The sequence below is a fragment of the Peromyscus californicus genome, unplaced genomic scaffold (assembly GCF_007827085.1).
Source record: "Peromyscus californicus insignis strain IS unplaced genomic scaffold, ASM782708v3 Scaffold_4__1_contigs__length_199733344, whole genome shotgun sequence".
Lineage (NCBI taxonomy): Eukaryota > Metazoa > Chordata > Mammalia > Rodentia > Cricetidae > Peromyscus > Peromyscus californicus.
The window spans coordinates 74,932,042-75,003,625 of record NW_026294562.1 but is presented as its reverse complement, the minus strand read 5'-3'; the positions used below and the strand labels follow the sequence as shown (position 1 = coordinate 75,003,625).

The following is a 71,584-nucleotide window of genomic DNA, read 5'->3' as shown; positions in this document are numbered from 1 at the left end:
ACCCCGGCAGCTCAACTGGGGCTCAGTGGCCGTCCCAGGATGTCTCAACCAGAACACATTCCGGAGAGCAAGTTAGCCAAGGACAGTAGCTAAGCTCCGTGCTGGCTGGTGAAGAGCGGGCTTTGTCACAGGTCCTTTCCTGTTTTCTCCCCTACAGTGAATTCTGTCAGAGGCGACCTAGAGGAATCGTCCTAACACATAATGGCGACATGGGAGGTGAGATGAGTTTAAAGATTATGGATTGGGGTCTGGGAAAGTGGTTCAGTCGGTAAAATGATTTCCATGCAGCCATGAAGACCCCTGTTGGATCGCTAGAACCCAAATACAAGGTGGGCACAGGGGCACATAATCTCAGCACTGGGGACAAGGACACAGGAGAGACCCTGCCTCAAAAAGCAAGGTGGAAAGCAGCTGAGTTAGATACCCAACAACTGCTGCCCACCGCCATGCGTTCACATTTACACACACACACACACACAGATGTGTGTGTGGGGGGGGGGATCACAGATGTTTGCCTTGACATTCTAATAGCCTCTTTTTTTCCTACAAGATTTCTGTTTTACGGTATGTTGACAGGAAGGCACCAGACCTGAGCATGGGGCTCCTGACCAAGAAAGAGGCAGTGGATCTGTGATGGCTAGTCTCGGTTGTCAACTTGACTACATCTGGAATTAACTAAAACCCAAACAGCTGGGTACGCCAGTGAGGGATTTTTTTTTTTTAATTACATCATTTGAAGTAGGATAACCCACTTTTAATCTGAATCTTTTGGGGTGGAAAAAAATACACCTTTAAAGGGAAGATCCACCTATACTGTGGGCCACACCTTCTGCTGGCAGCCTGGATAAAGGACATGGGAGAAGGAAGCTTGCTGTCTTTGCCTGCTTGCCCTCGCTCTCACTCTTGCTGGCAAGCCCATTCCTCCACTGGCACTAGCCCGACATTCCTTCAGACGGAGTCAGAGCTTTGCAAAGTTGAATTTTCATGTTGCTATGACTAAGAGGGGACTCAATACAAAAGCATGTTACGTTTATGTATGAAATTGGCACAATGAAATCTATTAGTCTGTATTAATTAAAATCCGTTAGTCTGTATAATTAAAATGCTGTAACAATTAAAAAAAAGAGTCTGTGAAACAGGAAATGAGTTGGCGATGTCAATCTAGCTGTGAGGTTTGAAAGGTTTTTTTAAAATGTTTCATCTATTCAGTAAAATTACCCCAGCCAGCAGGAGTAGAAAGAACTGAATTTTAGCCTCTTGTCTCTGAAGTTTAAGAAATAATTATAGTTTAGAAGGAACACCCAAGGCAAAAAAAAAAAAAAGATGTTTGTATTGCTTTATTATGTATGGACCTGTATGTATGTATGGGGGAGGGGTATGACCAGGCCATGGCACGTGTGTGGAGGTCAGAATATCGCTTCTTTCCTTCCACCATGTAGGATCTGGGGATCCAACTCCGGTCATCAGGCATGGCAGCAGGCAAATTGATTTGCTCACTCATCTCTTCTGCTCAAGACGAGGATTTAAATATTTGCTTTTCAAGTCAAGTAATGGGTAAGAAAGAAGTTTAATATCTCAACCATTTTAAACCTTTAAGCTTCTGTGTACCCAGCCAGTCATTTCTTGATCTTTATTAATGTAGCTCTGGGTTCAGGCAGTGTACTGTTAAATAAAATAAAATTAAAATCTGCAGTCCTTTTAAGTAATAAATGTGCATTGAAACAATGTTTCTGTTGGGTATGGTGATATATGCTTGTAATCTCAGCACTTGGGAGACTGAAGGAGGACTGTCATGAGTTCAAGGCCAGTCTGGGCCACCTAGTGAGTTCAAGACCAGCCTGGGCTACATGCGTAAAACCCAGTACTAATAAATAAATAAATAAATAAATAAATAAATAAATAAATAGATAGATAGATAGATAGATAAATAATAAATAAAAATAAAACCAAGAAAATCCCACAATATGTTCCTTCCACACGTTACAAATAAATCAGCATTAATAAAATGAGCATAAGCTTCCCGTTGACAGCCTTCCGGGAATATGTGGGGTCTTTGAGGTTGACAGAGTCCAAAGCATAGGATGAAATCAAAATTAAAAACAAGAGTTGAGGGAAATCTCAGTGTGCGGGAAGTGCCTTGAGCCTCTTCCTCCTACTTGGGCAGTCCTGGACCTGGGGACCGGAAGAGAGATGCAGCTGTGCATCTTCTAGACACTCACATTTGGTTGCCAGGTTAGTGGCCCTGATCACCTGGCACGGGACCTGGCAGGTCTTTGAAGATTAGCACAAGAGCCTTCACAACCAGACCTGGGGAAGGGACCTCTCAGGGCACCCTCTGGTATAAAAAAAAATCTATCCGGGCTGGTGATCCGAACCGGGGAGGGTCCTCTCTCAGCAAAAACTTCCTCTGCCAGGAGCCAAGTGGCTCTCTTTCTCCATAGCTCACTATCGCCCCCATGAGGTAGAGCTGTGAACTGCAACCCTGCAGCCTTCCCTTCCGGCGCATGGTCGTTTTTGGAGGCCAGGGATGACGCCAGGTATCTTTGGTCACCCTCAACCTTACTTTCTGAGACAGGGTCCCTCACTGAACCTGGAGCTAACTGACTGGCTAGACTGACTGGCCAGCGAACCTCAGGGATCCCTTCTGACTCTGCCTCCACAGCACTGGGATTGCAGGTGTGACTACCATCCGAGGCTTTTTCTTCATTTGGGTACTGTGGGCCCAACTCAGCCTTCACGCTTGTGTGGCAAGGACTTCACCAACTGAGCCATCCCCCAAGCCCTGCCAGATGACACAGAGACCCCAGGGGCCCCCTTCCTTCCTTCAGATGCAGAATGTCGAGAGACTCACACTCCAACCTTCCTAGATCCTTCCCCCCTGGCCCTCCAAGCCCTCAAACTCCCCCGCCTTCGGCATCGCCGCTCTCCTTGATGAGGAAGCTGGCTTCAGACTGGAAACGGAGCTGTGTCCCAGCTGTTGGGAGCACTGCCATTAGTTCTCTGTCTCTTCCCTAGTCATTCCTTGGCTGGCCCTCCTCTGGGCCTCAGCAGATCCCGCTCTGAAGATGTGCTTGATTAGGACACTAATCATTGAGCGACATGCAGATCCAGCTCTGGCCCTGGGGTGCTTCCTGTGGCTGCTCCAACAACACCAGGAGCGGCATGTGTTAGGCCTGCGCAGTGACAGTGAGAAGAAACCCAGTCTAGGACTCAGACCAGGAACCTCCATCCTTCCCTGTGTGGCCTCAGACGAACCAGGCAACCTCGGTGCTCCATGAGTCCCCAACACACTAATATTCATTATGCCGCTGTGTACCAGGCACTGTGTATTGAACATGACATGTACTCTCTTATGAGTCCTACGAAGTGCTAGAGTCTGAACTTTTATGTCCCCAAAAGTCACGTGTTGGAACCCCTGTCTCCAGTGTGGTCTGGTTAAGAAAGGTAGCCTTTGAGTAGGGAACTTAAGTCTTGAGGGTTCTGACCTAAGAATGGAATCGGTGCCCTTACAAAAGGGCCTGAGGGAGCCTGCTTGCCCCTATCAGCATATGGGAACACAGTAAGGAGGCATCCTGTATGGGGAAGCTGGCCCCACCACCAGCTGCCCCACCTGCCAGTGCCTTGACCTCCGACTTCCAGCCTCTGGAAGTGAATGTCTGTTGTTCATGAGTTACTCAGCCTAGGGTGTTTCATTAAAGGAACCTAAAAAGACTAAAGCAAAGGGCACCCATGGTATCGCCATCTCACAAGAGATGAAATGGGCTTTAAAAAGATGTGTGACTTACCCAAGGTCACACAGCTAGGAAGGTATGGAGCTGGGTTGGAATTTAGGCAGTTGGAACATCACAACATGAATGAACCAGAATTCTCAATATCAAGGGGATGATGTCATCAACAATGGTGATGGTGGTGGTGGTGGTGATGCTGGTGATCAGGATGACGGTTATGATGATGGTGGTGGTTATAAGTGATAGATTATCTACTAAGATTCTGAGGAAACTTGCAAACTCAGTAAAAGTACACACACATTTTGGTGTCTCTGTGTCGTGACCTTGCCCACCTAGGAAATTTAAGAGATGTCCTTCCTCCAAGAGGGAGGGGACAGGATCACCCTCCTGAGGTGCCAGAGTCTTGCCTCTGTCTTCTGGCCCCATCTGTAAGTGCAGAGAGCTAGAAGGCAGCCTGAGGCACTTGGTTGTTTCCTCAGTCTTGAGAGGGTGACAAGTAGACCACAAGACACATATTTGCACCGTCACCCTTCCTCTGGAGACCAGAAAGCGGCCAGTTATTTTCCTGGGAAACAGCTCTATCAAGCAGACATCTGTTATTCTGAGGCGATCTGTATGCCATAACAGTTTAAAAAACAGAGTTTAGATGCTTAAATAAGAAGAAAACAGTTTGCCTACGTTGCAAAACAGTAATATAAACTGAGCTAGAATTAGCACAAGGGAAACATTTATCTTCTATCTAATCTCCAAACAAGACATTGGGGGAATGGTGCATAATTATGTTTATTGGCATGGAAAGGAATTCACTATATATCAATAAAGAAAAAAAATCGGTTGTAAACATGAAACTGAACTTTCTGAAGGAACATGGCCTCTGCCACTGGGCAGGGGCCAGGACCCCTCTGTGTGTCCTGGAGACCAAAAGAAAGACAGGACAGTGTGTCCCTATAGCCTTCTTCTTGAGAAACAGGACACATTTTCTTTTTCATGTGTGTAGTGTGTGTGTGTGTGTGTGTGTGTGTGTGTGTGTGTGTGTGTGTGTACATGTGTGCACATGTCTGTGGAGGCCAGAGAAACAGGATACATTTTCTTTCTTTCTTTCTTTCTTTCTTTCTTTCTTTCTTTCTTTCTTTCTTTCTTTCTTTCTTTCTTTCTTTCTTTCTTTCGTGCGTGTACATGTGTGCACGTGTGTGGAGGTCATAGGACAGCTTTAGGTGACATTCTTCATGTTGCATCCACCATTTTTTTTTTTTTGGTCTTGTCTTTCACTGGCTTGGCACTCACCAGGTAGGCTAGGGCAGGCTTGCCGATGAGCCCTAGGAATCTTCCGGTCTCCACCTTCCCAGCATTAGGGTTACAAGCACACACTGCACCTGGCTTTGTGAAGTGAGTTCTGGGAATCAGACTCAGGGTCTCGGGCTTGTGGAGCAGGCATTTAGCAAACTGAACCATCTCCCCAGCCTCTGGAGACATACTTTCTAGACAACGTAGCCAAAGCATGGCTCAAGCTAGAAGCTGGTCTGTTTTGGTGCAGGGAAAAGTCTTGAACTACCATGTCTAGAAAATCTAATTCTGGTTCTGGTGCTCCTGAGTACAGTTCCAATGACCCATGATAGTTTCAGTAACCTGAAGATCTCCACAGGCCCTGGAGAATCACACTTGCTACACTGTAGTATCACCTGTGACAGGGAAGGAGAATGTGGGAGGTGTGACCCTCTGGTCCTCCAGGCTTTACTGTTATGTCAATGGCATGGGCTATGAATGAGACCAGTTGAAACTTTCAGATTCCAGTCCTTTCCACACTCACACCCTCAACACAGGGAGTGTTTCTGGAGTGTCTTCTGTGTGGCTTCTCTGGCCAAGAAGCACCACTGAGCAGGTCACTGTGTTCACTAGGAAAAGACCTGGTCCCTGCCCCTGGGGAGACAGAACCAGCAAACGTGAAAAGAAGCCAGGAGAGGCCCCAAGTGAGGGGCTGATTCAAGGGGTCTTTAGCATGTATTCTCTCAGGAGTCAGTGTGGGGAGGAATGGGCCTCCAAGCCAGGAGGAGGCCACCCTAAGCAGAGAATACTTTGAAAGGTAGCCCAAAGTACAAGGTCCAAGAGGCTGGAAAGAGTAAGCCTTGGGGATTACAGGAGGTGAGGCACAGCTGGACTCAGATCTCTCTGGTCTTGTAGCCCCAAGACCACAGTTGTGGCCTGAATTTTCTTTCTGAGAAGGAGGAGGAGGAGGAGTGGGAGGAAGAGAAGAATGAGGAAGAGAAGGAGGAAGAGGAGGAGAAGGGGGAGGAGGAGGAGTGGGAGGAAGAGAAGAATGAGGAAGAGAAGGAGAAGGGGGAGAAGGGGAAGGAGAAGGGGGAGAAGGAGGAGGAGGAGAAGGAAGAGGAAAAGGAGGTGGAGGAGAAGGGGGAGGAGGAGGAGGAGACATGAGACGCGACTTAAACAGGGTGAGCACATCTGTCGGGGTTTGCTCTTCTAACAGATGCTGGACAGAATGGGGACAAGGGACACTAGAGCGGCCACTGGTAGGAACAAGGTCACTTGATCAGGGCTGTGGCAGTGGAGATGGAAGCAGGATGTAGCACTGTTGTGGAGCGTTAGTTGAAGATGTGTTACATTCGGTGATGCTGTGGAACATTTGTTTAATTATGCAAAGATGGGCTGCATTCTCTAATGTTGCATTTGCTTAACTCTGTGAAGCTGTGTCACTGTGCCTGTCTGAAACACCTGATGGTCTAATAAAGAGCCGAACAGACAATAGCGAAGCAGGAGATCGGACAGGCGGGGCTGGCAGGCAGAGAGGATAGACGGGAGGGGAAGTCTGGGCTCAAGGGAAAGAGAAGAAAGGAAGGAGGAGCAAAAAAAAGGAGACGAGGAGGGTGCACGGGCCAGCCACGGAGTAAGGAGGGAAGAAAGATAGATAGAATAAAGAAAGGCAAAAGCCCAGAGGCAAAACATAGGAAGAGAGAAACGGGATAATTTAAATTAGAAAAGCTGGCTACAAACAAGCCAAAGTAAGAATAAGTCTGTGCATTTATGCGGGAGCTGCATGGCGGGCCCCCAAAACTGTAAAAAAAAAAAAACCCAACTACATAGCACAGCTGCATCTTGAAGAGGATCTAGAAGACTTGGGCTGGGGAGAAGGCTTGGTGAGTAAAGTACTGCTGTACAAGCACAAAGACCTGAGTTCAGATCCTCATCACCACACAAACACCAGACACGGTGACTGAACCTGAAACCCTAGAGCAGGGGAGGCGGGACAAAAAGACAAGGTGGGGAGCAATTGAAGCAGAATTAAATTCTGACCTCCACACATGCATGCACACCTCCACACATGCATGTACACATGAACATACACACATGCATGCACACCTCCACACATGCATGCACACCTCCACACATATATACACACCTCTACACATGCATGTACACATGAACATACACACATGCATGCACACCTCCACACATGCATGCACACCTCCACACATATATGCATACCTCCACACATGCATATACACATGAACATACACACATGTCTGCACACCTCCATACATACATGCACACACACACACACACACACACACACCCCAAAGAAAAACCCCGAAACTCAAGATGACTTAGTGATATGCCACATGTGATAGTGTGGAAAAGAAGAGATGCTGTGATCACTCAGCTGCCTCTATCCTTTGGCTTGGTGAGAATTTGAAAAGAGCCACCTTTCTCCAGGTGGGCAGCTTTGGGACCACCCCTCCGGCCCCCAGCACAGTTACCACCTGCAAGGCCCTCACCCACAGGCTCCTACAAGAGGGCTCCACAGCTTTCCATGTGACTTTGGACTCGAAGTGTGGGTGGGAATCCTGAGAGGTCACAGTGCCTGCTCAAAAGTTAGGGCTCGAGTTTTCAGCACTCAAGTTTCTTCGTGCCCTTGCTGGCCACTGGCCTCTTTACAGCACTCACTGCCCTGTACCAGGCCAACCTTGTGAAGAAAGACAGTTAAGAACAGAATCTCCAAAAGCTAATGGTACAAGACCCTGGAGCAGTCAGACAAACGGACATCCACAGGCAAAATAAAAGTAAATAGCAGCGGATGTGAATCTGGACTGTACTCTCGTGATAGTTTGCAAAGCTTATAAACAAAGAATCCTCCCCAAGGCAGAGCTGGGGCCTGGGAGCTGGCTATCAATTAATCAGCTTCTAACTCCATGACACATGACACAGTGCATGTCCACGTCCCAGTCAGCACGACTATAGGAAGAAGCCTAGCTCAGGACCCACTCTTCTCCTCTGAGGCTGAAATGGAAAGCTCATTGCCAAAAGAACAGAGCTCACCAACCACTGCCCATCTCAGACTAACACCCCCAGTACAACTGAGCCTGTGAGCTCCAGGGCTGAGCACAATCGGCCAGTCATGTCCGTCAGTCCCTCTTTGGGGCCAGTCCCATCCTCACCTGCCCGAAAACAGGATTAATATGGCACTTTTCCCCATGGCATTTTCATTGTACCCACTATTTGGCCCAGGATGTATGCAGTAGGTGCTCATTAAATACCTGTTGGGTGAGAAATGAGCATGCTTGCTTAAAGGCCAGCGTTCAGCCCAGCCTGACCTTGCAAAGCTTCTGTCCAATGAGGGGATGGGACAAAGGGGAACTGGGTCAGAGGACAGGCGTGGCTTCGCCCTCAGATTCTGCCTCTCACAAGCACGCATTTGTATTTACCGTTCGACTTGATGTTCTCGCCCTGAATCTCTTTGGGTAGGAAGCCAAGAGAAAGGAGCACCAGTGGTCCCTTTAGAGAGGAGTCTGCCATGGAGAAGGCACAGCAGGAGTGTGAGATGGCTCCACAGATAGGGCCCTCCTCCCTGCCACGCCTGACTACCTGCGCTCAATTCCGGGGACCCAGGTGGTGGGAACCAACTCTCGAAAATTGTTCTCTGACCTACATATGTATGCCCTCATGTGATGCACAATAAACATAATTTTAACAATAAAAAGGAGGCAGACAGTGCAGAACCCCCAGGGAGGAAACCACCGCAGAAAGCCAGGCAGGGCAGTGGAGCGGATAGGGAAGAGAAATGAGTGACCATAAAATCAGAGAAGCAGGTCCCCTGGGCTGTGCTCTCTGCAGGTGGGAAATGGAGGTGTGGTGCACATGAGAATGAGCCGGTAACAGAGGCATGTGAGTGGCCTGAGACGGGGCAACAGTGAATTGGAGAGCCTGTGGGTGATGCCATTCACTGCCTGAGGCATCGGCGTAGCAAGATTTTAAACAGATGCCCAGGCAGACAGCACAAAGCACCCGTGGCCCGCAGGCTGAGTGATGAGGTCTCTGGAGACCGTTGTACTAAGCATGTCTTTTTATTCTGCTGCTGTGACATCTGGGACCTTGCTGGCACTGGAGAGGATGTTCCTCCCAGGGCTAGCCAATTTCTAAGCCATAAGCAACTGGGTTGTATCCTTCATAGTCAAAGCAACCACGTTGGAGCATACCAACTAGACTATACCTTTATCAGCCTCTCCCATGCTGGGCTCTGTCCACCCACCCTCACGGCCCCACGGTCAGGTACAAGATATCTGGGGACAGTCATATCCGGGAGCCTAGTAAAAACGTGCATGCTAGCCGATCCCAAACATCCTGGCCTTGCTAGCCTTACCCAGGAAATGACAACAAAGGCTCGCTCCATGCCCGCTCTTTGTTCTGTCTCCCGACAGCACCTTTGTGCAACCAGTCCCACGTGGCCCTGCATGACTGTCCATCCCTCCTCTTCGGAACTGAGAACAACCAAGTCCCTAAAATAGTAACTGTCTTCTGGCTTGTTGGCCTCACTAGACCTTAATACTAATAAAACTACATCTATATAGATGTCAATGGTGTGTGAATTGTCACAGTTGTTTGTCCATCTGTTCCCCTTCAGTCCTGGCATCTAACAATCCACAGAACACTGCAGAAGTCACTTAGATACTAATCCACGGATGAATGAATGGATGCATGATGGGTGGATGGGTGATGGGTGGGTGAGCAGACAGATGTTGGATGGATAGATGGAGGGTGGGTGAGTGTGTGAGTGGGTGGGTGGGTGGGTGGGTGGATGGGTGATGGGTGGGTGAGTGGGTGGGTGGGTGGATGGGTGATGGGTGTGTGAGTGGGTGGGTGGATAGGTGGTGGGTGGGTGAATGGGTGGGTGGGTGGGTGAGTGGGTGAGTGGGTGGGTGGGTGGGTGATGGGTGTGTGAGTGGGTGGGTGGGTGGATAGGTGGTGGGTGGGTGGGTGATGGGTGTATGAGTGGGTGGGTGGGTGGATAGTTGGTGGGTGGGTTGGTGGGTGAGTGGGTGGGTGGGTGAGTAGACAGATGTTGGATGGATAGATGAAGGGTGGGTGGATGGATGATGACAGATGGGTGAGTAGACAGTTGGTGGGTGGACAGACAGACACAAGGGTAAAAGTGAGGGGCTGGATAGAAGCATTTCTTTGGCTGCCTGGATTCCCTACATTTCAATCTCACTGCAACTGCTTCTTCAGGTACCAGATTCTGTATGTACCTAAGTTTGGTATAGATTCTGGTGGTCAATAAGTAAGGAGAGAGGGAATGAGAGAGGGCAGTTTTCTTCATACGGACAGCCTACTGGCTCTTTGGTTATTCCTTCATTCTATTGTTGTGTCTTCTAAAACAGTCTCTGAACCCAGTGGTGTAGGAGGAAAAGTCAGAGGGAAGCCTCCAGCTACTCTGGTCTCTGCCCATGGTGGGCTTTCTGAAAGGTGCTGGCCTGGTCCTTGCATCCTCAGTGATGTAGGCAGCCCTCTGCATCCCCTGCATAGCCCTGATCCCCTGCATACCCCTGGTCCCCTGCATAGCCCTGATCCCCTGCATACCCCTGGTCCCCTGCATAGCCCTGATCCCCTGTATACCTCTGGCCTCCTGCATACCCCTGGTCCCCTGCATAGCCCTGATCCCCTGCATACCTCTGGTCCCCTGCATAGCCCTGATCCCCTGCATACCTCTGGTCCCCTGCATAGCCCTGATCCCTTGCATGCCCCTGGCCAACCAAGCGAAGGTGGAGTTAGAGGACCCACATTGTTAACTTTTACTCTTTAAAATGTACTGATCTGCTGTGCTCACAGTGACATTATGGCTCTGGTAACAGGGCCCTTGGGGTCATTCTCAGGGTCATGGTTCAGTCCCAGGTTCCAGAGACAGGTGGAGAGAAGACACGCATAGGTGGCATGTGCCTGAGGGGTGTGCAATGTCCTGGGTTTGTAGTTGCAGGCAGATACTCAGTGGTTGCTCTTTCTTCAGCAGGGAACAGCTCCCCAAAGGCCACTCCTCCTCCAAGACCAAGAGGAAAGGACAGGAAGCAGCCAGAAGACTAGGGAGCCCAGAATGGCAAGGTCACCAGAGGATCATCATCAGGGGATCACGGTTAATGGTTTGTCAGAGATGTCAGGACACTACAATTCTTTGGGGATTTTTTTTCTTGTATTTTTTAAATATTTCTTTTTTATTTTTATTTAAAATTTATTTGTATTCTATCTGTATGAGTGTTTTGCCTGCATGGATATATGTGCACCATACACTTGCAGTTCTCACAGAGGCCAGAAGAGGGCATTGGATCCTTTGTAACTGGAGTTACAAATAGCTGTGAGCTACCATGAAGATGTTAGGAACCGAACCCAGGTCCTTTGGGAGAGCAGCGAGGACTCTTAACCACTGAGCCATCTCTCCAGCTCTTGATGGTTTTGTGAGGCAAGTTCTCACTATGTATCTCTGGCTGGCCTTAACTTTATATGTAGACCAGGCTGGCCTTGAACTCACTGAGATCCACCTACCTCTGCCTCCCAAGAGCTGGGATTACAACGTGTCTGGCCATTATAATTTTAAAATGAACCTCACCTTGTCTCTCAAGTGTCCGAGTTTAAGTGGCAAGTCATACAGTTACCTCAATGGCAGAGGATTTGGCAAATGATAGAGCCTGAGTCCAGGAGGCCCACAAGCAGCAGAGTCTGGTTGTTTTGTGGGTACAAATGAGAGCTATTAAACATTCTGGGGATAGTCTAGCAATAGCGCTGAGCCTTACAAGAGGTGTGGACACCAGCTGGAGGGAGCTGAGCCTGATCTGGGACCCAATGGCCTCCACTGTAAAAGAGGGTAATTGTTCATTCCCAGCCCCTCCACCCAGCTGCGGCAGGCTTTATACGTAGACTAGGCTGGCCTTGTAGAAAGCACTTCTTTCCCCTAATTGGAACTTCAAGCCAGAGTTCACAAATGGAGAAAGGCAGGAGAAGGTACAGGGTTGATTTGACCCTAGGTGGTCGACGGGAAAGGGGGAACGCCCCATCAACCCCAGCTTCAGCACATAGCCTGCGCTGAGGTCCCACTGAGGTCCCCTGGGAGCAACCATCACACCTGAACAATGCTCCTGTTTTTCCCCTTGGCTGAGACAGCGTTTCTGTGGAAATGAACTTTAAATGTGTGTTGCGGGAAATGTCGTGGACTAAGGGACCAGACCCCCATGTGAGAAATAATGGCCCTTTCCTAATGCTGTCATTCAGCTCCCCAAAGCGTCAGCAGTTGTGGGAGACTTGCTTTGGACAGCGGAACTTCTCTCGAGACTATTTAACCCCAAAGTCCCCGGCAAGTGATGCCCACCACCCCTGCGCTCGTCAGACCGACAGCCTGTGTGTCCCAGATCGTTTTGCCGAGAGAGTCTGTGGACACACACAGCCCAGGCCAGCAAGGCGGGATGAAGCGAAAGGCTTCGCCTGTGGCTTCATGGGAAACTTAAGCGAGATTAAAATGCTGAGTGTCCGGGGTTGGCGGACTCTCTGTTTTGTGAATGGAAACCTCAAAGTCGCTTCTTATTCTTGCTGCTGTTGTTTTTAATGGAATGTTAAGCATGCAAGGGGTGAGGGGACACACACCTCCCGCGGAAGGCCTTGCACACTTCAGTCCTCAAACATTCAAACGACAAGACAATGACAACCCTGCACAGTTCCAAGAGTCAATCCCTCCGTTCCGTGGGAGTCTCGGCTCTCGGGGCTCAGGTGTTGTAAACTCGGGAAGCTCGCTTTGCCGCGGTCTGAGTGTCGGGAATCTCTTCCTCTTCCTCTTCTTCTTCTTCTTCCTCCTCTTCCTCTTCCTCGGTTCGCCCATGCCTCAGAAACAAGTCGGACTTCAAGAAGCGGCTGTAGCTGTCATACTTCATGAGATTGAAGATCTAAGAGCAAAGAGAAAGGTTGAGAGCTACCACCAAATCAGACGTGAGTCACCGTGTCAGATACCCACCACAGGCCAAAGAGTGACACCTTGTGCACTTGCATGAGCACACACACACACACACACACACACACACACACACACACACATACACAGACATACACAGACACACACATATACATACACACACATACATACACACATACACAGACATACATACACAGACACACACACATACACAGACACACACATATACATACACACACATACATACACACATACACAGACATACATACACAGACACACACACATACACAGACACACACGTGCACATGCACACACACAGACACACACATATACAGACCCCCCCCACATATGCATACACACATACACAGACACACATACACAGACACACATACACAGACACACACACACACACACACACACACACACACACACACACACACACAGTACATGCTAGTGGAGGACCCATGAAATGGCTCAGCAGTAAAAGTACTTGCCATGCAAGCCTGACGAACTGAGTTCCATCCCCAAGACCCACATTGACTTCAGGACGTTGTGCTCCAACCTCTACACACATGCCATGGCATGCACATGCTCACACTAACACACACATCACACATACACACACTGATAATAGTAACAAGAAGAACACTAGGGTAGGGCTGTGCTGGACAAGGCAGACGTCCTGGGCATTCTTGGTCACCGTGTGACAGTCTCAGTGGACTCTGTTGACTAGAGAGTCACGTGCACAAACACATCTTTGTTTTCCATGGACGAACAGATGCACACAGCCTGAGTCAGACCCTCCTCGAATGGCCCTTCGAGAATCTTCACTGGCTGCATATGGTGGCACATGTCTGTAATTTCAGCACTCAGGCGTTCAAGCTCAGCCTCAGCTACATAATGAGCGTGGCTCCAGCCTAAGCTACATGAGACCTTGTCTCAAAAACAAAAAAAAAATCTTTTTAAAGCCTGATATTAAGCCCCAGTAAGTTTGGTGTTGGAGATCTCAAACCTATCACCACGCCAAGAGACCAAGGGAGCGTATCTCATGCAGGGGAGGGAGTGCACACATAGTCTCCATCAGGAGAGGCCGCAGGACCAGGTCTCAGTTGCAGAGAACATGGAAGTCAGCAGCAGGGCAGACCCTGCACAGACAGGCAGGCTGAGGTCTCTGGAAAGCAGAGATCCCAGGGCACACTGGGGCTGAGGCCGACCCCTGATGGAGCCTGAGTCCTGGGCACCAGAAAGAGCGGCACCATACTACACACACTACACACGTGCTCTGTGGAGGCTGTCTCCACACAGAAGCCCTCAGATTCACTCCTGCTCACCTTCCTTCATCCCGCAACATGGAGAAGGAAAGAAAGGGCGCGTTTTCCTGCTGGGAGAGAGTCCTCTTCTCAAGACATAGTCTGTCTGTCTCTCTGCCACTGTCTCTGACTGTCTGTGTCTCTTGACTTCAGATTAAAAAGATCCACAAGGCACACCAAGGTGCCTTCCTGTACAGCGCTAACTCAGGCTCGGCTGAATGGAAAGTTCCAGAATGCCGAACACCATCAGACAGGGTTGTCAAGTAGGTGGTAAGATCCTGACATTTTTTTTAAACCTGCCTTCTCCTAACACACACTTAGTGAGGCCTCAGGACATCTGCTTGGAAGGTGGGAAATGCCTCAGGAAAGGACCAGAACCTTCTGTCTTTCACTTTCATGTTCTTAATAGGGCTGCAGGAGAACCAAACCACCCAGGAGAGACCACACCCAGGAGAATTGACTTCAAGCACGTTGGGCTGTCCATAAACTGTTGAACCCTGTGTCTGCCATTCCCCTGAGGCCATTCTATTCTTACTCAAGCTCTGGAGTAGTTACTTATTTTGTATTGATTTTGTAATTTTCAAGTGATTATAACCATCTAAGGTTTGGACACATCACTTTTTATGAAAATATAACACCCCAGAAATCAAGAAAATCAACAGTGGGGGCTGGGGGGAGACTGGGGATAAGAAACCTCATTCTCTCCCCTAGGCTTCCCACAAATGTGCTAAGCAGGTATCCACACCCATCAGCCCTGGCCCATCCCTCAGCCCTGCAGGTACATGGTCCCCCAAGGGGATCTTCCAGGTGCCCACCCGTCTCAGAAACCAAAGCAGATGCTTGGGGTGTGACTAAGGAAGCCAGCTCCATGAAGGCCTTTCCGGGCACGCAGTCCTGAACCCTGTCACTTCCCCCAGGTCCCTAGCAAAGCCAGCCAGCACCAGTAGCAGGGGTAGGGCCTCTCATATGAAGTCTCTGTGGGTGGGAGGGGAGTATCCTGTTTGCCTTCTGTGACTCTGAAGCTCACACTGAAGCTCACACTTCAGAGAGAGGAGAAGGGGTTGCGTTGGAGGCACCTGGGTGTGCGGAGTTGAGAGACTGAATCAGGAAAGCTGCTTCATGTGGGGACAGTACTCCAGAGCCCCAGAGGCTCCCCTTCCTCTGCCCACTCAGCTCCTGGAGAGTTGACCCAGCAATTAACAGCACTTGTTGCTCTTGCAGAGGACCCACAGTTCGATTCCCAGCACCCACGCAGTAACTCACAACGGTGTTACCACCTGTAACTGCAGCCCCAGGTGATCTGATGCCCTCTTCTGAGTTCTCAGGACACCAGGCATGCACGAGATACCTAGACATACATGCAGGCAAAATACTCCTATAAATAAAGTAATAAAATAAATCTTTTCAAAGCATTTATTTTATTATTGTGGGTTTGGGGGAGGAGGAATATGAGGATGCATGTACCCAGGTCAGAGGACAACTTTTGGGGGCTGGTTCTCTTCTTCCACCACAGGATCCAAGTATCAAACTCAGGTTTGTGGGCAAATGCTCTTACCTGCTGAGTCAGCTTGCTGGCCCGGCCACATATTATTATTTAACAACAAGAGCACAGAGCCATTCCCTGTGGTGGGCAGGTGTGAAATGCCCAGCCAGCCCCCAAGTCTTTTGCTGTGCCTTCTGGCTGTCTGGCTGTCATCACCTCTAGGTGCTGGAGGGACTAGGAAGCAGCTGTGGGCAGCAGGCCCAGGAAGATTCCTCTTCCTGCTTGTTCACAGCCCCGTGGCTCTGCATGGGATCCAGAGGCCAGTTTCCCGCTGCTACTGGCAAAGGCCTCCTCACACGGCCATGAGAGGGCTGGGTCCCAGGAGCTTCCACGATAGAGCCCCCTCCGTGGTGATATGCAGCAGGGTGACAGAGAACATGTAGAAGTTGACTGGGAATCCTTAGCCAGGGGCTGACCACAGCCTATCCCAAGGCAAACGGCCATGACAGAGCCTAGCACCTGTTGGCCGGGTGTTCGGCAGATGGTCAGGCGAGGACCAACATGACTGAGATGTCTGTGGCCACACACTCCAGGCATCCGATAGAGCATTCTCCCATGACACTATGACAGCGCCCTGGGGACTGTGGTTTCTCAGAGGAGGAAAATGGGGACTTGGACTAGTGCTTGACTGGATAGCAAGGGTTGCTCAGCTCTGCCTGGCAAAACAGAACCACGGGCAGCTTTCCCTCATAGTTCCGGAGGCCAGAATCGGAGGTCAGGCTACCAGTAGGCTGATTTCTCCCAGGGCCTCTCTCTGTGTGTCATATGGCTGTGCCCCATGTATGCCTTATAAAGAACACCCATCAGGGGCCAGCAAGATGGCTCAGCAGGCAAGGGTACTTGCCATGAGGGCCTGGTAACCAGAGTTTGATTTCCAGAATCCACGCAAACACGGGAGGAGAGAACCACTTCCTCAAAGGCGCCCTCTGACCTCCACACACATGTTGTCACGCACAGAAACAGGACACTTGAAAACAACCAAACACTTGTCACTTTGGATCAGGGCCCGTCCACACGACCTTATTTAACTTAATTACCCTGTCTCCAGATGGAGTCACAATCCAGAGGACTGTGAGTTAAGCCTGCAACATATGAAGTGGGACGTGAGTAGAGGGCACAATTCAGGCCATAACTGCGAGCAAGGGACAGAAGGGAGGCCAAGCCTGGCAGGCTACCTCCCCATCCCAGATGCTACACCGCCCTTATGCCGACACTCGCAGGGCAGAGCACCGTGCCGTCCTTAAGAATGAGACGGCAAAATGGCTCAGACAGTCAAGACACTTGCCACACAAGCCTGAAGACCAGCGTTTGCTTCCTGGACCCACGCAGTGGAAGGAGCGAACCAGCTCCTGCAAGTCGCCATGATTCTAATGTAGATTCTAATGTACGTGCCATGGCACCCATGCTCCCTGACCCTCAAACAAATAAGTACATGTTAAAAAAAAAAAACCAAAAAACAAACTGAAGTCTACGTGATGGGTAGCACTTGGAATGGCAAGGCAGGAGGATCACAAGTTCAAAACCAGCCTGGACCCCACAGGCATGCTCCAGGCCAGTCTTTCACTACATGGAGAGAAAAAAAAAGAAAAGAAAAAAGAAAAAAAAAAGGAAAAATCAAGATTTGCAAAGAGTTGAACATGATGGAAACTTGCCCATAAGCATTAAGTGATTGAGGCCGGGTGTGGTGGTGCACGACTTTAATCCCAGCACTCGGGAGGCAGAGGCAGGTGGATCTCTGTGAGTTTGAGGCCAGCCTGGTCTACAAAGCAAGTTCCAAGACAGCCAGGGCTGTTACACAGAGAAACCCTGCCTGGGGGGGTTAAAAAAAAAAACATAACCAACAAACAAAACAAAAACCCAAGCATTAAGTGATTAAATATCTAATTTCAAAAATGCACTGAATTTCAAACAATGACCTCGAATATGCTGGAGGGAAATGAATAGCTACAAAAGCTAGCAGCAGGTTGGACGGTGTTTTGGAAAACATTTATACATCTAGAACCTCAAAACGTGACCTGATTTGGAAACAGCTCTAGTTAGGGCTGACAAGCTGATGTCACCCTACAGGGTAGGGGGACCCGATCCAAAGACTGGTTCTTCCCCAAAGAGGGCAGGACACACAGAGAGACCTGGAAAGAAGGAGCCCATCTGACAATGGCGACAGAGACAGGAGTGACATGGCCACAGCCTACGGATTCCAAGGACGACAAGCAACTGACCAGAAGCTGGAAGGGGAGGGCAAGATCCTCTTCTGGATCCTTCACCGGGAGCCCAGACCCTGCCCACAGATGATTTCAGATTCCTAGTCTAGCTGTGCAAGAAGGCTTTGCTGTTTGAAAACACGTGAGATTGGCAGACAGTTAGGACAACACCAGGGAACTGCCGAAACAGAGGCACAGACGTGAACTCCCTCACAGTTCTGAAGACAGCAGTTCGAGGTCAAGGTGAGAGGGAACTTCGGCTCCCCCAGAGATGAGCTGGGCCCCAGGACCTTTAGTTGTCTCTATAAAACCAGGCCTCTGACAGGCAAAGCTGACCCCACCGGCCCAACTGACCAGGACCTAAACAATGTGGTCGGAGTCCCAGACACCTGTGGGGAAGAGGAGAAAATGGAAACAACCCAGACGGAGAGGAAGAGGCGGAAGTGGCCTGAAGGCCTCTGAGCACAGCCCAAGGGTGACTAGTCTCCGGGGGGCAAAGCAGAAGCCGTGAGTAGGCAGCTGGGCTGCTCCTGGGATTTTTTTTTTTTTCCAAGACAGATGTGGCTTAGCAAGGGTTTCTGGTCTTCAGGCCTCACATCTGAATGCCTGCACTATAAACTGTTCAGCCCCATTGCCTAGGATTCCCTGCTACAGACTGGGAGGACAGAGCGATGGCGCGTCCTGCGTCTGGGCAACTGTGCCCTGCCCCTCGCCTTGCAGTGCAGGGTCCCTGCATCACCCAGACACCCACCATGCCTCCTCAAACCCCGGATGGAGCTGCAAGGAAAAAAAAAAAACACCCTCACAGTGCCCAACAAGCTGCTCTAGGGAAGGATTCTGCCAGAAGCCCTCGGCCTCCGGGCAGGGGCCACTCTGGGTTAATCCACTGCCTCCCTCCACTGTATTCTGAGCCTGATAAATATTTGATCACCTCAGAATCGAGTACATTAGAAGGGCTAAACAAAATACCTACCTCCTTTTTTCTCTGGGTCACTTCAACCCGCATAAGGAGGAAAAACTTAAATCTTTCAATGTAACAAAGTTTGCTAATGGGATTTCTCTGATTTCTCTTTCTAGAGCATTCTCTCTCTCTCTCTCTCTCTCTCTCTCTCTGTGTGTGTGTGTGTGTGTGTGTCTCTGTGTCTCTCTATCTCTCTCAATCTCTATCTCTCTGTGTGTGTCTATCTCTGTCTCTGTGTGTGTCTCTCTCTGTTTCTCTCTGTGTGTCTATCTCTGTCTCTCTCGTCTCTGTCTCTGTCTCTCTCCTTGTACCTACAGAACTCATGTGCCCACCCTGTGAAATGGAGGTCCCTCTTCTGAAGAAGGACTGGGTGCACCCAGGAGGTCTGAGGGTAGCTGGCAGATGGCAGGATAGTGCCAGGCAGAGTGGAGACCCTGCCCTGTAAGCATGATTGAGTCCCTAGAAAGGTTTTGTTGATCTGGCCAGCACGTCTAGTTCATAGGCAGGTAAACGTGCCAAGGGTGGGGTCAGAACTCCAAGAAGATCAGAGACTGAGTCGGAAGGACCCTCCGCACGGAGCAAAATCCGCTCTTGCAGTGTGGGCTATCTATCCCGTCTTCCCTAGAGTCTGTGAGACTCAAATTCAAAACGCAATGAATCTGCATCTCTGCCATGACAAGGGGTCACTTATCGTAAAGTTGTAAGGTCAATCTGAAAGTCCTTCACGCCCCACCCCGCCGAAGGCGCCCGGCCACACAGATGTGGAACCCTTTACTCTCCATTGGAACAAAAATTCATGGCCACCCTGGAAACCGCGCGTCTCTAGGCTGGGTTTGATCTTTGGGAGTGAATGTCAACAGTACCTGTGAGGCAGAGATGCCATACATTCTGGCTCTGATTGCCAACCACAGCCCAGAAAGAAGGACAATGATGGTGCGGGGAGCTCAGACCAAGGCCCTATGTGGAGAAACAGGGGAGCTGGGGTGAACTCCAGTAGGCCAGGAAGCCCTTCCCATCACCATTCTACTCCCTCTCTTTCTTTCTTTCTTTCTTTCTTTCTTTCTTTCTTTCTTTCTTTCTTTCTTTCTTTCTTTCTTTCTTTCTCTCATTTGTGTGGTTTTTGTTTGTTTGTTTTGTTTTGTTTTGTTTTGTTTTTCAAGACAGGGTTTCTCTGTGTAGTTTTGGTGCCTGTCCTGGATCTTGCTCTAAAGACCACCAGGCTGGCCTCGAACTCACAGAGATCCACCTGCCTCTGCCTCCCGAGTGCTGGGATTAAAGGCGTGCACCACCACCGCCCAGCTGCTACTCCCTTTCCAATGATGTGGAATAAGAGGATGAGAAACACACTTTAGGGGGATTCAGAAACAGCACTGAGCAAAGGGCCCATTCTTGCTTCCTTCCTCTGTTGAGGCTGTAACTGGGAACCTGGCACTTTGTGGAGGTCATTTTGCTGCGTTTGAGCCTTGACTAGACACTGGCACTTCCTAGGATGAGGGCATCCTGACAACATGCTGGGGCTGTTGTAGGTAGCAGCCCAGGGTTCCTTCCGGAAGAGGAGAAGCATGTTAGCTTCACCTGAGGTGTAGCAGAGAGTCCCCATATTACACGTGGGGACACAGAAGCGACACTAAGAAGCAGAACCTGTGTGGGGTCTGAGGCAGGACGGGGGCTCTGAGCCCCTACTTCCCTCTCCTGATGCCAAGAACTAATCTACCAAGTAGTGATCATGACTATGACTCTGAGCCCAGCATCCAGGAAGTGATGGGCTGAGACTGGGATGGGGAGGAGGGCCAGCAGCAGGCCAACGACCAATGATAAGCCATGGTTAGGAAGCCAAAGCCACCAGTTGACCCTCTAGGGATCGATGGCTCTGTACTGAGTCATGTGTACTCTCTAGTCTAGACAGGAGAGGGCAGGACAACCAGGGCTGGGCATCAGGGCCAAGCAGTCCAGCTTTCAAGATCTAACTTTCTTAGTGCAACCAACCTACATGATTAAAAGAGAAAAAAAGCTAAATTTCAAAATTCCTCCATTCAACAATTACCGTAGCCCAGGATCCAACAAGCCCCCACCCCATCCCCCATCACTCTGTAGGGACAATGACCTTCCCAACAACACACGCAGCCAACACCTGCCTCAGAGCCTTTGCACTGGCTTCTCCTGGAACATCCTGCCTCCCAGAGCTATTCTGGTATTTGCTGCCTTTCAGGGTTCTGGCCTCTCCAGGGACCAAGGGACCCTACTAGCCCCTTCCAGACGTTCCAAGCCCGTCTCTCTGCTGTTGCGTTTCCTTCTCGGCATTTATCTTTGTCCTCATGGATGAACAGGAGCTGACTTCCTTGCAGCACAAAGAGCTCTTAGCGTACTCACTGAAGAAGCCGAGTGACTGAAAGGGAGCCTCCTTCCTTCCCGCTTCTCCCTCCCTTCCTGCTCCTTGTGAAGCACAGCTTCCAGCACTGGACTACAGTACCCAGGAGATGCACACAGTACAACCTCCACCTCTCCTGATCAGTCACCACTGGGCAGACAGACGAGCCAAACTTAGAAATTAAATCAGGAAGTCATCTCTCCCCTTATTCCAAGGGGGACTTTCCTAGATAAGAGAGTTAAGCCCCTCACTTCTCTTGCTTTCCCTGGAATTCAGCTTCCTAACAGGCACAGTGCACTCTTCGCACAATACACTGACCATCACTGGCTTCTGCTTGGCGTCTTGTGAGCGCCGTTACCATCCTGGAGTACAGAGAAGCCCACACTGGGTGTGTGGGAACATGGGCCCCATGTGTTTTGGCCCCGGATCACTGTGCTGTGGTTAATGCTCAGTATCACTGTCTGCCTGCTCCCTGGTTGTAGGCCTTGCTTTCTGCCATCCAGCCCCTACCAGTACTTCACTTCAAATCTGCTCTGAACTAGAGAACCTGTTAGAACTGTCTGTAAACCAAGAGTTAGCAGAACCTGAGTAAAGGACCTTCTTCTAGAGTAAAGAGGCTCTTCTTCTAAGGGTGCAGGGATGCGGGGCCATCGAATCTGAGCTGGAGGATGTTCGCTTTGCTTTCAGCTCCAGCTGTGTCCCACGAGAGCCATGCTGCCCCACCATGCTCCCCGAGAGCATCACAACAAGGCCACGTTATGAGTGGCTGGCCACCTCAAGCTTTCCTGGTGACAATGGCTGAAAGCAGAGGCTAGCAGCCTATTCAGATAGGCCTACCTTAAGCCACACGGCGGTCATGGCGAAACCGAAACTGTGACTGAGGCTTAGTGAGACCTTGAATTTATAAATGGGGGAGGGCTCAGTCAATAAAGCGCTTGCCAAACAAGCACAAGGACCTGAGTTCCGATTCCCAGCACCCACCTAAGAGTTGGGCATGGTGACGCATGTCTGTAAGCCCAGCACCGGAGAAGTGCAGACAAGAGGGTCCCTGGCCAGCCAATCTAGTCCAATCCATGAGGTCCATGCCAATGAGAAAGGATCTTGCAAAAAATAAGGAGGGAATCAACTGAGGAAGACGCTCAATGTTGACCTCTGGCCTCTACATGCAACACATACACAAATGTGTGTGTGTGTGTGTGTGTGTGTGTGTGTGTGTGTGTGTGTGTGTGTGTGCATATAAATAAGTAAATAAAAACGTTTTTAAAATCTTGGGGTCCCCATCACATTTCCCTCTAATGTCTCTTGCTTAAGAAAGCAGGGTCCTTGCCGGGCGGTGGTGGCGCACGCCTTTAATCCCAGCACTCGGGAGGCAGAGCCAGGCGGATCTCTGTGAGTTCGAGGCCAGCCTGGGCTACCAAGTGAGTCCCAGGAAAGGCGCAAAGCTACACAGAGAAACCCTGTCTCGAAAAACCAAAAAAAAAAAAAAAGAAAGCAGGGTCCTCAAAGAGGCTTTGTGGGAGCAAAGACTGTGGGTGATGTGGAGCCCCTTTGTGTCTCGGCCCCCGACAGAGATTTCCAACATGAAGCAAAGCCCAGGTGCCTCCAGCACTCTCCCCACGTCAGGAAACCAGCACAGGCTGCACAGGCAGTCCTCTGCTTCCCCAAGAAAACAAAAGCTGACCGTGTACCAAGCTGTCCTTTCCTGTCACAGTTCCCTAAGAAACAGAACGTGATGACAGGCATGGTACTATGGCAGACTGGATTTAAACCATGTGGGGAGATGTGTACAGGTTACACATCATCTACCACTGCTTGATAGGAAGATGCTAAGCGCGTGTGTGTAGCAGGAGGGTTCCTACAAACAGTCACTGCTGGGGAATATTATTTTAAGGTGTGTTATTTTTGTTTATGTTGCATTTGTTTAACTCTGGGAAGCTGCGTTACTTTGTCTAAAACACCTGGTGGTCTAATAAAGAGCTGAACGGCCAATAGTGAGGCAGGAGAAGGGATAGGCGGGGCTGGCAGGCAGAGAGGATAAATAGAAGGAGGAGTGAAAAGAGAAGCCGTAGTCAGAGAAAGAGGAGGACTCCGGGGGTCAGCGACTCAGCTACACAGCAAGTCACAGAGTAAGAGAGCAGGAAAAGCCCGGAGGCAAAAGGTAGATGGGATAATTTAAGTTAAAAGCTGGCTAGCAACAAGCCAAGTTAAGGCCAGGCATTTATAATTAAGAATAAGCCTCCATGTGTGATTTATTTGGGAGCTGGGTGATGGCTCCCCCCACAAAAAAAGAGTAAAAGAACAAAAACAAGTCTCCAGAGATACCAAGGGATGGGATGGCTGCAATTTTTTCCCATCCACCCGTCTGTACCTTAGAAGGACAATTAGTCTCTCTCTCTCTCTCTCTCTCTCTCTCTCTCTCTCTCTCTCTCTCTCTCTCTCTCTCTCTCTCTCAGTGCTTCACAACAGGATATAAAAGCACTTCCTTTACAGTCAAACTTTGAACCGCACTGGTAACGAGTGTGGTGGCGTGCATTATTTATAGAACATGAAAGATGGGCATCTCGAGATGGAATGCTGTTTAGTGACTATCTCCAGGTGAGATCACGGTGGTGGGGGGGGGGGTGGTGTGCCTTCAATAGACTTTTGTTCCCAAGTGCCTTTTACTATCAGGTAGATAGAAAAGTATTTTTAAAACTTTTGTCACTTAGCCAGGTGTGGAGGCACACACCTGTGACCCTGGCATTTGTGTGGCAGAGGAATGAAGTTTGAGGCCAAACTATGTCTCAGAATAACAACTATGTTGTCATTCAAGAAAGAAAAAAATCGCCCTTTCTGCCACGTGTCTCCTGTCTGTACCAGCCAGCCCCCCAGCAGACATTTGCCTGGGCTGTGTGCAGATCACAGCAGCTGGCTCTACTTTGGCTGTCTTGTGGGGATCTTTGACACTGTGTGCAGGCCACTGTGTGGAATCCCATGAGCCTCTCTCCTCTCCTTCCCACCTTGGTCTCTGGAGCCCCATAAAGCAACTGCCTGGGTTCACATGCTCTCTGAACTCCCTCTGTCCCCAGGGTATCATGGGCCTCTGCCAGGTGGAGAGAAACCGCCCTTGAACTTGAAGACCGTGAAGGCTAAGAGGGATGCAGAGCAGCCATGGTTTTGGAAGGCAGGTGGACGGAAAACCGGCCTCTAGCAACTTTTACTATCTGAGTGACTTAACTAATAAGCCATTACAACTCCTTGGGCCTTTGCTTCTGCTGTCAACAAAACGAGGCTAAGAACACTCGTCGGAGAATAGATGAGAGTTCACGCCAAGGGAGACAACAGCTCTCGGGGTGGCCCAGCAGGAATGGGCACTGTTGCTGCAGATAATGTAGAATTTAATAGCCGGCCAAGCTCTCAACACCGGATGTATTTTAAAGCACCCGACAGAGCCTTTTAGGAGATCCTGAGGGCCAGCATAGACAGAGGTGCCCACATGGCTACAGTCACAAAAACTGCCTTTCCCTGTCTGCCTCTCTCTCCCAAACCTATGCCCATAGCTCAAAGCTCCTCCTGCAAAAGGCCTTAATAAGTCCCCCCAGAGGCCCAGAGTTCCTTCAATACCCAGATTTGGTTCAGAATTTACGTGGATCTACATCGCCACTGTGTCAGTTGGAAACTGTTCTCAAAGTGCTTCTGCTTGTATTTCTGCCAGGTGTTTTGTTTTCTATCAGATGATGAGCAAAGATGAAGCCTCACGGTGGCTGGGACATCCTCTAGGCCAGTGGTTCGCAGCCTCCTTAAAGCTGCGACCCTTTAATCCGGTTCCTCATATTGTTGTGATCCCTAACCATAAAATTATTTTGTTGCTACTTCATAACTGTAACTTTGCTGTTGTTGTGAATCATAATGTAAATATCTGATATGTGAGCCCCCCCAAAAGGGGTCATGACCCACAGGTTGAGAACCGCTATTCCAGGCTCTAGGTATCAGGTGATCAAAAAGCCCCTCCCCGAAGACTCAGCCAACACACAGAACTCTCCACACTGTACAGCCTTAGACCTGCAACACCAGCCTTCCCTGGGAACATGGGGAGGTGGTCCCACACCACACATGACCTACAGCTCTGAACAGTTAACCCTGGGAGTGGGACCCACCACCAGTTTTAATGCACCCTTCATGTGACTGGGTTATTCACGTTGGAGGGGCCTCTATGTGAGTGGCCTCCTCAGGAGAGGCAGTGAGGCAGGTGTTTGTGTATTTGTACAAAAACAGCTCGAGGCCAAGCAGTGGTGGCACATGACTTTAATCCCAGTACTCAGGAGGCAGAGCTAGACAGATCTCTGTGAGTTCAAGGCCAGCCTGGTCTACAAAGCAAGATCCAGGACAGGCACCAAAACGACACAGAGAAACCCTGTCTCGAAAAACCAAATTAAAAAAAACAAACAAACAAAAAAAAAAAACGCTCGAGGTTCCCTGCTACTTTGAATCCTCGTGGATGTTTCCAGCATCTTCTATCTCTACCTTCAACAGCTGTCCCATGTTACTTCTTCAGCATGGGTCCCTTAGCCTCAATCTGCCTTCCTGGCAGAAGTGTACCCTTGACCCCGTGTGGACGCCACATTTCACGGCAGAGTGTAGATGTGCACACACATTTTTAAATCCAGGTCTGAATTTCAGGTCACATCCCTTGTGTCTAGGGACATTTATTGACTATTCCTCATAAGAAATTCTGCCAGAAAACTTAAGGTTTACCTCTTTAACATGTCCGTTTTTTAAACTTACCTCTTCTGGTTCTAAGTGGAATATACTGCAAAATTTTTCCTTTTGTCGTTATGACCAAGAGGCCGCATTATAAATTTCCTGACAGCTCTGGGCCACTGGCCGTGAGGGAGCGGTTTGGCCATTCGTACAAACACAGCCGTAGATCCCCTGGCGCTGCTTCGAGGCTTGCCCAGCTGTCCCTCCCGTCGGTGGGTGTCATAACATTTCTTTAACCTGTATCCTGCAGACAGACCTAGCCTCCCATCCCACCCAGTGGTTCAAATGGTGCACAGTCAAGAGTCAACACAGTCCAAATTCAGAACCGAGGTCTCCCCAACCTTCACCGCTCAGGGCTCAGTAACCTCAGCCACCACAGCTGGATGAGGTATTTCTTGGGGAATGTGGCATTTCCCTGAAGAACTCCCCCAGGCCTGGAGTGAACATCCATAGCTTTTCAGATCAAGGCATGAGCAAGAAGGTCACATTACCTGTTCCTGGAGCTTCTGGAACATCAGAGGGTGCGGTTCTTCCAGGATCTGTTCAGTAAGCCGAGATTGCCCCTCCACGTTGACTTGCGAAGTGGCCTTATTGGACAGGAAGGTCATGTAGATCTCCCTGGCCTTTACCTGCATCTGGAGGAGACAGAGAAGCTGGACTGTTACCCACCAGAACAGCCTTTCCTGGCCTGAGGCCAGTTCCACCCTCCAGCCAGCCCTGGAAGAACTGCAGCTGGGAGCTATTGCTGTCCAGAGCCAAGCTCCCTGAGAAGGCCCCAGCAGCCTGGCCTATCCCATACCTACTAATGCCTATCCCATACCTACTAATGCCTATCCCATACCTACTAATGCATCTGCAGCCAAGTCTCCTGAAACAAAATTGCTACACTGATCATTCAAAAACAATAAAAATGACATTCGACTGTGACTTGGTACCATCCTGTGAAACCTTCAAATTAAGAGTTCATGGAAATGTTACTTGGTCTTGAGGGGGGAACGAAGTACTTGCTGGCCAAAGTTCCAACCCGAATGAACCTTGGAACTGATTAGCTACATGAAGGAAAGCGGTCACAGAGGCTGCATACTGTGGAATCTTGTTCATGGGGAAACACCTAGAATGTGCAGAGCCCCAGAAACAGAAAGATTAGTAGTTGCTCAGGGGTTGTAGGAGGAAGAAATGGTGATGAAGGTGAGGTGGGTGAGCACAAGGAACAGCTTAGCCACCTGGGACTTCACTCAGTTTGAGATATATACACACCCTTCTTCCAATAATGCATTGGCAGCCTAGGGCTTTCACCTACATGTGCTCTGTGCCCACACACCGCTATCCTAACAATGCGCCTAGTGACCTAGGACCCCCCACCTGCACTGAGCTACACAAACAACCTCCAAACTTCATTCAGGTTTCCGTTCACTCACACTCCAGTCATAACCCGGTCCATTGGTCGGGAGCCATTCTGTCCTGAACTAGTTTTGGGTAGATGAGCAAAAGAGCAGACTGTGTCCTCTAAGTGAATTTTTAGAGAGAATCCTCTATTTACCATCTTATGCCTAAGTACAACCCAGTGTGCATGATTCAGATCAGGTGCATTATGGGAAGAGATAAGCACAGTAAAAGTTGTACCTTAGAACATGTCAATCAAAATAGAGAACCACCCATGACACAGCCCTTAGTAACCAGCCCCTCCTTCCTCTAGACCCCATCAAAGTAATCCCATTCAGTAACCTGGGGCCCCTGAATACACTCTCACTCATGTGACCTGCTGTCTGTCTGTCTGTCTGTCTGTCTGTCTCTCTGTCTCTCTCCCTCTCTCTCTCAAGACAGAGTCTCCATCTAGCTCTGGCTGTCCTAGAACTTACTGTGTAGACCAGGCTGGCATCAAACTCACAGAGATCCACCTGTTTCTGCCTGAGTGCTGGGATTAAAAGCGTGCGCCACCATCCCCAGTCTCTGCTGGCACTCTGGGCAGAGCATTTCTTTCTGAGCGGTACTACAGCTCCACTGTGGAGTGGTTTCCTTGCTACTTCTCAGTCCTTCTGCACCTTTATTTCAATTCCTCGACTGAGAACCTGGAAACACCTGGCCTAGACTCTGACTGCCCGGAACAAAAGGGTGATGGTCATGAGGATTTTCTTCGGAGTTTTGAAAGGATTTGGGATCGAGTAAGTGGCTGTGTCTGTACAGCACTATGAATACACTCAAATGAAGTTTTTTATTACGTGTGTTTCTCCAGGACAAACCAAGTCCCGTGAAACCACACACACACACACACACACACACACACACACGCGCGCGCGCGCCATGGCCAACACCTGCTGTACTGCAGACACAGTAGGCCTGTTCCCTCCCCTTAACTTCTTGGTCTTCCTGTTAATGCTAGTTTCCTGGTGAGGACCAGGGCCAGGACAGGTGACATCAGGACTATCTAATTCCAGGCTTCAATCCTACTCAGGTCCCATGAGGTTCACTGAGCTCTCCAGGGTACATGGCTTGTCAGTCTTCCAGAAGAGGGCGTTTTCCTTCAAGTAACTAAACATTAAGTGTAAGTAATGCGGAGAACACTCGCTGTGTGCCCAGAAGTCCCTAGTGCAGCCCCCCTGGAAAGCATGGTGGTATCCCAGAGGCAGCGCCAGTGAGGTATTCACTCATCTGTACTCTCCTGGCTCTGAGAACTCTGGCAGGGTGGTGACCCACCCCATGGCGGGAGCCACTGAGAACCCTGACAGGGCTGTGACCTTCTCTGATGGAAGGAGGCTTTATAGTATGCACCATCTTCCAAGTGCCTCAGGCAGTGCAGCAGACTCGGCACTCTCCACCAGAACCTCCCTTGAGGCCCCCTTTCTTGAAAAGGAAGGACATGTGTGTGCACCTGCCTCCCCACAGCCAAGACAGCTACTGTGTGAACCTCAGCTCTCAGGCCCCGTCTGACCCCATGGAGCAAGGCAGTGGAGAGATGCCTTTAGTGTGCAGCACACAGCTGTGGTTTGTGGAGGAGATGGGGGAGGTCAGGAGGCCCTAAGAAAACACTTTTCTCCCAGAGAGGCCCTCAGCTTCTAAGGATGCTTGCAGAGCTTGGCTGAGGGAAAAACAGACTCTGAAAACTTCGGGTTTTCAGAAAATCCCTGGAAGTTTCCAATTAGTAGTGCTTGACAACAGAAAAAAAAAAATGAGCTTGTTCCATGCCAGAGGCTAGAAGGCAAGAGACCCCATGAGGCCGAGGCCTGACTATACCTCTGCTGGTACAGGAACAGTGCCTAGGTGGGGTCACCACTCAAAGCCCTGTGTCTGTTCTTTCTTGACTACAGGAGCAATTAATTAATGTCAAACTCAAAGACATAGGAGCCTCTTAAGATAAATACGACTATTTCTAGAATAGGTCTGGGGACCATCATGAGGCCCGGAGCAGCAGTTTGGAACCTCACGTCTCTCGAAGACCCACTGGCTCTCCAGAGCCATGAGCCTCTCCCGCCACCGGCATTCTGTCAGAAGGGAGCATTTTTGGAAACCCACTTCCTGTTTTAAAGTTACTTCATGAAAGTAGAATTTCAGTCAGCCAGATGAGCAAACTGCATGTGAAAGTCTGCAGGCTTCCCCTCCCCAAGACATCCACAGGCATGCGGACGCTCTGCCATGCGTGGATGCACACACATGGCCCGCATGAATTCAGGCAATCTTGAGTGGCTCTGAAAATGAGACATGCAAGTGAGCAGCTTGAGATGGCAGTCTGGGGGCAGGTGGCGCAGGGGAGAGGAAGCAGGTGCCAGGGCTGCAGATGTCCAAAACCTGGCTCTCAGCCAATGCTCTCATATCAGCTGCCCTTTGTCGGCCTCTGAGAACAGGATGAGTCCCTGTGCTGACCCAGCGAGTGTAAGAGAATGAGTGAGCTGCAGAGTCTATCTGGGCTAGGATAGGAAGTGTGACCGAAAAGGGAAGCTCTGGGGCTGCTGACCACAGGCCAGTCACGGGAAGGCCTGGTGTCCAGGCTGAGAACACTGAGCACAAAAGAAGAACTGGCCACTTGAGCTATTCTGGTAGGTTTTTCCAGAGTTGTGTTAACCCTGTTCTAACTGCTGTAAGAATAAGAACAGAAGGTGGAGGCAGTTCTAGGTCTGTGAAGGCAGCTCTGGTCCAGCCGCCGCCCACACCATAGTCCTCCCTTCCCTGAGAAAGACAGATGTGTCCAGTCTCTGACACTGAAGCGAGCTCCTTCCAGACACAAGCCAGCGCCTTGCCTTCCTTCAGGTTCGACAATGCCTGGTTTGCAGCAACGCTGGGTAGGAAGTCGGCCCTCGATTTCCACTCCCAACCAAAGTCGGTTTAATAGAAGTGAATTCACTTCCCTCACAGCCCCAGACACCCATCTGCTCAGAACAGCAAAGTAATGGGTTGCCCGGCACTTAGGAGGTGCAGTGTGGTCTCTTCTCCCCCATTAGGGCACATGCTGGTCCTCCGCCGCTGTAAAAGCTTTTACTCCACTTCCCCGTCATCGCAAACAGCCTCCTCACTCCCAATTTCAACAGATGCATCTCAAGAGAAGAGTCCTCCCACCCACTCTCTCCCCCTTCTCAGCTGAATCCTGCGTCTCAGGCCAAGGTGCCTGGGGGCTCACGGCTGCTTCTGATTGCTAAGGCCCTCCGGGGGTCTCCGCCGGATGCCTCTCTGGCTCCAGTCCCATCTACCTCGCCTGCCTGCCTGCCTGCCTGCCTGCTTCACCCTGCTCCTCTACCAGAGAGGCCTGCTCTCTCAAGATTCTCCGATTCTGTCTTTCTCTTTTACCAGGTCCTGTGCTCTCCTAGCCCCTCCCTAAATTTGAGTCCTGCCCTGGATTCTGTAACTGTGTGCTCTCTGGTGAGACTTTCTCAAATTAATTAATTAATTGATTAAAATAAAAATTAAAAAAAAAATAAGACTGTTTCCTGCCCTTTCTGAGGACTGGAGTTTGGATCCCAGCTCCCAGCGTGGGCGGCTCACAGCACTTGTAACTCAAAATGTAGAGATCCAATGTCCCCTTCTGACTTCCACAGCCATGCATGCACGCGCGCGCGCGCGCGCGCACACACACACACACACACACACACAGCATATACTCACACACACACAGCTTCATATAAATACATAAAAAGAAATTTGCATCCTAGGTGAAAGCTCCTAACAGCTTTTTAACTGCTATTCCAGGATCTGACTTCTCTTGGCTTCCCTGAGTACCAGGTATTCTCATGGTGCACAAACACACGTGTAGACCCACACTCGTCCACATAAAATAGAGGCAGACACACACTCGTCCACATGAAATAGAGATAATTGTTTTAATGGGGGGCCGAGGTGTGCTGGAGAGATGACTCAGCAGTTAAGAGCACTTGTGTGTCCTCCAGGTTCAATTCCCATCACCCGCACGGCGGCTCATAACCACTTCAGTTCCGGGAGATCTGAGGCCCTCTTCTGACCTCCACGGGCACCAAGCACTCATGTGGTGCAGTTACATATGCGGGAACAAAACATTCACATATCAAGTGAATAGTCTAATAAAGATAATTTTTAAAGATGGCATTCGGGGCTTAGCTCACTGGTAGAGCACTTGGGTCCTCAGTTCCGAAAGTGAAAATAAAATAAATGGAGTGAGGGGGGGCCCCAGAGAATGACAGCAAGGAGGGACTGCCAGGATGAATACAGGGGTCAAGGTGAGTTCCAAATACAGACCCCCCCCCCCCAGCAGAGCTTTCCCGGCCCACTGAACGGAAATGTGTCCAGTTTACGAACGTATCGGGCTTGCAGCCCACTGGGAAGGGACTGAAGGGCCCCTGTCTGTGGGAAAAAAAACACAAAAGCAGGGGAAGTCCAAAAGGACCATCTGAAGATAAAGTTGGGATCTTTAAAAATAAATAAGTAAATATAAATGTAGGAACCAAAATCCAAAGAGATGAAAGGGAGGAAAGAAAAAATTGCAAGGAAGATCTCAACTCAGGGGAAAAGGGCCTTCACAGGAAACAAACAAAAACAAAAACATGGTGGCAGGCACCTGTAGGAAGGAGGACCGTTTGAGGCCAAGAGTTCAAGGTTAGCATGGGCAGTAGGGTAAGATCTTGTCTCAGGAAGATCACTGGGACTTGCAGTCCAGCCTAGCTGGAGACTGATGAGCTCCAGGTTCAGTGAGAGACTGTGTTTCAAGAGAGTGAGGCGGAGGATGATGGCACCTGGCATCCTTCTCTGGTCCCACATGTTCGTCAAACATACATCACCACAAGATTCTGTCTCCAGTGGAAGGAAGGGGGGAAAGGAGGAGGGAGGGGGAGCTGCTGTTTTATTAGCTCACTGACTGGGCTCTCCAGGCCTGCACCTGGCAACTCCATCTTGCAGGGAGAGGCAGAGGCAGCGGGCAGCAAGCACAGGGGCCAGCATCACACTGAGTTCCTAAGGTGCAGCATGGACCCTGCTACTCCCATGGGGAAAATGGATTAAAATTTCACATCACAGGCTGTGGTCAGAGAGACAGTACCCACACTAGATGGCCCCCGAGTTCTGGAGGGTACTGAGGGTGAAGGCCATGTGCCCTTCTTTTGTAACCCACTCACTCATGGAGAACAAACTTCTTTTAAGGAATCTTTTAAACTCTTTAAAAACACCTTTTTAAAAAAAAAAATATCACACCCAAATATAGCCAGGTATGAGATCAAGTTGTAGTGTTAAACAAAATATATCAAAATAATAATATAATAATAATACCACAGACTCCCATAACTGTAAACTTAGAAATACTATTAAAACACAAGGGATTGTCATATTTAAATGCTGGCACAGCTCTCAGAGCTGTGAACACTGGACACTGGTCCCTACCCTACCTCCCCGCCCCATTCTCCATGTGGTCTGTACGATGCCAGGTACTTTTCAATACTTACCACACAGTAAACAGGCTCAGTGTACATGAGCTGACTGATGAATGAGTGAATGAGAGAATGAATGAATGGATGGATGAATTCAGAGTTAGCCAAAAAAATGAGTGCCATGTTGGAGCTTTCTCAGGAGTTCTTTTTAAAGATTTATTCTCATCTTTAATTATCTGTATATGTATGGGGGGTTGTGCACCTATTTGCGGGTGCCCACAGAAGCCAGAGGCATCTCATCCCCTGTAACTGGAGTTACACATGGCTGTGAGCCACCTGACAGGGACGCTGGGAACCAAACTCTGGTCCTCTGGAAGAGTCGCCTGGGCTCTGAACTGCTGAGTCGTCTCTCTGACGCGTCTCTGTGGTTTTATAAATGCTGAATTACTCTAGAAGCTAGGCCTGCATCCCATGCTAACTCATAGGGCACATGAGAGAAGGGTTTTCAACCACAGAGGGATGGAAGTTGCCAACTACAGACACACGGAAAGTATGGCAGGTGTAAGAAACAAAGAAAACCTGAGGACAGGAGGCGAGAAATGTCACTTCCCCGTTTTCCCAAAGTCCTCAATATTCCCTTGATGCATGCAATGTTGGCCCTTCCTAAGCCATGGCCTTTCTTTGCCCAGTAGCTTGCGAGGTCACAGTGGAGCACAGACCAGGGAAGACAATCAAGTCTCGGGCTGTTCTACTCTTCGGGGCTTCAAAGAGTTAAAAGTCCCGTCGGCTAGAATGTATGCTCGTCTATCAAGCTCATTGTCATGGCCAGGCTTCAGGACAAGGTGAGAGTCCAGCCTGAGTGGCGGGCACGCCTTCATCCCACAGAGAGGAAGAGACACATGGTGTGCCCGGCACAGGTCTAGATGCTTGGATAATATGGAAAGGAAGAAAAGCAAAGATGCCTGAACTCATGAGCATGAGAGACAGAAAGACAGACTACAAAAGATGGAGAAGTAAATTACACAAGATGCTCAGCATAAACGAGTGTGATATTCACTGAGGAGAGGCTCAGCGGTGAAGCCCTTGCCACACAAGTGTGAGCACCAGAATTCAAATCCCTGGAACTTACATATGCTGCTTCCCTGCAATGTCAGGCTGGGAAAGAGAGTCAGTGCGGGCTGGCTCGGGAGACTAGCCATCTGAGCCAGCTCTGGGTTTGACTGAGTGACCCCGTCTCGTTGACTAAAGTGGAAGAGTAGGAGGATATTCTTCACATCAGTCTCAGGCCTCCACATGCATGTTCTCACATGTACATGAGCACCCACACATGTGCCCACACACATAAAAAAAAAAAAAACCTCATGCATACACGCACAACACACACACAAAAAAAAAAAAAAAACCAGAAAAAGAAAAACAAATCATCAGAATTGTCCTTAAACCAGCAGAGGTTTGAAAGTCTGATTTGCATCGAGCTCACAGCTGCCTCAATTGACTGCAGGGAGAGAGAAAGCCTCCCACACTCTCTTTGGGACAGATGTGGTAAGTTTGATTGTGAAATTCAGTTAGGTGCCTTCTGCAGGGCCTGCCTCCTCCTCCTCCTCCACTCCTGGAAACCAGTAACTCAGAGCTGACTGCCTAGTTTTGCCTCCCCAGCAACTGGACCAGGAGAGCCTGTGGGCCAGGAGCAGAGGTTGGCTCTGCATGTTGATGCAACACACTGTAGCCTACCATGGGCTGCCGCTGACCTCTCAAATCACACCCCTGCATCTGTGCATGAAAGCAGCATGAAGGCTCAGTGCTGTGGCCTCGACCAAGACCCAGACATGCCAGTGTTACCAGTGGCTCCCCTGTTCCCAGCAGCGCTGTGCTGGCTAGTTTTATGTCAACTTGACACAAGCTACACTCATCTGTAAGGCGGGAGTCTCCATTGATAAAATGCCTCCATAAGGCTGGGCTGGAGATAAACCATAATTTTCTTAATTAGTGACTGATGTGGGAGGGCCCAGCTCATTGTGGGTGGTGCCATCCCTGGGCTGGTAGTCCCGGGTGCTATAAGAAAACCAGCTGAGCATGCCGGTAAGTGGCACCCCTCCATGGCCTCTGCATCAGCCCCTGCCTCCAGGGTCCTGCCCTGTTCGACGTCCTGTCCTGACTTCCTTCAGTGATGGACTTTGATGTGGAAGTGTAAGCCAAATAAGCCTCTCCTCTCCAAGCTGCTTTTGCTTCATCACGGCTCTAGGAACCCTAACGAGCCCAGAAATCGGTACCCGCAGTGAGGTATCACTGTGGCAGACCTGACCACGGGGTTCTGTGGAGGACTGTAGAAGGACTTTGGAACTTTGGGCTGGAAAAGCCGCCGAGTGTTCAAAGCTTGGTGAGCTGTTCTGTTGGAGCTTGGAAGAGTGCTGAGAAATGCATAAGATGGAGGCCTGACTTGTCACGATCCAAAGAAAAGTTTGAGACAAGCATCTTTTTTCCTTGGGCAGAGGGGGGAATCAACTCAGCATTCATTATATCACTGGGTTATGTTCCAGACTTGGGGACACAAGCCTTCCAGAGCCCAGTAATGGGGACATGGGGGTGAAGAGAAGGGCTGCTGAGTCTAGATTTCTGTAGTCTACAACAGAGCAGTGCCACCCAATACTACATCTGCCACATACAACATTAAGGTCCCAGAGGGACTCTCCAGGGCCATGGCATGGGGTCCCTTCTTGCCATGCACCCCCATTCTCAGGTCAGGCCATACCTACCCTTACCTTCAAACACAGCCCAGTAGACCCCCTGGCAAACAGGACACCCCCCCGCCCCGCTCTTGTCTCCGGGCTGGTCTTCTCATACGCTGTTCCTGCTTCTAGAATCCCTGGTTCCCTTTCCCCAACCACCATTGCAGGTCTCAGGCTACAACTCACTTCCCAGTAGACCTTGGTGACTCCCCTGCCCTTAGGCTTCCCACTTCTGGTGTCTACATGCATCACACTTGCAGAGCTTTTAACGAAGCTTATCTGGTTTGTCCATGAGGTGCGTGTCTCCAGGGCTTTTCACAATGCCTGGCACTGAGCAGGCACTCTGCAAAGACTGGGCACTCCACAAGAACAGACACACACACAGGACAGGTGTGCTGGGGGCTGGCTGGCTGGCTCCAGATCATGGTTTAAGCCCAGCTCTACCCAGGGCCTTGGCTTCCTGTCTGGGCCACAAGGATAGATTTGTTCTCTTGTGGGTCCCCCTCTTGCCTGACCTTCAAAGAACAAGGCAGATGAAGGACATCCGCTTGGCCACCTACTCTGAGCTAGATGTTCATGGTACGTACGATCGATGCTGGTCACACCAGATGCACAAGGCCAGCAAACAGCAGTGTGTTCTCGGAGGCCTGTTCAACGCTGGGGACAGAGGAGAACGGTGTGTGCTCCTTCCCAGGGGATCTCAACCCTGAAGCCTACCTTTCCAATGCTGGTGCCACTTCCCACTCCCTCACTAAGTCCCTTCTCCAACAAGGATGCTCTGGGGAGAGAACGGCAGAAAGCCGCAGAAGCCACAGTCATTCCCAGTAGAGCGAGGCCAGCCTGGGAGACCGAAGCCAGGGGAACCAACCCATCTCAGATTCACTTCTTGTCCATTCCAAGGAGGAAGGCCAGAGGCTGCTCCATCCTGGGAAGAGACCCTTGAAAGACAGCAGTAAGGTGCCTTTTCCAGGCTGTTGTCGGCAAACAGTTCATGGCTGCTGGCCCTGGAGATTCCAGCTTTTAGAGACAGAACCTCCAAACCTGGCAGCCTACAAGGTACATCTGTCTGGAGAGATGTTCTGTTTGGAGGGCAAGTGTGGTGGTTTCAGTGAGATTGGCCTCCATAGACTCATCTATTCGAATGTCTAGTTCCCAGCTGGTAAACTGTGTGGGAAGGATTAGGAGGTGTGGCCTTGTTGGAGGAGGTATGTTACTTGGGGGGTTCAAAAGCCCACGCCAGGACCAGTCTCATTGCGGATCAGGTTGTAAACTCTCAGCTACTGATCCAGCTCCATGCCTGCCTGCCTGCCATCTTGCTTCTCACCGTGATGATTATATACTGACCCTCTGAAACTGCAAGCAATGCCCCCCCCAATTAAATGCTTTTCTTGTGTAAGTTGCCTTGGTCATGGTGTCTCTTCAGAGAAACAGAACAGTGACTAAGACAGTGAGGTTATAAACTAAAATTAGTTCCAATGTTAACAAATTAGGTAGTTTCACTTTAGAATTACAGGCACAGGCCTGTAATCATAGCTACTCAGATACAGTAGCCTCTTGGGAGTGAGTTCAAGGCCAACCTGGACAACTTAGTGAGACCCTGTCAAAAGAGACAAAAGACAGTACAACGAGGCTGGGCACATGTCTCAGTGGTAAATGCTTGCCCAACATGGACCACACCCTAGATTAAATCCCTAATACCAGAAGGAAAAAAGAATCCAAATGTCCAATCTTGGGAGAAGACTCTTTGGGAAGAAGGGTCCCCCAGGTCCCAGGGACAGAAGAATAAGGGTAGTGAAGCTGAGGCCTGGCGTACTCCCAGCAGAGGGCTGAAGACTGAAGCAGTCTGTAAGCATGGCCTTAGGGCCCTTGGGGAGCACTGAATCCAGGTGCTGGAAGCAGGACAGGACATCCTCTGCTGGCCCCCATTCCCCTCACTTCAACAGCCTGACGGCCTTTGGTAGCCCTTAGAAAGAGGGAGAGGCCATTTCAGAACCCCACCTGGTCCACCTGTCTGGCATCCATCCTTCGGTGGCTGCTTGAGGACTAAAGGCCTACCTCTGGAAGAAGTCAGAAACTTCCTACATAGAATGCCTGTCAGCTCCTGGGGGTTCACCAAGAATCACCTGATGAACAGGGTGCTTTCACAGCCACACATCTGCTAATCATGCCTGACAACACCAGGGTCACCTTGGGGAGACACTCTCGTGACTTATTTATGAAGAAAACAGTCAACGAAATGACACACTACCAATGACAAGTGTTTACATCTACTTGGAATACCGGCCTGCTTGAACGGCTCTCTTCAGAGATGGCTAACGTGCTCTTTTAAAAACAAAAAACTGCTAGTATTTGGTCAGCACTAGGTACCAACTGAGGAGCTGAAGTCTCCCCTCAGATCTAGTGTGAATCGGGACAGTCTGGGCAGTTCCCAGATCCAGGCAACAGGCAGCCGTGACGGCGTAACGGGAGGAAAATCATCACAAAAGCAGAAGGCAGAGAAGTACCTGCTTCTTGTCCTCCACCTTCTTGAAATCTTCGCATGCTAGCCAAAACAAGACGTTTTCTTCACTGAATTCCTTTTTCAGAAATTCCTACATATAAAAAAGGGGGAGAGGAGTCATTTAGCGTTCAGCGCTGAGGAAACACGAGCTCCCTTTCAAAGATGGCATGGCAAAAGCGGACAGAGGAACCCGGTTTAATCATCCCTTGAAAAAACTCCACCCAGAAAAACAAAGAACGTGTTTAATGTTGAAGCGAGAATTTCTTACGCATTTCACCTTAATGGTTTTGACATTGCAGGGCAGAATAAAAATGAAGCGGAGAATCTAGTCGCATTTCTAAGCTGACAATAAATTACCAAAAGTAAATTAAAGTGGAAGATCTATCAGCCCCTTCCAGACACTGTTTAGACAAAGTGCATTCCTCCAAAGCCAGGCCCTTTTTTTAAACAAAAGGAAAGAAAATATTAAGCCTGTCCAAATCACAGTGACGGAGACCATTTTAAGTTGGAGGTGTGCTTTCCTAGGACTGCTGGTAAAGTGTTAGCACACGGTCAGCTCTGCAGCTGCATTCTAACCTCCCTGGTATCTAGACAATGCTTACAGTTCTACTCTCCACCCCAGGAGCCCCATGAGGACCAGCAACACCTCGGCCCATCACCTAAAAAGCCAAATTGCCAAAGATCGGTGTGACCCTCCAATGAGCAGCAGCAGTCATACTGGCAGGAAAAGTTATTTCTTGATAGTGTTAGCCCTTCCTGTCCATCATCAGCCCTTCCTGTCCATCATCAGCCCTTCCTGTCCATCATCAGCCCTTCCCTATCCATCAGCCCTTCCTGTCCATCATCAGCCCTTCCTGTCCATCATCAGCCCTTCCTGTCCATCATCAGCCCTTCTCTGTCCATCATCAGCCCTTCCTGTCCATCATCAGCCCTTCCTGTCCATCATCAGCCCTTCCTGTCCATCATCAGCCCTTCTCTGTCCATCATCAGCCCTTCCTGTCCATCATCAGCCCTTCCTGTCCATCATCAGCCCTTCTCTGTCCATCATCAGCCCTTCTCTGTCTATCATCAGCCCTTCCTGTCCATCATCAGCCCTTCCTGTCCATCATCAGCCCTTCCTGTCCATCATCAGCCCTTCTCTGTCCATCATCAGCCCTTCTCTGTCTATCATCAGCCCTTCCTGTCCATCATCAGCCCTTCCTGTCCATCATCAGCCCTTCTCTGTCCATCATCAGCCCTTCCCTGTCCATCATCAGCCCTTCCCTATCCATCAGCCCTTCCTGTCCATCATCAGCCCTTCCTGTCCATCATCAGCCCTTCCTGTCCATCATCAGCCCTTCCCTGTCCATCATCAGCCTTTCCTGTCCATCATCAGCTATAGTGGGTAGCCATTCCAGCTTTGGTCTGGAAGTTCCAACCCCCATTGAGGCTTCGGTAACTATCACGCCTACAAGGCGGGGCTAAGAGAGGGTCCTGAAGACCCGACACCCAGATGCGCTGCCCTCTCTTAGTTCCTGGAACTTGGACGCTAGAGGTAGACCGAGCAGAGTTCTCCAGAGAACACCGCCAGACTGCGCTATATCTTCCCCAGACCCTGCGACCTACCTATCCCTTCATTTGTAAGTTACGCCACTTATAAACCTCCCTTTTAACTATGTGGAGTGGCCTTAATAATTTCACCAATAATCAGCCCTTCCTGTCCATCATCAGCCCTTCCCTGTCCATCATCAGCTCTTCCCTGTCCATCATCAGCCCTTCCTGTCCATCATCAGCCCTTCCCTGTCCACCAGCCCTCCTTTGGGAGATTCCCTCCCCAGCTTCACTTTGTTAGTTACCATCCAGCCTCTCTCAACAGTAGTGATGCATCCAGAGAGGGTCTGAGACTGGAGAGAACAAACTTTGATGCCAGAGAGACCCAGATTATCCCTGCCAGTCCTGGAAATCCTTCCTCTAGATCCCACACTCGCACCCTCCCCCATCAGCCCCATCTCCTTCCCCACTAACTATATGAAAACCAGAGACAGGCTGCATGTCCCTCTGGAAGTCCGAAGTGGTCAGGGGAGGTGAACAGTTCTAAGTCTCTAGCTGGAGCAGACAGTGTTAAACATTGTCCTTGTCCCTCTGCCCCCACCCTCCATCATACACATAGCTAAGCTTTCCCTGTGACATCAGTTCCAATGAACAATGAAAAGGCAAACCCTAAATCTTGTCACGCCTTCCGGATCCTCCAGAAGATTCTCCAAGGAGGTCGCCCACCTGGCGGTGCTCATGAGGCCTTGTTGGCTGCTGCTTGAGCTCGCGTCGTCGTGGATATCTACAAAACACAGTTCAGACAGTGTCACCACCCAAAGGCTCTGTCCTGTGCAGACGGTGCATAGGAGGATATTACTGTAAATCTATACTGCAACGTCATCACCACCATCATCCCCAAACCAACATGTACCAGGGCCTGTCACAGTAGACTCAGTCTACTGAGGTGGGAGTCACTATTCCCTCTGTTGTTCAGACCAAAAAAACCAAAAAACCCAACAACTAAGGTTAAGGCAAAAAAAAAAAAAAAAAAAAAAAAAAAGAGGCTCAGAGCAAGGGACTTGCCATTTCTATTACATCCTATTATGTCCCAGTTTGTCCATTGGCCCCAAGTCTCTCTGCAACCCACCTCCCATGGACCCCTGACTCAGCATCGACTCTTTCCTCTCTGCTTTTGCACAGTTTCGGTGATCCACGGGTCTGAAAGCTCCAGGACAGCAGCATCTTCTGCATCTTCTTATGTGAGGCAGGGCCAGGATGAGGACAATGACACCAGGAGTTGTCAAGATACACAGGCATCAAGATAAACATCTTCGTGTAGCCCTTTTTCTCTAATTCAAAATGAATGCTCAAAGAATCCATAATGGGCCAGGCGGTGGTGGCGCACACCTTTAATCCCAGCACTCGGGAGGCAGAGCCAGGGGGATCTCTGTGAGTTCGAGGCCAGCCTGGTCTACAGAGTGAGATCCAGGACAGGCACCAAAACTACACAGAGAAACCTTGTCTCAAAAAAAAAGAATCCATAATGGGACTAGGGATGTGTGTGAGGGGTAGAATGCTTGCCTGGCATGTGCAGAGTCCTGTGTTCTATCCCGAGTCCCAGAACAAAGATAATCCACGGCAAGCAAATGCCAACATTTTAAATAAAGCACCACTAGTCTCCATGTTCCCTTTCATCTGGACCTCCAGTGTGGTTTCACATCACACTTAGTCAGTTTGTATTTAAAGCTCTGTTGTCCGGTTCATCATGGAGGTCTCTGCATCAGCTTAGTTTAGTTTTTTGTTTGTTTGTTTGTTTGTTTTTGATATGTCATATGTAGTGGGTAGCCATTCCAGCTTTGATCTGGAAGTTCCAACCCCCATTGAGACTTCGGCAACTGTCACGCCTACAAGGCAGGGCCAAGGGAGGCGCCTGGAGACCAGAGATCTGGATGGGTCAGGCTCTCTCTGTTCCGGGACCCTGGACGGTGGAGGTGGGCCAAGCAGAGCTCCAGAGAACACCGCTGGACTGCGATACACCTTCCCCAGACCTCGCGACCCACCTAAACCTTAATTTGTAAGTTACACCATTAAATAAATCTCCTTTTAACTACGTGGAGTGGCCTTAATCATTTCACCAATATCTCTAAAACTATAACCAGGGATGTGGCTCAGATGGGAGAGTGCTTGCCTAGCATACACGGAGCCCTGGGTTCCTTCCTTTCCTACACAAAAGCAGCAATGGTAGCACCTGCCTGGGATCCCAGCACTTGGGAGGTAGAGAGATCAGGAGTTCAGTCATCCTTGGCTACACAGTGAGTTCAAAGCTAGCTAGAGAACCATGAGACACTGTCTATGAATGAATGAATGAATGAATGAATTATCGATGACCCTGAGGCAGCCCCCTAACCTGTTAGTGCACAGAGTGAATGGGTGACTGCATGGGACATCTTACGTTAACAGGCTTGACATTTAGCACCCTCTTTACCAAAGAAAAAGTGACAGAGGGTCTCAGACGATCACGCCGGGGCACTTGGCTGAAGGAAGAAGCAATGCATAAGACATGTCTACAGACCTGACCCAGTCCTAGAGTCATGGGAAACTACTGGCATGTCGCTTCGGTTGACTCCAAGTTCAAACCCCAGCTTGACTGGTTTGAGCTACAAGGCCGTAGTAAAATTTGTGCGTGCATTTGAAGAGGGTCCTCTGAGCTCGAGGTTATTTAAGGATTTAAGATGGAAGTACAAACTGTGCATTTTCTCCACAGCAGGTAGAAAGAGTCTCACAAAGAAATGAGAAAAATCTGAAGTGGTAGATATGGCAATTACCCTGACCTGATCCTGATACAACATGTGTTTAAATGCTCCACCATAGCTAACAAATATATAGAATTACTATGTCTCCATCAGGGGACAAAAAATAGGAAGTCTATCTGAGAGCTGTCAGACCCTTTCTCCCCTTTCTGGAAAGAACGACCTACTGAGGGAGCCGTGTTACAACTAGCACAACAGTAGAAATAAGATTACAAAAAGAAAAAAGAAAAAAAGCTCGAATCTAGAAGAAAATAAACTTTCTATTAAGAAACCAACAAAGTAAATCACTTTTAAAGCATGATTGAAAAAAAATTATAACTTATTAATCACTGAAAATAGCTGTTTAAGAAAATTCCTATCAGAATATGCTAGGCTTGGGCCCGGGGAGTGGCTTGGTTGGTAATGTGGCTCCTGTCCAAGCATGAGGACCGGGGTTTGATTCCCAGCACCCGCATGTGAGCCTGGCTGAACTGGTAAGGCCCCGGCCACTGAGAGACTCTGTCTCAAAAACAAAGTGGACAGCAACTAAGGAACAATCAAAAGTTGTCCACTGGCTTCAACACGTGTGCACACACACTTACATGCTTATCTGTACACACACCCAGAGAGAGAGAGAGAGAGAGAGAGAGAGAGAGAGAGAGAGAGAGAGAGAGAGAGAGAATACTTCATAGCTGACAGTTGGCATTCTTTTAGGATGTAAAACAATACATCCTAATCTTGATTTTTTTGTTTGGCTTTTTTGAGAGAGGGTCTCATTATGTAGCCTATGCTAGCCTAGAACTCAGCCTTCTGCCTTGGCCTTTCCAGGGCTGGAGTTGCCTGTCTGTACCACCACATGCAGATCCACACCTTGACCTCTTAATTTTCTGGGGCTCCATCTCCTGCACCTCCATAAAGTAGCATCAGAAACCTCGGGACAGTGTTCATGCTCACCATCATGACAGATACTCCTAATAATGTGAGAAATTATTTACGGCAGCCCCATTCCTCTGTCAGAGCAAACTCCCTAGATCACTTTACCAGACGACCCTGTTGACTTCCCGAAGTGACTCTCTCCAACTCATGGGTAAGAAATGAGTTCCTGGCTCCTATCTATCATGGAATGTCAATCCCTGGACACGGTTTCTCCCCACATATCATCATTTACAATCATCATTTTAAATCATCATTACAACAGATTTCCCGAAGCAGGGCTCACTCCGCCAAGCATCCCTCTAACTTACCTTCTGTCCTCTGCCTTGAGAACACAGTTTGACCATTTACTCCCCTGCCCCAGCAGACCCTCTGAAGTAAATAAACAGCAGGACACAGGTGCATTGTTTGAGGGACTACCTCAGGCTCTCTTCCACGTTTTCAGCCATGGTCTGAAAGGATGCCAAAATTCTTGGCACTCTTAAATAATCAACCCCACCATGCTAGGGGGTTCACCGCCCTGCTCTCTGGCCAATAAATGTGCTTGGTGTGTTGCACTCAGGCAGTTGAAAGCTGGGTCTACCGCTGAGGAAATACAAACCACCCCTTTACTGCTGATGTTAATCAAATTTGTGGATGAGCTTCTTGCGGCAGCTTTCAGTTGAACAAAAAGTGAGGTGGCCCCTGTGGTCCCTGAGGTCAATCCCTAGCACCCCCACACAAAGCCAGCACCCACATACACCCATACATAGCAGTACCTACGTAAGCCCAGTGCTAGGGAGGCAGAGACAGGAGGATTGCTGGGGCTCACTGACAAGGCAGTCAAGTTGAATCACAGAATTCCAGGTTCAGTGAGAAATCATGTCCCAAAATAACACGGTGGAAGTGATTGAGGAATACATGTGACGTCAATCTCTGGCTTCCACATACATGCTGTGCTCATGCATATGCACATGCACACATACACAGAATGTATGTGCACAAGCACACACATACACACAGTGTTGTACAACTCCAGATTCACTATTTAGACTGCCTCCTTAGACTAGAAACAAAAGTCCAAGAAAATGACTTGTCCTGGATGACATGTCTAAAGAATCACCACATGGAACCAGTAGGGCCTCTCTGTCCCCATCAGGATTGCCTCCATAGGACTCTGGAGTCCTTGGAACACAGAAAATAGTAGTCTCTCATATCCCTTACACCAGGAAATAACAATAATACTGTGTGTTTTTCCAGGAAAAGCTTAGAAAGGTATTCTTAAAAGTCCTGGTTACTGGTGTTTCAACTTCAGAACTCGTGAGTGTGTGTGTGTGTGTGTGTGTGTGTGTGTGTGTGTGTGTGTGTGTGTTTAAGTGTATATATGGGAGGGGTATGCACATGTGAGTGCAGTGCCCAAGGAAGCCAGAAGAGGGCACCAGACCTGGTGTTCCAGGTAGTTGTGAGCTGCTGGGTCAGCATGCTGGGAACCAGAGTGCTCAAGTCTTTTCAGAGTGGTATGCACTCTTAGCTGCTGGGCCTCCTTCGGACTTCAGTTCTCTTAACTGAAAGAAAGCCTTCCCTTTTGTCCATCTCTGCAACTGTAACTTTCCCACAGGATTCTTCTCCCAGCTCCTGTCATGTGTTTTCACTTTCCTTAGACACTGGTTTGGATCTTTTCCAAGACTTCAGATTGACTTTAAGGGTTTTTGTTGTTTGTTTTTCAGTACTGGGGATTGACTCCAGGACCTCGCACATGCTAGGCAAGTGCTCTACCACTGAACTATGTTCCCACCCACCACGTCTCCCTCCCCCCCTCCTCCCCTTCCTCCCCCTTCTTCTGCTCTTTCCCTCCCCTCTCCTCTTCTTCATTCTGAGAAAAGGTTGCCCAGGTTGGCCTTGAACTCACTCTGTAGCCCAGACAGGTATTGATCTTGGAAATCCTCCTGCCTCAGTCTCCTGAGGAGCTGGGATTACAGGTCCATGCCATCAGATCCAGCCTGACTTTCAAGTCTGATTAAGATTTTTGTTGTGGATGGGCAGTGGTGGTGCACGCTTTTAATCCCAGCATTTGGGAGGCAGAGGCAGGCAGATCTCTGAGTTTAAGGCCAGCCTGGTCTACAGAGCAAGTTCCAGGACAGCCAGGGCTACACAGAGAAACCCTGTCTCAAAAAAACAAAACAAACAAACAAATAAACAAAAAAAGATTTTTGTTGTTGTTACAACAAAGATCTTCAACATCAGCAAACACAATTCACCTAATGGCATCTATATTTTGTCTATTTTTTCATTTCTATAACAACATACCTGAGGCAGGCTACTTCATAAAACAAGAGGTTTATTTTGGCTCATTGATTCAGCTGCCAGAGGCTCCAGATCTAAACAGAATACCTGGAAAGTGTTTCCTCCACCCTCCTAATACCTCACAATAGGAACTGCATTTCAAGACAGGAACTTGGAGACAGATGCAAACTGCACCCAGCTCACAGCAAGCCATCATCCCCAAGTTCCGGTAGGATGGACCACCAGCCCACTCCATCTGGCATAGAAGTCACCTGAATTCGGGGCATTTCTGTGACTCAGTGTCCCCTGCTCAGAAGACTTAATCTACTTTTTGCTATAGCCTGAGTAAGGGACCCTATGCTATTTCAGTTCACTTTAAATGGGATATTTTACCTAGTAACAGACAAGAGAAAGAACGACTTTTCTCAATAGCAAGCGAGCTTACTTCTAAACTTAAAGACATGGTGGCACAGGTCTGTAATCCCACACCCGAAGGCAGTGTCAGGAGAATTGGAAGCTCAAGGCCAGGCTTGTTCACCAAGGCAGCACCAGATCAGCCACGGCTATATGGGGAGACCCTCTCAAAATACTAATACTAATGACTGATTCTGATAACGACAATAAAAACAGAAACAATAATGCCATGCCAAGATTTCACAACTGCCTGAAAATCCACAAAATTCAGGTACTCTCTCATTCATACTCGTGGGTGGTTAGGTAGGTGGGTGCGTGCGTGCATGCGTGCGTGCGTGTGTGCGTGCGTGTGTGTGTGTGTGTGTGTGTATGTGTGTGTGTGTGTGTGTGTGTGTGTGTGTGTGTGCTGTGAACAGGCCAGAGGTCCCCGGTGTCTTTCTCAGCCACTCTCCACCTTGGTTTTTGAGTCTGAGTTTCCCACTTTTGCCCAGAACTGGCTGGTTCTACCAGGCTATCTAGCCATGAGCCCCAGGGATCCTCTGCCTCCTCAGGACTGGGATTACAATGGCAAACTAAACTGGCTTCTTCTACCTGGGTCTGGCGATCACACTCGGGTCCTCGTGCACTCAGAGCAAGCACTTGACTCCCGGAGTCGTCTCCCCAGCCTGCTCGTCCTTTTTCGTCGACAAATTTCCATTTTAGATGATTAGGCAAGGAAGCAAGCTTAGAATGCCCAGGTGGGGGGGGAAATACATTAAACGTGCTTTTCTAGCAGCTTTAAGATTTCTCAAGCTATAAGAAGCAATTTGCAGTAATATTAGTTTGCCTCAATTTTTTCTGTTTCCATTTTGCAGCGAAGAAAGGGGGTTCGATGGTTGCTCGGCTGTTTTCTGTTTTCTTTGCCTACCTCTTTTCAGATCTTCAAGCTTTTGCAGGCCTGGTCCTAATTTTTCAGTAAATTGGTCTTTAGCTGATAACAAGACCACTTACAAATTGCTTGCCAGGTGTGAGGTTGTGCCCCACACTTTCATGTGGGTTGAATCATTTCGGCCTTGCAAAGCACTCTCATGGGACATTTATAGCATCCCCATTTTATGGGTGAAGAAGCTGAGATATGAGACTTGTTAGGGTCACCTATCGAGGAAATGAAAATCTTGCTGCAAAGGCAGACAGTCTGGCTTCAGGGCACCTGTTCTTTCCCACAAGGCTCCATTGCTGTGTTTAATGCTGACTTCTGCTCGTCTTTATATTGAGAGGCCAGAAAAGAGCAGCTTTGAAGAGGCTGACAGCAGCAGGTTGTGGTGGTACACACCTTTAGTCCCAGCATTTGAGAGGCAGAGTCAGGCACATCTCTGAGTTCGAGGCCAGCCTGGTCTATATAGAGTTCAGCCAGAGCTCTGTGGTAAGATCCTGGAGATTGTTAGCAGGGGGAGACTAGTAACACTCACAGTGTGGGGAAAGATTGAGAAACTTGAGGTCAGTTCCACATTGGAGGAGTCGGGGGTGGGGGCGGGAGTCCTGTAAGATTGAGGGAGAAGCATCTAGCGCACAGAATGTGCAGCAGACAGTTTCGTTTCTATCAGTGCTGGCTGCTCCGTGTGGTTTCTGACTTCGGTGAGACGTGTGCAGGACGGCCATGCAGATGGCTGGGGCGAGTTGCTTGCGATCCATTTCGTAATACATTATTTATAGTAGCTATGATGTCACGCCTAATCGAGACTTTCTCCAGACAGGAATTCCCTAGAAATCCATACTCAAAAGGCATCTGCAGCACTCAACAGGCCTGAGCGCTTGCAGCTTAGATTTCTGCTATTACTCCCCGGGGAGAGCCATGTAAGGACCCTGAGTAGACGATTTCCCAAATCCAAATAATATTTTAATAAGCTCTCAACATCCAACTTCCTCAACAGCAGAGACAACTTACATCCTCACAGGAGCTGCTCTCAGTACCCATAAACTCACCAGCACATTGAAGGAGACAAAGGAGACATTCACATCCAGGAAAAGGCAGGGATGCTAGCCCCAAATTCCAAAGCAGTTAGCCATAGCACCCCACCTTCCTTTCCAGCATTCTCATCTATAATCCAGTATCTAGAAGGCTGAGAAGTAGGAGCACCAGGCCAGCCTCAGCTACACAGCAAAGTCCCCAGACCAGTGTGAACTCCAAAAGACTGGCCCATAAAATTAAAACAAAAAAAGGAAGGGAACAGGGTATGAGAAAGGAAGAAAAGCAGATGAGCTCCTTCACATGAAGTTTCAGGGGAAGGCTACACCCAGAAAACTTATTCAAAAAGTTCCTATCTCCTACACCACATCAAGCATAATACATTTTTTTTTAAAGTTACATCCCAATATAGAAGCAGAGAATCTGTTTGTTTGAACTGGTGTTCTGCTTAAGGTTCCACAGAAACTGGGTCATGGAAATCCTGTATCTAAATATTACTTTACGTATTTATCACTCCGGTATCTAGCCTGTGAGAACTACCTTAGAGGCATGCCAGGCCCCAGCTGGGGAGGTGGGCATGCACTGCAGCTAGCAAAAAAAGAAAAGAAGAAGATGAAATTTAAAAGCTTTAAAACAAGCTTAGTAGGAACCAGCCCGTAAGAACAGGAAGACAGGCCGCAGAGGATGGCGAGGCTCTGAACACGCATTGGGACACTTTGATCAGAGAGCTTGGGACTCAAGGAAAGGCAAGTGTACACAGAAGTCCCCGGGACGCTTGTCTCAGCATAAAACCCACCTCCCTAAGCCCTGCTCCATCCCTGGGCAAGCCAAGAACAGTGTTCTGAAGGGGTAGTCCTTACATTCCATGCTCCGGTCCACCTAGAAGCTCCACGCTGCCTTCTCAAAACGGCTTTGTCGGAGGCTCAGGGCTCCCTGACACCCTCAGGTCCAAAGAGAAAAGACTCCTCAACATCCTCTTTTGGGTGGACTAAACAACAGATGGCCACAGTTTCTAGCATCAACTAGAGGGAAGGAAATAAGGATGCCACACTGTTGTTTGTGCCCTCCCAAGAATCCCCACTTTCTAGGCGGCAAGAGGCCCAGAAAAACAATGAGGGCCCCCGAGGCCTTGAAAAAAAAAAAACAACGGCAATGGCCCCAAAGCCCTTTCACTGACTTTCCTTGTCTCCAAGAATGGGGCTCGACATTTATGTGTAAGTGTGCCTTTCCTCCCCCACACCTTTTCTTCCCAGTCTCCAACTCGCTTCAAGATAAGGGACTTCTGGGCTAGGGGTGTGGCTCAGTGGTAGAGCCCTTACCCAGCATGCACAAGGCCCTGGGTTCGTCCCAAACCTGCAGTGTTTGTCGGAATCAGTCATCTTTCTCTGTGTGTGAGGGGGTGGCCGGTTCTAAGGCGGGCTCTTCCGTTGCAGCTCTGGCTGGTCTCAGACTCCCAGCAAACCGCAACCTCAGCCTCCCAAGCACACCGCCATTCATGAATCAGCCGTGCATCTGTTCTCTTTCCTCCTTGATTGGTTGAGTTTGTTGTTTTTTTGGGGTGGGTGTGTGTGTGTGTGTGTGTGTGTGTGTATGTGTGTATATGTGTGTGTATGTGTGTGTATGTATGTGTGTCTGTGTATGTATGTGTCTGTGTGTGTATGTGTCTGTGTGTGTATGGGTGTGTGTCTGTGTGTGTGCATGTGTGTGTGTCTATGTGTGGATGTGTGTGTCTGTGTATGTTTCTGTCTGTGTGTATGTATGTGTATGTATATGTGTCTGTGTATATGTGTGTATGCATGTGTATCTATGTGTGTATGTATGTGTGTGTGTATGTGTCTGTGTGTCTATGTGTATGTATGTATGTGTGTATATGTGTGTGTATGTATGTGTGTCTGTGTATGTATGTGTCTGTGTGTGTATGGGTGTGTGTATGTGTGTGTCTATGTGTGTATGTGTGTGTCTGTGTATGTATGTGTCTGTGTGTGTATGGGTGTGTCTGTGTATGTATGTGTCTGTGTGTGTTTCTATGTGTGTGTATATGTGTGTGTCTGAGAGTGTGTGTGTGTCTGTGTGCATGTATGTGTATGTATATGTGTCTGTGTGTGTATGCATATGTGTGTCTATGTGTGTATGTATGTGTGTGTATGTGTGTAATGTATGTGTCTGTGTGTGTATGGGTGTGTGTCTGTGTGTGTATGTGTGTGTGTCTATGTGTGTATGTGTGTGTCTGTGTATGTATGTGTGTGTGTATGTATGTGTGTCTGTATATGTATGTGTGTGTGTCTGAGAGTGTGTGCGTGTCTGTGTGTATGTATGTGTATGTATATGTGTCTGTGTGTATGTATGTGTGTGTATGTGTGTGTGTCTTATGCATGTGTGTGTGTATGTGTGTATGTATGTGTGCCTGTGTGTGTCTGAGTGTGTGTCTGTGTGTGTGTCTGAGAGTGTGTGTCTGTGTGTATGTGTGTGTATGCATATATGTGTCTGTGTGTGTCTATGTGTGTATGTATGTGTGTGTATGTATGTATGTGTGTGTATGTATATGTGTCTGTGTATGCATGTGTGTGTCTGTGTATGTCTGTGTCTGTGAGTGTGTGTCTGTGTGTCCGTGTGTGTATGTGTGTATGTCTGTGTGTGTCTGTGAGTGTGTGTGTCTGTGTGTGTATATATGTGTATGTATGTGTGTCTGTGTGTGTGTCTGTGTGTCTGTGTATATGTGTGTGCATGCATGCATATGTCTCTGTGTCTGTGTGTATGTATATGTGTCTGTGTGTGTATGTGTGTGTCTATGTGTGTCTGTGTGTGTCTATGTGTGTCTGTGTGTATGTGTGTGTCTGTGTGTCTGTGTCTATGAGCTTATGTGTGTCTGTGTGTATATATATGTGTATGTGTGTGTCTGTGTGTGTATATGTGTGTGTATGTGTGTCTGTGAGTATGTGTGTGTATGTATGTGTGTGTATGTATATGTGTCTGTGTGTGTATGTGTGTGTCTATGTGTGTCTGTGTGTGTCTGTGTGTATGTGTGTGTCTGTGTCTATGAGTTTATGTGTGTCTGTGTGTGTATATATGTGTATGTGTGTGTCTGTGTGTGTATATGTGTGTGCATGTGTGTCTGTGAGTATGTGTGTGTGTGCATGCATACATGTGTGTCTGTGTGCATGTGTGTGTATGCATGTGTGTCTGTGTGTCTGTGAGTGTGTGTGCTGTGAGTGTGTTGTGTGTGTATGTGTGTATGTGTGTGTATGTATGTGTTATGTGTGAGTACATATGTGTGTGTCTGTATGTGTGCATGCATGCATGTATGTCATGTGTGTGTGTGCATGCGTGTGTGTCTGTGTGTGTGTATATATGTGCATGTGTGTATGTATGTTTGTATGTGTGAGTACATGTGTGTGCCTGTGTGTATGTGTGTGCATGCATGCATGTGTGTCGTCTGTGTGTATGTGTGTGTGCATGTGTGTCTGTGTGTATGTGTGTCTGTATCTGTGAGTGTGTGTGTCTGTGAGTGTGTGTGTCTCTGTGTGTGTATATATGTGTATGTGTGTGTATGTATGTGTATATGTGTGTGTGTCTGTGTGTGTATATGTGTGTGTCTGTGAGTATGTGTGTGTCTGTGTGTGTGCATGCATGCGTGTGTGTCTATGTGTGTGTGTATGTGCATCTGTGTGTGTCTGTGTGTATGTGTGTGTGCATGTGTGTCTGTGTGTCTGTGTGTGTATATGTATGTGTGTATGTGTGAGTACATGTGTGTGTGTCTGTGTATGTGTGTGCATGCATGCATGTATGTCGCCTGTGTGTATGTGTGTGTATGCATGTGTGTCTGTGTGTGTGCTGTGAGTGTGTGTCTGTGTGTATGTGTATGTATGTGTGAATACGTGTGTGTGTGTGTGTGTGTGTGTGTGTGTGTGTGTGTGTGTGTGTGTGTGTTGAAAGGGGACATCGTGTAGCTCTGATTGGCCTTTAGCCAAGGATGGTCTTGAATTTCTGAACCTCCTACCTCTACCTCTCTGGTGCTAGAATCCACCATGTTGTGCTGGGGATTGAATTCAGAGCTCTGGGCCTGCTGAACAAGCACTCTCTTAACTGAGCTACACCCCCAGCCCCAGCCCACATATTGCTTTTTGTGTGTGTGTTCCTGTGTGTGCTGGTGGACATGTGTGCTGGTGGACAAGTGCACACGAGCAGGTAGAGACACGGGTGTCCCCCGCAGGCACTGTCCACCTTCTCTTTTGACACAGCGTCTCTCACTGGCCAGGGACAACTAAATAGGCTAGGCTCACTGGCCAGTGAGTTCCTGGGATCCACACGACTCCACTTTCCCAGTGCTGGGATTCCAAGCATGAGCCGTCCTCGGGGACCTGGGGATCGAGCCGCGGTCCTAACGTTGAATGAACAGCGTTTCATCAACTGTGCTCTCTCTCCCGGCTCCAGCCCACACATTTCTTAAGAACAAAGGTGCTGTGTTCCTCAGGGGTTAACAGCACATCTAGCACTCCTGACTCTAGTTTCTAATGATCAATACTTTCAGGGGAATGAGCTAAAAGCTGGGCACTGATCAAGGGGTCAGAGGCACTGAGAGAAGAAAACAGCCACTAAAAACAGACGACAGTCTCTGAGCATGTACCCAACCAGGAAATAAGGCCCACGGAGGTGAATGGAGCAACTTACTACAAAGAAGCAAACAGCAGGATGGAGGAGGTCCGAGTCTGTTCCAGAATGGCTGGTCGAAGAAGCTGGGAAGGAAAGTCAGGTAACGACGCAACAAAGGGAAACTCTGACTTTCAGTCATCGATGTACTATGAATTGAGAAAATAAGACCAGGACCTCTCAGATGGGAGGGGAGAAGACAGGGCACAGGTCATCACCTCCATACTTACTCACTAAATAGCTAACAAGCCGACTGAGTGGTCGTGTGTGCAGGCAGCCCTGGCCTAGAGGCAGAGACGGGTTATGGTGTCTGCTTCTTTGCAGAGGAGCAGCCTTGAAGTAGTTCCCACCCCTGGGGACCCAACTTCCCTTCTTCTGAAACAGGCTACTGTCAGGTGCCGAGTACCAGTCAGGCTTGGAGGAAGGGCACCCTTAAGGAGGTAGGAATGCCCAATACCTCTACGGATAGAGTGAGGGGCAGAAGGATGGGGGTGAAAAGGACCAGACCAGGTGAAGGCCGCAAGGCAAACCTGGGCACTAGGCATGCATGGCCCTGGAGAGATGGGAACCAGACGCAAAGAGAAATTTGTCCCTGGAAGTCTGCAGGGACTGTTTCCCGTAGTGGATGCCTCCTGACGGCCCTTATCAAGGGGCTGCTGTTATTGCCTGCCTGAGGCCCCTCTTCTCCGAGGGCGGCCACCCCCAGGCTGCTGCAGTGGACAACTAGCTATCTGGGGGAAGCAGAAGCGACCAGAATATATTTAGTACAGTATAAACAACACGTTCTTAGAACCCAGCATGCGGGGGCCAGGGGGATCACTCAGCTCGAGGAGGGAAGTGTCTGGTTCCCCACGAAAGCTCTAGGAAATAGCCAATCCAGACCCTGCCTGGGCATCTAAGTCCTCTGCTCTGAGGAAAGAAGACAAACAAAATATTGTCACATTGCACCTCCTGCCCGCCTCCATCTTGTCTGTGGGCTGCTCTTGGGGGGACCCAAGCAGGCTGAGCTGATGTCATCTAGACAAAAAGGCCATCTTATCTTGCAGGCTAGCCTTGCTCTCCCGCAGCCCCAAGGCCCAGCCCATGAGTCTCTACAAGTCAGTTTGCCCAACCACCAACACGCTCCACTGTCAAGTTGTTAAAAACAAATATGTTAAATTTCTGTGCAGATTGTCACCTTCAAATAAAAACGTAAGCCCAGCAATAACTCTGCAATGTTCCCAGGGTTTAATGGGATAATGTAAAGAGAACTTCTCTGATAGGCCATGTAGCTGGATCTTGCCAGTTATTAACAGTGCAGGTTGTGGACAGGGGACAGGACCCTCTGAGGAGTCCTCACATTTCAGAAAAAAAAAACCACTGGGGTACTTGCTAAAAATGCAGTTAACTCTTCTTGCTCCCCTGGGTCCCTAAGATTGAACCGGGGTCTGACTTTTATCAAGCCCCCACTTCCCCAACCTGGTAGGCAAAACATATTTTGAGAGACCTTAGAAATGAGACAAAGGGGCCTCAAACTATAAACCTTAGAAATGGGTGGAGCCTACAGCTCTCAGCTTCTGGATACCATCTTTGATAAGATTTAGCTCTTCGGCCACACATAAAATGCTCTGGAGGAGACAGTCTTGCTGTCAGCTCCAAGTCCAGGCTCTTGCAGAGGTACCTCCAGCTTGGGTGGGGCCTGAGTTGGACATTTTGGAAAAAACTCTTTCAAAGCAAAGATCAGGTGGGATTGTCACTCTGTGGCAGACCACTTGCCTACATGCGCCAGGCCCCGGGTGTGCCCCTAGCACCACTAGAAAAAAACAATCAAAACTACCCTCCCTCAAATCCTTCAGCATCCTGTGGCTGGCTTGCCGGCCTCCCACCCTCCCTCTCTCACTTGACGCCTTCTTTTCCTGCTATTCAGTGGTGATGTCAGTGACCAGACTGGCAGGGGCACATATCCTTTCACAAGAGTGGCAGACCTTATACCCACAGATTTCAAGGAACCTGAGCTCTTACATTCCAGACGTCCAACACCAAGCCCTGCTGTTTAACTTCTGGCCTTTCTATCGGCAGTGTGGGAGAACGTCATCAGTGTTCAAGTCTGTTGCCCTGGAACAGGTACATGCGACTAACGTTTCTGAAACTGCCATTCAGCTTGGGAATGCAACGTGGCCATATGCAAAAGCATCCAAAATCCATTCATCTGTCATGATTCAGTGGCTCTATTTCTATTCTATTCAGGCCAAATATAATTCAAAGCAACAAGCAACCTATGCAGGGCTATTCACAACTGCTCTGTATAACAAGGGAGAGAAAGAAAAGGAAGCTCGTAACTCCTACGCCTTTATCACGTATCCAGCACTGCATTTTGGAGCTTCTCATGTTTAACTGCTGGCCCTGCTATTAGTAACTTGAACACATATTTATCAGAATTAAAGTCTGTAGTTAAGGGCCAGCAAGATGGCTCAGTGGGTAAAGAGGTTTGTATCCAAGCCTGAGAGCCTGAGTTTGATTACTGGGACCTGTACGGTAGAAGGAGAGAACTGATTTCCAATTGTCTTCTGACCTCCACATGCAAGCTGTGGCATGTACACGGGCAGAGAGGCAGGCAAACAGGAAAACAGATAGACGACAGACAGTAGACAGATAGACACACACACACACACACACACACACACAGACACACACACAGACACACACACACAGAGACACACACACAGACACACACACAGACACAGACACACACACAGACACACACACACACACACACGATAAATGTAATTTAAAATTTTTAAAAATTAAGTGTGTAAAGTCTACAGCTTTCAGAAATCTGAAATCCACTGTTCACAAGCCCTGATGTCTGTCGTATGTTGATATGTCCCACCACAGCTAATTTCAACCCACCTATGACTGCGCAACCCGTTCCCTGATGCCCTGAGTATTTAGCAATTGGCTCTTGCAAGCCACACTGAGCCAGCTCCAGCACAGCTCTGTGGCACAGAAAGGTCCAAGGACATTCATTATTCAGTGTCGCCGAATGACAGAGTCAAGGTTGGAATCGGAAGTTTAACTCCAGTGCCTAGAATCTGACCACCTCTCCGTAGCCTGCCTGCGTCAGCCATCCACACTCACAAGGGAATCTGGCCACACAGACGACACTAATGGAGCACTTTAATTCATATTAGGCAACGGTGCAAACTCTTTACGAATAACTGCACGAAATCTGACTTTAGTAGGGTCGCCTTAAATATTTAATGAAATGATTTGCATGAGTTGATGGGTGGAGGGAGGGCAGGCTCCAATTAAGCACTTAAAGCTACACTTTGCACATCCCTACCCCTTACAAAGAAGTTGCACAGCTGGTGAGTGGTGGCACTGGGATTCAATCTGTCTGATTGCAGTCGCTTAACCACAGTTGATGTTTAGGTGAAAAGAGGAAACCGGCTGACACAGAGTGAATCTCTGGGCGACAGGAAAGCAAGCCGGTGAACTCCAAACCAGAGTCTAGCAAGCACACAAACGTAGGTTTGAAAGGTCCACCAACTAGGAGTAGAGCAGGTCACCCAAGACCCTGGCTTCAGAACCCCACCCCTCCAGCGCGGCTAGTCTACGGGTGAAGACAAGAGAAAAGCACAGATGTCAACACAGCTCCTGGCCACAACATAAGCCACCAAAGAATGTTAGGTGTTATTATGAACAAAAAAAAAGATGACAGGATTCGAATCACCATTTCTGCACTGTGGGTTCTTTGTCTTGCCAAGTTGCCCCAAACTGTGGGTCGGGCTGGTCCAGGGGAAAAGACAAAGTGACTCCCCCGCCCTGGTGTGCAGCCACCTTGGGACTCCACTTTTTGGCGCCGCGGGGCCGGCCGCTCCGGGGATGCAGAGGTCCGGTGGAGCATCCTTGCCACTCGGCCGGTGGCGGAGGCTGCACATAAGAGGGGAGCCTGGCTCCCACGCTGCCTCAGAGTAGGGGGCTGTTCTCTGTCTCCCGTGGCTCTCAGACCTTCTCTCGAAAAAAAAGCTGCTGTGGCTCTAGCTTCAAGCTTAACTTCCTCCCGGGGCGGCTCCCCGGCTCTGCGCTCCCGCCGCGGCTGGGACAGAGCGAGCCGGGAGGAGCGCAGCTGCTGTCCGGGCGGCACCGCGAGCCGCGCCAGGGGACCCCCACGACCCAGCCCTTCCCGCGCCCCAGCGCCCACAGTCACTTACCAGACGGCGGCCGCTTCCTGCTCAGTCGGTTCACGGCGCGGGTGAACATCGCCGCGGGCGCCCGAGGACGGAGCAGCCGGGCGGCACGGCGGCAGAACCCGAGGAGGGCAAAGAGGAGGTGGAGCCCGCGCGACGCCGCCCCTCCAGGCCCCGCCCGCCGCCTTCTTTCCGCGGCGCTCCCCTCTCCCTGATCACCCGTACCCGTGGGCATTGGGTCCAGCCTCCAGCTACCCGCGCAGGGTAGAGTGAAGTGGCCTCGGGTGACCCTCAGCTCCCGCGCGCATCCCGGTCCCTCCCCTCGCGGCCTGGGAGACGCACAGCGTTCCTTGTCCCTGCCAGGCCGTAGTCACCTTCCAGATCGCCCCCGGGTCTACCCGACTCCGACTCTGTGGGTGCACCGCCTGCTCACGCGGCGGATACCCGGGAGGCGTTGCCAAAACCAGGAGACAAGTGTGGGTGCCCACTCCAACCCACGCCACGCCTTGTGTCCCGGCTTCGAGGCTCTGGAACCGACAGACCTCAGAGAACACTGCCTGAGCCTCTGCGGTTCCAGCGCGCAGATCGGAGCGCGCCGGCACATTTTTAACTTGGACGACACTTGGGTGCAGTCTCAGGAGGACCTTTCCGCTCAACTAGCAGAATCCCGTAGGTCCCGGAGCCGGGCTCATCGCTCCTCTCCTGGTGCCTGTCACCTGCTCAGCGCCGCGCTTCACGCTCATCTAGTTTCTCATTTCTTCTACAAAACAGCCCAAGACGGGGGTGTCATTAGCCCCATTTTCTTGAGCATTTTGGTTTGCAAGGAATTGTCTTTCTGGCGAGTTTTATTTTTCTCCTTTGGATCTGGCTTTGTCTCGAAATTGGTCTTTATTTTTAGCTGTGCTAATTGCTATTTTTCTAAACCATTCCCCAGTCCCCCCACCCCACCCCCCTGCGCGTTCTTTCGCAGGATTTTCACTAGTTGGCACTTTCCTTTATATCTTCTATTCTGAGCTTCCCATTTTGCTCCATTTTGCTCCCTTTTTGTCCACCCTGCAGTCCCAACGCCACCTCAGCTCTGGTCCTCTGTGGTTATTCTCCCTACCCTTTCCTGCTCCGTCATTTCCAAACATGGCCCTTTGTGCTACCCAAAGAGGATGTTCCGTTCCTTGAAGGCTGCAGAGGTCCTCAGCTGCGGCTTGCAGGTGAGCACCATCAGAGAGCCTGGCTTCCAAGCCGGGCTTTCTGAGTGTTTCCGGCTGCTGTTGGCTCACTCCCGGGACAGGCTTCCCGGCCATTGAAATGGCTCTTCGGTAATAGGCAAGCACTCTGTAAGAGTTGAACCTAAACCGACAGGCGTGGCGTAGCATTCCTTTAATCCCAGCAGTCCCAGGACTCCGCAGGCAAAGCAGGAGGATCTCTTTGAATCAGAGGACAGCTGATCTACATAGGGAGTTCCAGGACAGCCGGGGCTACATAGAGAGTCTCTCTCAATAGATACATGATCGCTAGATGATAGATAGATGGATAGATAGATAGATAGATAGATAGATAGATAGATAGATAGATGATAGATAGATGATAGATAGATAGATAGATAGATAGATAGATGGATGGATAGATACATGATAGATAGATACATGATAGATGGATAGATAGATGATAGATAGATAGATAGATGATAGATAGATAGATAGATAGATAGATAGATAGATAGATAGATAGATGAAGAGTTTAACTATCCCAAAAGATCACTGCTTTCTGAGAAGAGTAACAGAATTTTCCTGACCGACCTCCATTGAAAGCTTCCCCAAGAGGCTAATCATAAATACGCCAAAGCTAACACAGGAAACGAAACGCGGAGACTAACACAATAGGTAGAAGTTAGGCACAGCCAGCCAAACCCAACACTAACAGCCAGGTCCACCCCACCATGCCCTCAACAAGCCCGGTGTGGCCCAGGATGTGCTCCGAGACCCTGCTGAGCGAAGTGCTCCACGCTTAGGCAGTGGGGGATAATGGGAAAGTTAACAGCTCAGACCCTTCTCTCTGTCCTGTGAGCTTGGAGCTTACAGGTTAGTAAACAGTTCAGTTTTTATTTGTTGTTGTTTGTTTTTGTTTTGAGACTCGTGAAATTGCTGCCTGGGGCTGGAGAGATGGCTCAGGGGTTAAGGATCAGGGTTTGATTCCCAGCACCCACACGACAGTTCACAACCATCAGTAGCTCCAGTTGCAGGGATCTGACGTCCTCCTCTGGCTTCTTTGAGCACCAGGCACACATATGGTACATATACATACATGCAGACAAAACACTCATATATGTAGCTCCACGAGCCAGTGTTCACATGTAACACACAGAGACCAAGAATAGAAGTAAAAAGCCCGTGCTGGCACACAGTTTTGATGCCAGCACTTAAGGCAGAGGCAGAGGCTGGTGGATCTCCAGGAGTTCGAGGCCAGACTGGTCTACATAGAGATTCCAGGACAGCCAAGGCTACATAGTGATACCCTGTCTCAAAAACAAACAGAATAAAACAGGCAAAAAAAAAAAAAAAAAAAAAAAAAAAAGGTAAAAAGCCTCAAGCTGTCAGAGCAGGCTCACAGTGCTCACACAGGTGGGTTATGGGTACAGTCTGAATCCTAACTGAAGACTCTCCCCTCCAAGAGAGATCACCCCTCCAAGTCTTGCCCCTCTGCTCCTCTCAGTCAAGCCTTCAAAAGAAATGATGGCAGCTGGCTGGCCAAGAAGGCAAATAGGTTAGGTTCCATCCCTCCCTCTGCTGGCTTTATCTTCCGATAAAGGACAGACTATCACATCAGACCAGAGGCAGGGGCTCTGGAGTTCTTCAGATAGACTGGAATTTCAGAGAGCTGAGCTTTGTAGGTCAGTGTGGCTTATTCTACCCAGGAATGTTAAGACTTTAGTGAGGGTGGGTAAGATAACTCAGCAGGTACCCACACAGGGGGAAGAGAGAACCGCAAGCTGCCCTCTGACTTCACGTTCACGGCATGACATGTCCACTCACTTTGTTGTGGTTTCGTTTTGTTGAAACAGGGTCTCTCTATGTAGCCCTGACTGCCCTGGAATTCACTATGTAGACCAGGCTAGCCTTGAAACTGTGTCATAGAGATCCACCTGCCTCTGCCTCCCTAGTGCTGGGATCAAAGGTGTGCCCCACCATGCCCAGGCCAATATGGACACTCTTACACACTTATACAGACTAAAATAAGTAAATGTGGGGACTGGAGAGAGGACTCAGTGGTTAGAGTACTTGCTGCTCTTGCAGAGGACCTGGATTCAATTCCCAGGGCCCACATGGTAACTCTCAGCCATCCGTAATACCAGTTCCACAGGATCCAAGTGGCATGCATGTGGTGTACATAAGTGTGTGCAAGGAAAACATTCATGCACGGAAGATAAAGTAAAAATAGCTAAATAACTAAATAAATGTAGTAAAACTTGGGTAGGCCTGGTTGGTCATATAGTTCAGTTGCTAGGCAAGCACCAAGCTGTGGGTTTGATCTCCAACACTAAATAGAACAGGGCATGATGGTGTACACCTATATCACCAGCACTCAGGGGGAGGAGGCAGCAGGATCTGAAATTTAAGATCATCCTTGACTACATAGTGAGCTTAGAGCCAGTCTACACTACATGAAACCCTGTCTCAAATAAAACTGGTAAGCTGTGAATGTTAGAATATCTCTTATGACATATATATATATATATATATATGTATGTATATATATATTCACATGTGGTATATACAGACACATGTATGTGTGTATATCCTATATACATATATCATGTGTATACATAATACACATAATATATATGTACATACATATGTGTGTGTGTGTATATATATATATCAGATCCACATAAGCACTTTGAGGTAGGGTTAAATATGCTAGGTTCCAAGTCAAATGACCTGGTACCCATCTTAGCCATGCAAACTGACCAGCACTCTGTCCTCAGCATATCACAGCCTCATGGGACACGGGAACACCTACATTCTGAAGGTGTGGCTGCAGCAGTAATAAACAATAAAAGCACCTGGCATGGTGCCCAGCACATGGAGGCGCACAAAGAAATCACTGGAATCCAAATTACTCTCACTGCTACTGCAAGTCGTTTCCATAAATAGGAAACTTCAGCCTACATATAGTCAGAAAGGTTTGGGGGAGTGTTGCTTTGCTTATTTGTGGTGCTGGGGATGAAACCTGGAGCCTTGCACATGCCAGGCAAGCTCTCTGCCGCTGAGCTAGACCTCAGCCCTGAATTTTTGTTTTAATTATAGGAAGTTGACATGGTAGTAACAGTGAGATGTGCACAAGGTATAATTACTAATAGTAATTCTTACAAGACGTAAGGGGAGAGCAAGTCCTTACAACTACTCAGTTGTTCAGGGAGGCAGACATGGTAAGGTGCTACTTGGCATTATGTATAGAGTCTTTGAAGTGTTTACATCCATTGAGCCAGTGAATAATTTGACAACCAGTCATTTCTGCCAAAAAGTATTAAAAAAAAATAATCCGTGCAATTATTACATGTATCGTTGCAAGGTTCTTTTCGGTGTTGTTTATGGTGGCTAAAAATGCCCACTCAGAAGATGACCAAGCTACCAAGGAATGTGTTCATTCCTATGATAGACTAACAGTCCTAAAAGACCACGTGTTAGGAGGGAACGTGCCTAGCATGCCGGAAGCCTGGATTCCACCCCGGCAATACAAAAACTGGGTGTGGTGGTAGCTGACTTTCATCCTAGCATTCAGGAGGTGGAGGCAGGACACTAGAAATTCAAGATCGCTGTCGATCACATGGTGAGTTTGAGGCCAGCCTAGACTATGTAAGACACTGCCAGGAAAAAAAAAAACACACACACACCAAAAACCACAAAAAAAAGACCGAATGAAGCTCATGTGGTGTTGTATGAGCAGACTTTTAACAAAACTTTCATAGGAAGAAAAAGGATCCCCCAGATCCACACAGTGGGAGGGAAGAACTGACTCCGGCAAGTTGCCCTCTGACCTCCACGTGCATGACCATGCACATACACAGTAAATAAACATAATGAATAGAAATAAATGAATAGAATACAACTTTGAGAAGCCCTGCTGGGGATATAGCTCAGTTGGTGAAGTCCACGTGCATGCCGTGGCACATGAGCAACCATAAACATAAGCAATAAATTAATGCATGAATAAATAAATAAATTGAACTTAATTAAAATTTGATAAGCCTGGCTGGGGATAGCTCAGTTGGTAGAGTCTTCAGGCCCCAGCTTTTGGAATGGATGAGGTCAATATTTATTTATACAAAGCTGGCAGTTAACCACACTAAATGTTACTAGAATTTATCTTTGGATCATAGGCTTTTGGGTGACATATTTTCATTATTACATATATTCATGTTTTGCAAACTGGCCGCAGTTTATACACCATGTTGTCGTTGTTGTTTTGCTTTTGTTTTTGTTTTTTCGAGACAGGGTTTCTCTGTGTAGCTCTGGCTGTCCTGGAACTCACTCTGTAGACCAGGCTGGTCTCGAACTCACAGGGATCCAGAGGCCTCTGTTTCCCTAGTGCTGATACACACTTTTAAACCAGACAGCCAGAAATCAGAAATCAGAACCTGGCTCAAAACTCCATTTGAACTTATTGATACAAATATGAAGACTTTGTTTTTGTAAAAGTTTGCTTAAAGTGAGTGTTCAAAATAATATATTATATAGAAATTATGTAATTTAGTGGTTTCCTTATGGCATTTTTGTACACATACATCATCATACTTTGCTCATGCGCCCCCCCCCCCCCCCCCCCCCGCATCCTCTTCTTCTGGGTTGTCATTTTTACAGCACTTTTTTTTCTTTCTTAAAACTCAGTTTCCCATGGAAGGACCAGGCAGACAGCGTCTGCTGTTCCCAGCTTTGATCTCTCTTGAACGTCACCCCACGCGTTCCTGGCATGCCACAGTTCAGAGATCCTTGGAGGCCAGTATCTTGGGCTGCAAATCAGGAAGCTGAAGGCCAGACAGTAGCTGAACCTGGGTTGGCTATTTTCAGCTAATGTGATGTTGGGAGCACCTTCCTTGGGCTACCGGGAGCATCCTCCTCAGGCGGCATTGCGTCCGTGGAGAGAAAGCTGAAGGTTCTGGATAGCTCTTCAGCTAACTCGGCAGATTGGCAGGGCATGGTGGCTCATGTCTATAATCCCGGCTGTAGACAGGCTATAGAAAGAGGGTTGCCAAGAGTTTGAGACCAACCTTGACTACATTGTGAGTTCTAGGTTAGGCTAGGCTACAGTGAGATACTGTCTCAAGTAAAATTAAAATAAAATAAAAATAAGACTGATTAATTCTATCAACTTGTAGCTAGACTTGTCTATTTCCAATTTCAAAATCAAAACAGTCCCAAGAAGGAAAGAAGGAAATACTGCTGTTCCTGAGACCTGGATAAACTTGAAGGATGCTGTACTAGGTGAGTACACGCAACAGGCGTGTACTAAGGCGGCTGCGTATGCAGAGCCACCGAGGAGAACGGCGGTTGCTGTGTGTAGGGCGGACGGAAACTGGGATCACAGGGCACAGATTTCAGCTATATGTGTGTGCCCCTCTAGGAGTGTGCACGTGAATGCAGGTGCGGGGGCTGGGGGTGTAGAGGAGGGAGTCGAATCTCCTAGAGCCAGTTACAGTCGGTTGTGAGCCACCCAGTGTGGGTGCTGGGAACTGAACTTGGATCCTCTTCAAGAGTAATGTTCACTCTTCACCACTGAACCAACTCTCTAGTCCCCCAATCAGATATTGTTCTATTAAATAAGTAAACAATGAACTTTTCTCCCTAATGTGGTAGTGGTGTGTGTCTGTAATACTAGCAATGGGTGTGCTGAGGCAAGAGGATCTTGAGTTCGAGGCCAGCCTCAGCTACATAGGGAAACATGTCTTCAAAACAATTTTTAAAAATTCACCACTTCTCCACTTATTCTATTGCCCAACTTCATCACAGCATTTTCAACAAAACACTTCTTGTGACCTGACGCTCTCTCGCCTTGCCTGGTCCCTCTCCTCCTAATCTCCTAGGCCTCACTAGTCCATTATCTGTCTCTACCACCCAGGAAGATCGCCAGTCAGCCCTCTGTCCTTCTCACTTGACGGTCTCAACATTTGAGTCTGTTGAGGGCCCCCCCTTTCCATGCCCCCCCTTGCTCCTTGCCTTCACCTCGCTTGCTGCCCTTAGTCCCCTACCCCTCCTGTAGTGACAGTGTACCACAGGCCTGGCCCTCAGAGCTGGCTCCCACACACTTGCTCTCCTTGCTCTTCCATCATGTTTCATGGCTCTGAATAGCATTTTCTTGTTAAAAGACAAAAATCAACTCTATTTTGTGGAGAATTTTTAGGTTTACAGCAAAATTAAGCAGAGCTTCCCTATCCTCCCAGACCTGCATGTGAGCAGCCTCCCCACAACAGGCCTCCCACACCGTAGAGGCATCTGTGAGCCATGGTTACCCAGAGATCATATCAAGTGTGCTTTCCAGATCCAGGGTGCTCACACTTGTATCTTCAGCCCCACCCGCCTCCTCAACTTCTCCATGGGCAGTCTAGTAAGACATTTCAGATGCAACGTTTCTAGAATAAATTCCTCCTTCCCACACGGGCTCTCTACCAGTTAAAGGTAACAATACCTCATCAGCCATTCAAACAAGTGTCTGCCGGCCATTGTTCCCATCTTGTGTCTGCTCTGCCCAGTAGTCCTTTAGCATCCAGGATTTGACGATCCTTGCTCCTCCGCTCCATCCAAGGCACCATTTCTGCCCAGATGAAGCCCTTCTTCCGAGCCTGCTTCCTCTTGGCTGTCATCCATCGTAAACCTAGTCTGCAGGGGGACTGCTCCGTCCAGGGAAGTCTTCCATGCCAACCATCTGTGTGACACTGTTTCATGTCACCCTGAGAGGAAGTCCTGGGTCACATAGAGACCTAGGAGGCTTCTGGTGACCAATTCACCCTCCTCAGGACTCCCCAGATACCTCCACATGGCCCCTGCCTGTGCCCAGTGTCTGCCTGTGTATTGAGAGCATCCTTTCCAGTATGAGTACCACTCAGGGCCATGTCCACAGATCCTGGCCCTCTCTTGTCTTCTCATCTAGGTCCCCACAAATCGTGTTTAAGATGGCAGAGCCAGGACTAAGGATGTAGGTGAGTGGGTAGGTAGACTGCTTGCCTAGGATACCCGAAGTCCTGGGTTTAATCCCTAATGTTGCATAAACTAGGTTTTCTGGTGCATGTCTATAGTCCTGGCACCTGACAGGTGAAGGCAGGAGGGTCAGAAGTTCAAGGTCATCCTTGGCTACAGACTGAGTTTGAGTCTAGCCTGAGCTACATGAGACCCTGTCTCTAGCCAAGCAAGCAAGCCTCCTTTTTCTCTATCCCTGCTCCCTGTCTTACAGCAGGTCCCTTCCAACACAGTATAATTTACAGGATCTGTTTCTTGCCAGCCCCTCCCCTAGCTCCCCACATTACATTCTCCCTTGACCATGGGCTCCGTGGTTCTGTTCGGTTCCTGCTGTCCCAGCACCTGCAAAGGTGTCTGGTCTAGGAAACACTCAACATAATGCTGGAGAATCAAAAGAAAGTACAAAGCTCTCCTTCCTCCCAAAGGCCATTGGCAGGGCAGAGGAGGAGTTAGAAGTCGAGAACGTGAGAACAGGAAGAGCACAACCAGTCGAGAGCGGGCAGAGGAGCAGAAACTGCTGTTAACAGGAGGAAGGACCTGAATGCAAGAAGTGCTCTGAGAGCACAACATGGTGCCCCACAGAGCTCAGAGAGTCCTGCCTGGAAAGCAGAGACCTCGGTGCAGGAAGACAGAGCAGGCAAAGGTCAGCATCGAGGACAGGAGAGAAGGCTATGTGAGCAGGCCGCAGGCCTCTCCCAGCCACCTAAGGAACAGAAACTATCTGGGGAAATATGAGGGCCCATGAGCAGGCAGAGGCTGGAGGGTCAGGAGTTCGAGACCAGCCCAGGCTATATAACGACAATCTGGCTTGAAACACTAAGGGGTGGGATGCAGCTCATTTGGCAGTGTTTGCTCTGGGTCCAGTCCCCAGCACCACATGAGCCAGGTGTGGGGTGCATGGCTATCATCCAAGAACTTAGATAGTGGAAGCAGGGGGATTAAGAAGTTCAAGGTCATCCTCAGCCACAGTGAGTTTGAGGCCAGCCTGGAGTTCATGAGATATCGTTTTTTGTTTTTTTTAAGGCAATTAAACATATGTCTGTTGTTTAATCCAAACATTCCACAGAAAAATGGAAACATATGGCCATCAAGATGGTTCAACATGTAAAGGCATTTGCTGCCAAGCCTAATGCCCTGAGTTCAATCCCTGGGACCCACATGGTAGGAGAGAACTGACTCCTGAAAGCTGTCCTCAGACCACCACATACTGTGACACATGTGCATGGGCACACGTACACACACTCACAAAATAAAAATATAACAAAAATTTTAAATGGAAGTGCATGTAAGATCCTAATACAGAATGTCCGCAGCTATTTGAAACAGCACTAATTGGAAACACCACATGTCCATCAACAGTTGACTAGAAAGAACAATCCTGGCATATGGATATAATGGAATACTACTTGTCAACTAGAAAAGAACGCCCTCCCCCTCCATCTGCAAATGTTGGCTACCGATAGATTCTGGGAGAGAGTGAGTCATTGTTTTCAGCTGTGAACCCACTGAGTAAATCACAAGAAATGGCCAGAAAGGAAGCCTCCAAGCCTTGAAGAGAAAGTCCCGAAGATGGGAAAGGAAGGAGTAGCAGCTGGTTTTTCACACTATTATAAAATGCACACGCCATTTCACTGAAGATAAAAATTAATTTTTAAAATTCTGCTGATCCCACTTGCCTAGCCCACAGCAAGAGGGCAGATTTGGTGATGGCGGTGGTACTAGTGTCTGAAGTCTTCTTAGGTGCTTAGCACAGTGGAAAGTGTGGTTTTAAATACTGTCCTCACACCACAAGCCACCACACGGCCTCTAACAGTCACCTGGGCAACACGATGCCTGGGCTTCTCAGAAACTTCTCCTTGGGAATGTATCAGTCCTGGGAGGGTTTCAGGCTTTTATGGCTCTCACTGACTTTTGAAAACTGCCCAAAGCTCTTTGGTGATAATGAACAGAATGAGGTGTGAGATAACACAAAGAAATCAGCGTGGAGACTGGGGTACAGGAGCTGGGCCAGTGTATCAGTGTGTTTCCCAGTTCTGGAAATGAGTTCATGAGGACCACAGTGGGAGAATGGCAGATGACGGCTTTCAGAGACAAGCACATTTCCGGTTTGGACATCGCCGCCATGGACTTGTCCTGGGGAGATGCCGCCATGGACTTGTCCTGGGGAGATGCCGCCATGGACTTGTCCTGGGGAGATGCAATACACAAACATCTAGAGGGGCCTAGTGACTCTGGTCAGTTTCAGGGACTTCCTGAAGCTATTTTGAGTTGTCTGCTTTCTGTCTTTTTTTTTCCTTTTATTGAAAATAGATTTTTTTCTCACATAATAGATCCTGATTATGGTTTCCCCTCCCTCTACTCCTCCCAGTTCCTCCCCTCCTCTCCTCCCATCTGGATCTGCTTCCTTTCTGTATCTCACTAGAAAACAAACAGGCCTGTAAGGGATAATAATAATAAAAATAAGACAAAACAAAACTAACACATTGTAATTGGACAAAACAAACAGAAGGAAAAGAGCCCAAGAGAAGGTACAAGAAATTTGTTTGTATATTCAGGCATCTCCAAAAGCACTAAACTGGAAGCCATATATACACACAGAGGACCTGGTGCGGACCGTTCAGGCCCTGTGTATGCTGCCTCAGCCTCTGAGTTCTTATGGGCTTTGATCACGTTGATTTAGAGGGCCTTGTTTTCTTGATGTCTTCCTTCCCCTCTGGCTCTTACATTCTTTCTATCTCCTCTTACACAGGATTCTCTGAGCCCCAAGGCAAGGGATTTGATGGAGACATCCCTTTTAGGGCTGAGTGTTCCAAGGTCCCTCACTCTCTGCATAATGTCTGGCTCTGGGTCTCTGTATTTGTTCCCATCTGCTGCAGGAGGAAGCTTCTCTGAGGGTGGCTGAGCAAGGCACTGATCTATGAGTATAACAGAATGTCATTAGGAGTCATTTTATTCCTGCTTTTTTGTTTGTTTGTTTTCGAACAGTAGTATTTGGTTTTACCCAGGTCCCTGAGCTCTCTAGTCTCAAGTTCTTGGTCACTCGAGCAGCTTCCATCTCGTGGAGTGGGCCGAAAGTCAAATCAGAGAGTGGTTGGTGACTCCCACAAGCTGTTTGCCACTATTGTATCAGCGTACCGTACAGACAAGACACCATTGTAGATCAAACCTTTTGTGGCTTGGTTGGTGTATAATTCTCCTTTGGTAACATGCAGAGTGCCTTCCTGTAGCAAAGATGCTAGCACATATGGGTGAAGGCTCTCTGCAGGCACCAGCTTGACCTCCCCATGTTCAGTGAGTTGTGTGGGTGTTGTCTTCAGCAATGGGGGGCCTTGTCATCAGTTTGTGGAGAGCACCCTATAGTCTTGGCAACAGCCTGGGTTGTTGGGGGGTTCCCATGGGGCCCCTTTGGCCAACAACTCAATTAGATGTAACCCAATCCTGGTACTGGAAGCTTCATTTAGTGACAAGAAATGTGCAGTTGGAGCTCTGTCTCCTGCATTGTTTGGCGATTTCATTTCGACTGCCTTCATATATAGATATATTTTAGGAAGTGTCTACCGTATTAGGTTTCCATACTACCTCTCAAGTGGCCCTTCATTTTAACTGTCGCCCCCCCCCCGCCCCCCGCCGTATTCTCTCCCTCATTCCCCTCTTGCCTCCCCTTCTTCACTTGGTCCTCCCCTTCTTCACTTGGTCCTCCCCTTCTTCACTTGGTCCTCCCCTTCTTCACTTGGTCCTCCCCTTCTTCACTTGGTCCTCCCCTTTCAGCCCCCCATCCATTCATAACTATCTGTTCTATTTCCCTTTCCTAATGAGATCTGTCTGCACCCCCCACCCCAGTCCCTTTCTCTACACTTAACCTCCGTGAGTCTGTGGATTGTAGCTTGGTTATTACCGACTTAAAAGCTAACATCCACATAGAAATAAATGCATATCATATTTATCTGTCTGGGTCTGAGATACCTCACTCAGGATGATTGTTTTTCTAGTCCCATCCATTTACCTACAGATTCTATGATTTCATTTTTTTAACAGTTGAGTAATATTCCATTGTGTAAGTACACCATTTTCTTTATCCAGTCTTCTGTTGAGGGATTTCTAGGCTGTTTCTAGTTTCTGGCTGTTATGAATAGAGCAGCAATGGACATGGTTGAGCAAGTGTCTCTGTGGTAGAATGAAGTGTTCTTTGGGTATATGCCCAAGACGGGTATAGCTGGATCTTATATTTTTGTTGTGAACCTGGCCTTTAATGGCTGAGCCATCTATCCAGCCCAGTATAGCTGGATCTTGAGGTAGATCAGTTCGCATCTTCCTGAGGAACCACCACATTGATTTCCCCAGTTTTCACTCCCACCAACAAAGGAGGAGAGTTCCCTCCCCTTACACCCTCAGGAGGATGAGCTGTCACTTGTGGCAGCTGAGGGAAAGACTGTATTTATTCACTATGTCCTGCATGCATTGAGAGCCTAACAGAACTGCTGAGATTATTTCTGCAGGCATAGTGTATGTCATTGGGTTCTAACTGCCAGCAGATTAGAATTGCTTCACAGCAAACTGAGGCAAAAGGCAACCCACTAACAGGCTGATAGCTGGATTTTTTTTGCCCCCTTTGGCAATTTCATACCTATGCATAATGAGTTTGGATCATTTTCACCACCTGTTACCCTCTCTCACCCCTCTCCCTCTCCTGCTGAAACTCCCTTTCCTAACCAATGCCTCCCCCACCTCCCACCCCCTACCCCTGCTTTCCGGTCTACTTTTGTGTACATGACCCACCGAGTTTAATTAGACTTGCTGGCATATGCATCTGTGGCAGTTATTAACTGGAGCATGGGCAGCTTGCCTGCGACTGCACCACACACCACTAAAGAACAGACCTCCCCTGCAGCCTCGAACTGCCCATAGCTCCTCAAGGGAGGGCCCTCTCTCCATTCGTGATGGACTGTCTGAGCTCAGTCTTGTGCAGCTGTGCAGGTAACCTCAGGTACTGTGGGTTCACGGGTGCAACAGATCTGTCATGCCCAGGGGACAGCTCCTCACAGCAAGTCTCCTCATCCTGTGACTTTTTACCTTCTTTCCTGCTGATCCGCCGGTGTTTCATGAGCCTTGAGGGAGCTGATACAAATATTCTCCCTGGGGTCCACTGTCACTTATTCTCTGCAGTTTTACTGGTTATGAATCTCTGCATTAGCCACCACACATCGCAAAAAAGAAGCTTCTCTGGGGACTAGAGAGATGGCTCAGTGATTGAGAGCACTGGATGTTCTTCCAGGGGACTTGGGTTTGATTCCTAGCACCCACATGTGGTTCACAACTGTCTGTAACTCCAGTTCCAGGGGCTCTGACACCCTCTTCTGGCCTCTGAGGATACTAGCCACACATGTGGTATACAGACACCCATGCAGGCAAAACACCCATACACGTAAGATTCAATTTTAAAAAGTTTAAACACAACATCAAATTCCACACTCCACCTATTTTTAGGGGTTCAGGTCAGCCATGTGGAACAGATTCGTATTGCAAAAGAGTTCTCCAGAATTTTCCATCTAGTCAGCCTGCTGTTCTGCCTATTAACTAGCTTCCCTCCCCACTCCTTTCACCTCTACCACTTGAGTTTGGGTTTCTTAAATTTGACAACCTTAATTAACAATGTAAACAAATCTAGCTTACTTCACTTGGCCAACCGTCTTCATGGCTCCTCACGCTGTGGAAAGCCACCAGCGTCGGGCCCTTCCTCCATTCTTTGCTTCTATTCCTTCTGTTCCACTTTTACAAGACCAGGTCTCAATATGTAGCCCAGGCTGACTGCAAGTTAAGATCCTCTTGCTGCTGGGTGCTGGTGGCACGTGCCTTTAATTCCAACACTCAGGAGGCAGAGGTAGGTGGGTCTCTGTGAGTTTGAGGCCAGCCTGGTCTACAAAGCAAGTTCCAGGACAGTCAGGGCTGTCACACAGAGAAAACCTTTCTTAAACCCCACCCCCCCAAAAAAAGGAAAACAACACGTAAGTTTCATGTATGAAACAGTGAAGTTGGGGAGCCATGAAGATGACTCGGTGGGTAAAGGTGACAGACAGCTGCCAGACCGGACAGCCCGAAGTCAGTCCCTGGCTCACACCGTGGGAGGAGAGAACTGACCCCCTAAAGTTGTCCTCTGACCCCCGGATGTACATCGTGGCACTTGTCCCGTTTCCACACGTGCACAAAATAAAGGATTGATCTTTAAGTGAAAAAAACATTAATTAGCTCTAGTAAGGTCAGTGAGGTGGCTTAGCCGGCAGAGGCACTTGGGCACAGGCTGACGACAGGACTTTCTCTCCTGAGTCCCACAAGGTGGCAGAAGAGAACCGATTCCCATGTCTTAATATGTGCACCTGTGCTCATGTTCTCTCTCTCTCTCTCTCTCTCTCTCTCTCTCTCTCTCTCTCTCTCTCTCTCTCTCTCTCTCCCCCCTCTCTCTCTCCCTCTCTCCCTCTCTCTCTCCCCCTCTCTCTCTAGCCCTCCCTCCCTCTTCCCACTCTCTCTCACACACAATTTTAAAATGTAGTTAATTAGGTCACT

General features: G+C 48.9%; 1 protein-coding gene across 3 annotated transcripts; it reads right to left on the bottom strand.

The window, feature by feature from the left end:
* Window positions 1–12,571: 12,571 nt before the first annotated feature.
* Rgs10 (regulator of G protein signaling 10) lies at window positions 12,572–58,040 on the bottom strand. Of its 3 annotated transcripts, none has more exons than XM_052762811.1 (5): window positions 57,907–58,040; window positions 40,329–40,444; window positions 38,135–38,221; window positions 26,578–26,721; window positions 12,572–12,937 (listed from the first exon to the last, which is right to left on the bottom strand). In XM_052762811.1, exons 1-5 carry the CDS (start codon window positions 57,932–57,934, stop codon window positions 12,761–12,763), a joined length of 552 nt encoding a protein of 183 aa, XP_052618771.1. In that variant the 5' UTR covers window positions 57,935–58,040; the 3' UTR covers window positions 12,572–12,760. The 3 variants fall into 3 exon arrangements, with proteins under 3 accessions (XP_052618771.1, XP_052618772.1, XP_052618773.1); XM_052762812.1 differs by lacking the exon at window positions 57,907–58,040 and adding an exon at window positions 56,826–57,292; XM_052762813.1 differs by lacking the exon at window positions 57,907–58,040 and adding an exon at window positions 48,846–48,867.
* Window positions 58,041–71,584: the final 13,544 nt, after the last annotated feature.

Bases quoted from the DNA above. Each gene is read 5' to 3' on its own strand.
- Rgs10 (XM_052762812.1), bottom strand. From the start codon at position 57,036: ATGCCCACGGGTACGGGTGATCAGGGAGAGGGGAGCGCCGCGGAAAGA. The intron at 40,445-56,825 runs GTAAGTGACTGT...TGTGTTTTGTAG, and splicing joins CAGGAAGCGGCCGCCGTCTG to ATATCCACGACGACGCGAGC. The intron at 12,938-26,577 runs GTAATGTGACCT...CTTTGCTCTTAG, and splicing joins TCCAGAAGCTCCAGGAACAG to ATCTTCAATCTCATGAAGTA.